Source organism: Prunus mume, linkage group LG3, assembly GCF_029339155.1.
Source record: "Prunus mume cultivar Tortuosa linkage group LG3, ASM2933915v1, whole genome shotgun sequence".
NCBI lineage: Eukaryota > Viridiplantae > Streptophyta > Magnoliopsida > Rosales > Rosaceae > Prunus > Prunus mume.
This window is the reverse complement of record NC_142700.1, coordinates 19,380,281-19,450,449: the sequence shown is the minus strand read 5'-3', so window position 1 is coordinate 19,450,449 and position 70,169 is coordinate 19,380,281. Positions and strand designations below refer to the sequence as shown.

The following is a 70,169-nucleotide window of genomic DNA, read 5'->3' as shown; positions in this document are numbered from 1 at the left end:
CAATGAGCAAACTCATACTCCTTCCTATACAAGATGCAACCAAAGCATGCATTTTCAACTCAGCCTCAATGCACACAGTCTTTTTGCCTCATACATAGAGGCGGTATTTCCCGAAGTAAATCCGCTTGAAGTATCAATAATAATTCAAAACAAATTATCACTCATCCATATTTTGCCTTCAAATTATACAACTTCACTAATGCCGATAACTGCGTACTTTCTACAACTCAGTGGTACAATGGTTGATCTCCATCCCCAATCACAATATAACCTATAAGGATCAGATCCAAAATCACCAAAACCATTATCATCCATCTCTATTTCTTCAGACACAAACTGTACTACTATGGTCATCATCTTCAACATTTCTACTAGTATTAGTAGTCGTTTCTGTTGTTCTCGTGAAATGTCCATTCTTATAGCTTTGGTCAACTCCATTAAAGTATAAGTGATCCCTTATAATTCCAACCTCAAACAATTTCAAATTAACATATTTAATACATGGACAACGGATATGTGTGTGTTAGAAGATTTTACAGAAAAGTTCAAAATGCTTCCACCTAACTCATATGCTTCGATCTTCTATCCGAGTGCATCCACTTATCCATCTCCGATACTATACCCTATTATATATAATAAAGTAAAGGAAAGCAATGACCATCACTATAGCAGATTATATAAAGTCTAATAGCAAGTAATATACAACATATTACGGTTAAACAAAAATGACGTGATTTGATATATATAGACGACGGATTTACGCTGCCAATTATAACCACGATGGTAGTTACATAACACCGTCATATAGTAAAAAACGATCGCTTAAAGTAAAAACCGCTGCCGATGCCCAAAACGCTACGATATCCAGCTTTATTTTCAAGATCCCAAAACCCTATTAAGAACACAAATATAGACATGAAACCAAGCAATAAACCAATATATACGTGAAACCAACATATACTAAGCATGAAAACAATAAATCCATTCTAATTCAACATAACAGAGAGTGATTAAAAGATCCGACAAAATGAAATCCATTCCAATTCAACATAACAGAGTGATCAAGAAAACACAACAGAAAATCCATGAACCATACTCCAACAACATTATTAATAGATCGCAAACATATACCTAAACCCTTTAACAAAACAACGAATATATCATTCAATGAATTTACAAGGGGAAGAGAGGGTTTGTACTTACAGGTTGGCAGAGCTCACAGATTATGACCAAATTGGATTTGACATACCGCCCAACTTTGAATTAGAGATGAAGGAGAGAGCGAATGTTATGTTGCGCAAATCGACAATTTTAGGTTCGTTAGAAGTATAAAATAAGAGCCAAATCTGAAAATTTTAGGTCCCGCTAATATTTTAAGAAAGCGCTTTTAAAACATCGATCAAAAAACACGCCACGTTAAAATTTAACATTAAACATGACGCTATTACACATTGGACGCCGGTAAAACTATGTACCACGCAAAATCAAAAAGGTGTTAAACTATGAAAAACCACGGCGGGTTAATTAATCACCACGAGTAAACAATAATAAACGACTCACGTAAACAAAACGTCGCTTAAAAGAGAACGACGCCGGATTTTTCACCATACGACGAATCCATATTCCACGACTAATCAATCTAAAAGTAATACCTTAAACTTTAAAACCCTAAATTATATATTTGTAAAATTTAATTTTATAAAATTGTTTATGGTTTTAAACCTAATAAATAAACATAAACCCTAAACCCCAAAATTATACTTTAACCATAAACCCTAATAAATAACAACCCTAATCCCCAAACCCTAAACCCTAAACCATCAAACTATGTAAGTGATGCTATGACTCATCAAAACAATTTTATTTAGGTTGACATTTTAATCTTTTATTACACAAACTGCATTTTTGGTTTTAGGGGAAGAAAATATATCAATGACTCATAGAGTTAGTTGAAATTTTTGAATTTATTTTAAATTTATTTTTAAAATTTTGAATTAAAAATAATAAAATATTCTATGTCAACAACAAACACTATGGGTTAATTAACTACCGACGCTAAATAATAATAAACGACTCATCGTAAACAAAACGTCGCTTAAAAGAGAAACGACGCCGGATTTTTCACCATACGACGAACTCAATATTCCACGACTTCATCACCGTCAAGTAAAGTACACTAAACTTAAAAACCCTAAATTATATATTTGTAAAATTTAATTTTATAAAATTGTTTATGGTTTTACATCCTAAGAAATAACAAACATAAACCCTAAACCCAAAATTATACTTTTAACTATAAACCCTAATAAATAACAACCCTAATCCCAAACCCTAGACCCAAACCATCAAACTATGTAAGTGATGCTATGACTCATCAAAACAATTTTATTTAGGTTGGACATTTTAATCTTTTATTACACAAACTGCATTTTTTTGGGTTTTAGGGGGAAGAAAATATATCAATGACTTCATAGGAGTTGAAGTTGAATTTTTTGAATTTATTTTAAATTTATTTTTAAAATTTTGAATTAAAAATAATAAAATATTCTTATATCAACAACAAACCACGAATGCTAAATAATAATAAACGACTCACATGTAAAAGGACGCTGCTTAAAAGAGAAACATGGCGGATGTTTCACCATCAGACGTAAAATACATATTCAACGACCTAATCACCGTCGTTATAAGGTATTAACCTAAACCCTAATAAACGACTTACTTGTTCAAAAGCACGTCGTTTAAAAGCGAAACCATGGCGAAATTGTCATCAAAACGACGTCTTATGTACGCCCCATCACGTCTAAATATCATTTTACGTCGGTTTTTACATAATTATGTCGTTGGAAAGTTATTACACGTCGGTTACGCAATTTGTTTTTTCTTTTATATTATGAAAACCTCAACAAATTTTCAGGGAAAAAAAGGATGTATATTATAGACAAAATTTGTACATTATATATTATAGACAAAATTAGTACATATAAAAATATCAAGTGTTCCAAAAATCCTCTAATCCATATGAAGGCAAACAAACCGCCCATTCTTCTCTCGATTTCATCAATGGTCGCTGGGGGTATGGCGCTTGATCTTTTCCCTTGGCAAACTCGCAATCCATAAACAATGATTATTGCTTTACAAAATAAAAAGAATTGTATATTGTACATTTTTTTTCATAACCGATTTAGTATATCGATTCAACGACGGTAATTTTAAATGACCGCGCTGATAATAAAACCACAAAAATGTTTCGAAAATTTTATTCTTACCTTCTTCTCAAACTCCAAGGAAGGATCCATGATGATGTCCCTCATGAAGCGCATCACATAATACCCGCATTCGACACCGTTGCTTTGTGTGCCCGCGTAGTTTTCGTGATTGGTGCTTTACGGCCTGGTCCCATGTGGGAATTATAAATTTTAAAGCACTGATTTATGTTTTTGCCTCTCATCAAACACACGATTTCCGGTGCGTAGGATCCAAAATAGACGCTTCCTTTGCCCTCACAATCTACAGACCCAATGACGGCCGCAAAAAAATAAAATAAAAAACGACGATTAATATAAAAAGTCAGCACCAGAGGGAAAACGACGTTTATTTATAAAAACCGACGTATTATATAGTTTCACACGACGTAATAACTTAATCATCGACGTCATTATAAATTTATCACGCACGATAATTAACTACGACGTGGTTAGTTGTTTCAAACGACTAATAAATAAATAACCGACGTGGTTAGATGTTTCAAACGACACAGAATTAGTTAAACAGTTTTATAAGTGGTCAATTAGTGAAAATCATACAAACAAAATCCTTTTAAGGAGACTAACCTCGATTGTAAGGCATCATGAAAATGCTCACCATCTCGCTTTTTGAAGTCGATCGCTACACCGTGATCTCACGCTTAGTGACCCAAATGCTATACTAACTTGAGCAGGTCGATAAAGCCAACCATGCAGCACATATTTGCTTCTCTCAAAACATCATATAAGCACCTAAATATATAAAACAAACGACGGTTATTTATACACAAACGACGTATTATACAATTTCACACGACGAACTGAAATAGAAATGTGACGTGATAACTAATTTATCACGACGGTAAAAAAAGAACGACGTGGTTAGTGGTTTAAAACGACGTAATAATTAAACAACCGACGTCTTATGATATAATGTTTGATATTTGATTAGACAAACCGCATATATATCGCAACCACAAGAGTCCCAATTTCTTTCCATGCCCGCAAACCGTAATATCTTCATGCAAGACGAAGGTATTGATCCGCACTAAACACCTTCTTCTCAATGTTGAAGGTCATGATCTTCTCCCGAGGCTTTAGTGTCGCTTCCACATAACGACAAAGGGATCAGGAAGATGGCACCTCCACATCGAATAATCAACTACTTCAGTACCCTGTTTAAAGAAATAAAGCAAAATAAAATGACGTGGTAATTCATTAAAAACGACGGTTTAAATTAAAAAACGTCGTCTTATTATAATTTAAACGACGATAATTAAATACCGTCGTTTTAGATAACTATCGACGTCGTAGAAAATAAATTCCGACGTCTAATGTGAAAACAAACGACGGTTTAAAGAAAATATCGACACGTCAAAATGTGAAAACAAATTAAAAGGCAAAGTTATGAGAATATACCTCCTCACGCTTTTCTTCTTGCTTCTTCTTCTTTCTTCTCTTCATCATTTGTGTCTTCCTTTGGCCTTCATCTTTTTCTCTTTTTCTTCCTTCTTCCCTTCATCTTTGTTTTCCTTTCTTCTCTTCATCTTGATTATCTAAAGCCCTGCATTTCTGTTTTAAATAATAAAGAAATATATATATAAGATGATTGTACAGAGAGTTAAAAATTAAACCAAAACGTCAGTGGTAAGGCATAACCTAAGACGGTATGTAAGAATTATGACGCCTTAAAATTATTAAACGATGGTAAATAATAAACGCCGTGGTAATTGTATATTACGCGTTATGACTAAAACCGCTGCCTAAAACCACAAAGTACGACGCCTAGTGGCGGCAAAACAAGTAAACTAAATACGACGGATATTTAAATAAACACGACGGTTATTTATAAAATCGCCATGGTATGTTTTTAAAACGACGGTTTATTCATAATAACGACGCCTAATGTAAAAACAGAGAATTCAAAGTTCACTATGTTACCATTTCTTCCTCACTGCTCCATTTTTGGATTATCCTCTAAATGTTGGGATCTCCTTCACCCTGTAACAGCTTGCTTTATCGCATTGATTTATGGGACTTTGTTGAGACCTTGGTTTTGAGAGGGGCTAGTTTTCGGTTTAAGGCTTGGATCAAAATTGGGATGAGGTGGGAAATGACTTAGTAAATGTTCCTCTCACTCTACTAATTGTTTGGTTCTAGCTTCCATCTTCTTAGTCTCTCTTGAAGGACAAGTCTTTTTCCTTCAATTGATCAGAAACTTACCCCTCGTGGTCTAGGTAAATTGAAGAATTGCCTAGGGAAATCCCAGACTACCCTCTTACTCTCCTCGGATGCTCGAGACCCAAAGCCAAGGTCAAGACATCATTATCGCTACACTGGATCGCTTTCACCTACTTGTTTTGCAATTCATCCCAAACAAAGACATACAAAAAAGTCAAGACAAGAAAACACACGACGGTTATTTATAAACAAACGATTTAAGATATAATTTCACACGATGCACCAAAATAGAAATCGACGCTATAATATATTTATAACGACGTTAATTAAAACCGACGTGGTTAGATGTTTAAAACGACGCAATAAATAAACCACCGACGTCTTTTGTCGGAATTACAGAAAACAGAGTTGTGATTCCAGATTTAGATCTTTCACGACGTTTTTGAAAACATTTCGACGTAGTAATAACATTAAAACGACGAAAAAAATTAACCACCGACGTCTTATCTATAATTACAGAAAACAGAGTTGTGATTCCAGTTTTAGATCTTTCACGACGTTTTTTAAAATATTTCGACGTAGTAAAATCATTGACATGACTAAAAATATAACATAAGACGAATAAGAATTATATATACGCTTAATAAAATTTTAAAACAGAGTGTAGGCTTATAATTAATTTTGCTTTCCGCCACCTTGATCCGGGATGTTACCATGTTTGTCCTGTTTAGCTTCCATAAGGTAGATCGATCAATTTCTACCCTGTGATGGTTTTCTCCAATTGATCCTCCAAACCAAGATATCCTTTCGAGACAATCGATGATTGTACTCAAGTTTCTCCTAATCATGAATGTTGAGAATGCATGACTCAAATTCTTTGGATAACCTTAGTTACAAAGGCATCCCATTCTCGCTTTCTATGAATTTATATACTCAGGGGTTGGCTTAATTTCTCCTCTCCTTGATGTATGGAAGGATATAATGCCGTCATGTAGACTTGAAATCCTTCCATTTCTTGGAAAGTAAGATAACACCGAGGTCTTGCCCCTTGACCTACCACAAAAGCCATGTCAACGGCTTCCCAAATCCGCTCCTTTATATCATTGGGGATTTCAGCCCATTTCTTGTCCACAAGTGGGACTCGAGCGCCAACACACCAATGTAGGATCTGCATCTCAAGATGTGCAGGCCACATCCTTTCCCTTTATTGTACTCAACAACTGCTTGATTTTCTGCAATTTTCTCTTCACAACACGAGGCATTGTGCTCATACTCGACCGACTTTGAATCCTCGTAAATTGTTGTGGGCTGTTTGTTCTGTCTCAAAGAGATGAAACAAACTTCATCTTCTTCAAGGGCTTGTCTTGAGGAGTTACCATTCCAAGCTCCTTACCTCCATTTTTTTTGGAGCCAGAGTACTTACTTTGGTCTTGAGAAACCATGGTTACAGAATAAACAAACCTGCAAGTGAAAATATTTCGGGAAAAAATTAGAACACAAACGACGGTTATTTATAAACTACGACGTATGATAAGATGTTACACGACGTAATAACATAACATCAGACGTAATAAATGTTTAAAGAAGAAACAATATAAATGTTTAAACAACGACGAAACAATATTAAATAAGACGTAATAAGAACTTATTACGGCGATATTTACACGACGTCGTGATATTCATATTAACACGACGTAAATATTAATATACCGCTGTGTTATGGATATTCACACGACGTGAATAATAAGCTACCGTCGTATTTATAAGAAACCAAAAACATTTTTATTCTCTGTGCATGTTTGATTGCAGGTTTAATTTCTTCGAACATGGTTTTGTTTTTCCTAATTTGATAAAATACAAAGAAAAAAAGCTTTGGCATCTTTTTATAGACGACGGTATCTTAAAACAATGTCGTGGTATGAACATTCACACGGCGTCAATAATAAGATACCGTCGTCTATATAAGATACCAAACCCTACTTTCTTTCTCTCAGTATTTTATCAAATTAGGAAAAACGAAAACCATGGTTCAGAGAAATCAAACCTGCAACTAAACAAGCAAATAAAAATTTGACCGTCATTTTAAAAACAACTTAGATCAATTTTAAGACGACGCTAGGACGACTGACGAACCGTCGTGGTCTACATATTTAACCACGTAAATACAAAGCTACCGTGCGTCTTATTTAGTTGAATTAGTTGTGTTCAAAGTTGAAACTTTCCCTCTCTTTCTGTGTATTTTATCAAACTTGAAAGAATAAAAATGATTTTCGCCAGAAAAAAGGTAAAAAGATTTTCAAAACAAAAACAGTATGAGCATGCAAAATAGCAACAAAATAGGAGAAATGAAAGCTTACCTTTGCGTGCAATGAAAGCTTTCTCGGATTTGGTGTTTAAGTTCAGAGGCGACTTACGAAGACAAGAGGAAGACGATAGGATACTCGACGAAGGCTCTGACAAGAAAAAAGCGAAAAGTTTTCTCCTCGAGATAGAAATTTTTTCTGGTTTGAAACAAGTGCATGTGTAAGTCGTAGAGAAAAGTTGTATATGTATACAAACCGTTTATAGTAATAAGACGGCGGTTTACATATAACGACGACGTATTAATAGACAAACTACGACGTTAATTTGAACTTATGACGTGGTACATAATACGACAGTAGTGTTGTAGGTACCGTCGTAGTAAACTCCTAAATAAAAGTCGATAACTCAATATCTCGCCATGGTAGAAATATTTAACACGACGGTTGTTTTAAATTTACGACGATATTTTTATAATATACGTCGTTTTATTGTAATATACCGACATGGATAACACTAAACTAAAACGACGTATTATTTTTTTCGCGACGTGATTCGTTTTACACGCCGTTATGTAATATAACCGACGTGGATTTTATTTTTTTATTATAAATATAATTTTTTCTCCTTTTTCTTATAGTTTATTTTTCAAAAACAGTGCCTTATACATATAGTTTTTTTTCCCGAGGAAATTAATGTTCTAGAATTTATAAAGTTTCTTTTCTAGGTGACTGATTTAAATCAAATAAAAATATAAAACAACGACTGTTTTTGTTATACCGTCGTTGTTTCTTGTCGTCTTAAGTAAGAAGAAAACGACGTAATGTATTTGTTACCGACGAGGATTATTTTTGTTAAACGTCGTTATGTGTAATATAACCGACGTGGATTTGGTTTTTTAATTATAAATAGGTTTTTTTCCACAGGGTTCTCTCGGTTTTGTATTCGATTAGGGTTTCAACTTCTTCTTGCCCCTTTCTCTGTCTCACCTCATCTCTTGGGAGGCAATTGTTTGAATGTTGGTTATCTGTGGCTGATTGGAAACTGATTGCAAATCACCAATTTTCAATAAATTGTCTCACGATTGCAAACTGTGGCTACCATCGTGAAGTTTTAGGAGGCAATTGTTTGGATGTGAATGTGTGTGTGCGTTTGTGTAGATACACAAACGCACACGCATCATTCACTTCCAAAAATTGTCTCTCTGACAACCAGGTCGCCGCGCCAAATTTCAGATGTTTTTGATGTTAATGTATGCTGTGTATCTCAAAGACACAAATACACATACATCATTAACCTCTAAAATATTGTCTTCTGTAAGATTATGATGAGCAATGAGTTCCATCTTGTAAGATTTCTAACCCTTATGCGACCTCTTGTAATAATCTGATTATGTCGGCGGTTTTCTATATAAACCGCCGTGGTTATTTCAATTCTTGTCATAATAGATCTACCGACGAGGATAACAAAATCCAAGAAATAAATTGTTAAAAACAATTCTTATTCAGACGACGGTTTAAATATAATGTATGACGATAAAGTGGACAAATACGACGTTAAATTCTATAATACGTCGTTATATGAAAACCCCAACTTGGTAAGAATTAAAGATGTCGTCGAGAAATACGAGAAAGACGTCGTTATATTTACCTTTGCCGTAGTTGTACATTAATTTAATACGGCGGTATTTTGTATTTTACCGCCGTGGATTTATTTGTAATTATACGCCTTTATACGAAAACTTGGTCGAGCACTCGTAAAACGACCGCTTTTTTGAAACCGCCGCCTTTACTTTCTACGTCGGTCGGTTCATAACTTCCGCTCTTATTTGTTGGCTTCGATTTTACTCTTGAAAAACCTATTTCAATAAGACGTCGGTTTTTAAATTAAGTACGTCGTGGTTTTATGAACAGCCATTTGAAACTCCATTTTTTAGTTGTCTAATGTGTTATTACACGGCGGTTTTATAAAACTGTTCTTTTAAAAACAACGACGTTTTCACTTAGACCGTCGTGTTTTTCTGGTCGTCTTTTTCACTTTTTTTGTAGTAGTGGATGTTCTTACAAAATGTATATTTCTTCACTTTATTCAGCATCCTATTTGGATCTAAGGGGGAGAATGGAATGTTCCTACACTACGGAAAAACTTCTTTTGCGACCAAATTTTTAGCGACCAACCCAATTTTGGTCTCCAAACGAGGTTATATGAGACAAAAGTTTTTAATTTGTCGCCAAAACTTTCATCAAGTGTATAAATTGATTTACGAAGAAATATTTTGTTATGGCGACGAAAATATTTGGTCGCTAGGTGATGAATTAGCGACCAAACGCATTTTTGGTTGCCCTTAAGCTTCAAATTATTGGCGACGAAAATGTTTCATGTCTAAGTTTTCTTGCGTCGTCTCCATATGTGAGATGCCGCGAAAAAAATTCGTGAGACCCGCCCAAATATTTGTTGTAACTTAGTGACTAATTGTTCCGATTCTGCCATTGTAGAGGCTGCATGCAAAAAAACACTGCTTTCTCTCGCTACCTCTGCATGGGAATTCAAGTACGCTCATTGGGTAAGTATTTTTTGTCGTTAGTTTAAAAGTATTAATGTAAATTCATACTAACGCTATTAATTTCGTTCTCGTTAGGGATATTTGTAATTAGCGATTGGTGGAGAACGATTGAAAAGGTATTTTATTCGTTTTATATTTTAAAAATATTAAATTAATTACATTATGTTAAACTTAGTTTGTTATGTTTATATTTTTTTTGTGAAATTATATTTATATTATGTTGTTAAATTGTGCGTGATGTAGCAGTATCGTATAGGATGTACGGGTTAATTTCAATTAACTTCGTACTTTTATTTTTATTTTTAGTAACACTTAGTTTCCCATTCGAGATTAGTTGGATTTCGTGCATGGATACGTAAAGCATGATCATGCGGTCCAATTAATTCTTGAATTGTCCCATTATTTGGACAGTTTGGGAATGCATAGTTGTGTCATGTAATGTATGGCTACAGGATTAGGTTTCGATTGTGGAGATTTTGGTGTTATCTCTGTACGTTCTTCTGGTGGTACGTAAGTATTTATACCTATGGTACACCTCAAGAATTGTATCGAGATGCTGTCAAAACTCATCCATGTCGAAATCTAATCTCATGTAGCCGTACATTACGTGACATGACAATGCATTCCCGAATAGGATAGGGCCCTTAACGGAGGCATAAGGTGACATTATGATTTCGTATGAAGTTGTTGTGATTGTGGTTTCAGGAATTATGAGTAGGAGGTGGATACAGAACCCGAATAGATGCGCAGACGAATACTTGGATGGAATTGAGGATTTTATTGAGTTTGCACGCACACACAACTCAGGTGCAACTAGAATCCATTGTCCTTGTAGGTGGTGTAACAACACGTTGTGAGAGACAATTGAAAATGTTAGATTTCATTTAATATGGAATGGAATGATTGAGACATATAGCATTTGGAACCTGTACGAGGGGCTTTTCTTCCTAAAGGTAAATGCTGAGCCACGAAAAGGGAAACTGCTGAAATTACCCCTAAGTTCCAAAATCAAGCCCCAAAAGCGCTTCGAAAGGGCAGTTGAGCCTTAGGAAGCATTCTGGTTACCTTCACCAACGAAAATAAAGGCTGCTTACAGATGATTTCTTGATGCTTACAAATAAACTTTTAAGCTTGGCATGAGAGGCATGTGGCATGGAAGCAAAATTAGCATGAGTTGAGCACCAAAAAAGAAATATGGCTTCCTAGGGAGAAAGAAGAGTGTTTAAGGTGAGAAAGAAGAGGTTTGCAAGCAGATGTGGTCTGAGAAGAGGAAAAGAAAGAACTATGTTCTTCCGGCACTTGCCAAAAGAAGAAAATGGGAAGGAGGGTGAATAGTACGACGCTGTCGGGCTTTTGCAGGTAAGAGAGGAAGCTTGCTCTCTAGGCGTGGGTTGTCTTTGTTGGGTAGAAGAAGCCTCATTTTATAGGCGCTAGAAACCATCACTTCCCAAGGGATAAGTATCTCAATTCGTTGGTAATATGAGTGTTAGCACCAGACAGCAACCCATTGTTGATGGCCATTGTGCAAAGGATGTTGAGCAGTCATGCCTTGAAGACGAGATGGAGGTGAAGGCACAGAAGAAGCCTTGAAGGGACAGACAGCAGCGATGTAGCCAAAACCATGACAATTGAAATATTAAATAAGGCCACAGGTAGAAGGAGGCCCAAAAGAGGAAGGAGTAGAGCCAGAAGGCGGTGGGCCAATAACACAGGCCCAAAAGCACTGTCGAGGCACTGCTGATGTGGACCCGAGCGAGGAGCGTTGTTAGGTGTGCCAGAAAAACTACAACCTAAGGAAAAGCCAGAGCGCGAGGGCAAGAAAAAACCACGATTGCATAAAATCGCGACCACCGTGACTAGCAAACCACTGATCGCCATAACCAAGACCACCATGGAAGCTACAATACGCCGCACTGTAAGAAATAGCAGGAGAAGAAGAAGTCTGAAGTCGGCGCATTACGCAGAGAGAAGGAAAGCTCAAAGACGACATATTGATGGGTGTCTCACGAGCTTGAGCAGTGGCAACAATGTTTTCATGAAGGGGACCAACGTTGTTCATAACCACAGCAAGGAGATCAGAATTGGAAATGGGAGCACCGGCAAAAGCCAAGTTATCCACAATAAATTTAATGCGATCAAGAAAACCGATGATGAAAGAATCACCACGGGCCGTGCAAAGCAAATCACTGCGTAGTTGAAGAAGACTATTTTGATTTGAAGAAGCGAAATAAGTCTTAAGCGCGTGGTTTTGGTAGCAACGGTGGTGAGGACCTTATGGTGAAGAGAACCATTGATGAGAGTTTGAAAAGCTGATCTTTCTGGACCCAATCATCATATTCGGGTTTGGGTATGAGAGACAGAGGAGAAGAATCATCATTCTTAGCCTTGGGATCGAGAATAGTCAGAGGAGGAGACATCCCTAAACCATCAACAAAGCAGAGCAAGTGATGGCTGCGATGAACAGGAACAATCTACGCTAGCCATGTTGGATAGTTATCACGCTCGAGACAAACAGAGATAACGTGATTGATACTAGTGAGGTCAAGAACCGGAGAAGAAGAAGCCATGGGCTTCCTAAAAATAAGAAAGGAACAAGAAAAAAAATGATGGATCTCAAGCTCTAATACCATGAAAGGTTTTGAATATTCTCAATGCTTTTTATTGAACAATCGTATGATAATTATATAAAGAGCTTTACTTGGTATCTACACAAAGGATTTCAATTTAAATTCTTAACTCCACTGTTATTAAGTTATACTCTTGGCAATGTACAATATTTTGGACTAATCAAACACTTGGCAGAGCCCTTTGAAAATAAGTATTTATATATCCTCGAGATCCAGGTTATCCTTTGAAAATAAAGAAAATAGAAAATGTGGAACGATCTCACCTTTGTTAATTGAGGTTGTTAATTATTAAGTACCGCTGGAAAAGGATACCAATCAGATTTTTTTGTTTTTTTTTTGGTTTTTTGTCAAAACCAATCAGATTTAGAACGCGTGCAATCTGACCAAAGCATTGATATTTTGTTTTGTATACTATTTATTTCAAGTAAATTGATTGCTCCAAAGCTACCTCTAATAAAATATTTATTTCAAGCAATAATACTAGACCTTAAGACAACTATCAAAGAACAACCATCCTCAGACAAATAGCTCTTAAATATTATTAATTAAAAGAAAAAGATACTAATCCGTTGAAAGAATCTTTGCATCAGAAAAAATAATAATAATAATTTAGGAAGAAGGTTGCTACATCATTTCTTATACATAGATGTCAAATGCATGAAGGATCACCAAAAGCCACTATAATCCAAAGTAACCTTTGTTTTCCACATGGAGATTCAGTGCCCTTCCTTCCAAGTCCTGTTAGCCTTCTTGCTCTTTATGATCATGGTACTGAAAATAGGGAAGATCAGAGGCAAAACCAAGTACTCAGCCTCAAATCTACCGCCAGGGCCATGGAAGCTACCCGTCATAGGAAACTTGCACCAGCTCGCTGGCTCTCTACCACATCATGGACTAAGGGACTTGGCCAAGAAATATGGACCGCTTATGCACCTAAAGCTTGGAGAAGTTTCCGCTGTAGTAGTTTCATCAGCAGAGTTTGCCAAAGAGGTGATGAAAACCCATGATCTTATCTTTGCATCCAGGCCCCAAGTCCTTGCCGCAAGGATCTTGTCTTACGGTTCTACAAACATTGCCTTTGCACCATATGGTGAATACTGGAGACAACTACGAAAAATTTGCACTATAGAGCTTTTAAGTGCAAAACGTGTTCGATCTTACCGACCTATTAGGGAAGAAGAGATACGGAATCTCATTAAATCGATTGCCTCAAGAGCAGGATCACCTATCAATCTTACACAGGAAATTTGCTCATCGGCATTTACCATCACTTCGAGAGCAGCCTTTGGTAAAAAGACCAGGGATCAAGAAAAATTCATATACATTATGAAGGAAGCTGCAAAGGCAGCATCTGGCTTCGCTCTTGCAGATGTTTTTCCTTCTGTCAGTTTGCTTCATCTCTTAAGTGGAATGAGGCCTAAACTTGAGAGGCTGCATAAGGAAGCTGACAGGATAATGGGAAACATCATCAAAGAACATCAAAGGGATATGGTCACTACAGAAATTGGCGAGGGTGAAGCAGAGGAAGACCTGGTAGATGTTCTCCTTAAATTTCATGAGCATGGAAATGAGCTTGAGCTTTCCCTAACTACTGAGAACATCAAAGCAGTTATCTTTGTAAGTACACACACTTTCCCTTGATATCATGCTTTAATAAGTCAAATCACTTTTTCAAATTTCAATTTTTTCCTTAATCTATGACATCAATCAACTATTATCTGCTTTGGTATCAAACCCTTTGGAGCCACACACCTTGGGATGGTTTAGTCTCTGATACAACATGTAATGATCTGCATCCACACGTAGTCAAATATTGTCTGGTTTGGACTTAACCCAACCTCACAAACTTAAATAGGCCACAAACTTTTGGAAATATAGATATGACACTTCACTTTTAACTTCACCAGGCATTGTGAGACTCAATAGTTGTGTCACCTCACCACATATTCCAATCACCTCGACCACATCAAGTAACCTTGGCTACCGTGGTGAAGGGATCTGGGGTCTCTGATGCAGTTCAACTAGAATTTTGCAGAGAATTGGGATTAGAATAACAAGATACAAGCTAAAAGAGAAGCTTTGACAGCTAACTCAATAGTTTTTTTTTATACAAACTTGGATTACAAGAGTTCTCCATACAACATACTTATAGGAGATAATCTCATACAGAAGATTAAAACCATATTTAATGACTGACAGCAAATCCTAGGTCCCAGCCCAACAAACGTAGAGTTCCCAAGTTATTTAATATACTCATCTTGAAACCTGACAGCATCTGTCTTGGCCTTATTCCTTGCTATGCTAGAATCATTAAGTGATTGGGCATTGGAAGTAGTTTCGCAAGCTGTCTCCACATGGCCCTCCATCAGTCTCAGCATACTGGTAATATTTTCTGGTTCTTGATGATCACAAAAGTACCATTTATTTCCTTCAACATTCATCCTTAGAAGAGTAACCATAGCACAAACTGCGTTGTAGACACACTACAAGTAGTGTAGTCACCAAAGATTCAAACAATGTTGGCAAAAACGCCAGAAAAAATATGGCTGGTCTTTTTCATCGACTTACCTCTACAGACATTGAAAAATTGAGCTATAATCTAGTTAAGCAAATTCAGCTAATCCCTTACATCCCCTTCAGCCATCCAAAGCTTCTACAACTAGTTCTTCAAGTACAATATGTTTTGTAAGGGAGAACATGGTGCCGTCTATATATCTTTTATTTGAAACCATATAACAATTTATCTAAAAAGCTGGTTAAAATTCTTCCTGCATTCTAATCATACATTATCTTAAACTGTTGATTGAAAGTCCAATGTGCAGCATTTTCATGATGAGTGATTTACCGATGAGAGTGTTTCACATGTGTCTATTGTTCTCCATAATCATTACCTGATATTTAAGACACTCTTAAGAGTCAACATTTATAACTTGTGAATGAGCTTACTTGGGTACATGAATAATGGTTTATTCTTTTAAGATTATTTATAATATTTTTCTACTTAGTTAGAATTTTTTGCAAATCATAGAGGAAACTAGCTTTTGATCATTTAATAAATTAATTACTTTCAGGATATTTTTGGTGCTGGGAGTGAGACATCATCTACAGCTGTGGATTGGGCAATAGTAGAAATGATAAGAAATCCAAGAGTAATGAACATGGCGCAGAATGAGGTGAGGGAAGTGTTTAATAGAAAAGGACAGGTAGATGAAACATGCATTAGAGAGATGAAATATTTGAACTTAGTTATCAAGGAGACACTGAGGTTACACCCCCCGGTTCCCCTGTTACTTCCAAGAGAATGCGGAGAGAAATGTGAGATTGATGGATATGAAATACCTGTGAAATCCAAGGTAATTGTGAATGCATGGGCAATTGGTAGAGATCCCAATTACTGGAATGAGCCTGAGAGCTTTAATCCCAATAGGTTCCTCGATAGCTCGATTGACTACAAGGGAACTAACTTTGAATATATCCCATTTGGTGCTGGAAGGAGAATGTGCCCTGGCGTGTCATTTGGTCTGGCAAACATTGAGCTCCCACTTGCATTGTTGTTATACCATTTTGATTGGAAACTCCCCAATGGGATGAAGCATGAGGACCTGGACATGACTGAGGCCTTTGGCGCTGCAGTCAAAAGAAAAGACGATCTGCACTTGATTCCCATTCCTTATCATCCTCCGCCTACGAAAATTCCCTAGTATAAGATGCTTAACTGTTTTATTTATCTGAGATAATCGTCGTTGTTTGTTTATGTTATCCCATGTTGTAAGAACTACAGGGCCTTGTGTCAGTATTTAATTAAGAACCATGCATATTAATGCATTTTCTATCATCATGAGCAAATTAGCAGAAACACAAACACCAAAACTGCATAATGAGATGAGAGTTTCCCACAACTCCATTTCGTAAATTTGCATGCCTAGTCAGTGCTGGGTTTGGATAATTTACTGTTCGTTTTGTTCTACTTTTCTGCTATTTTTGGTATATTAGGACTTCTCTTTTGTTTTTTCTTCTTTTTTTTTTTTTGGTTGATATCCTGATCTTAACCATAAAAAAAACACAGAGAACAATTTTATAGTCAATTACCAGAACAGAGGGCACTCGGTATAGGACTTCTGAACCAGAAAAATCACTCTGCAGCTTCAGTCTAACCACATAGGGATCCTGGAGGAGGACAGTGGTACCAAACACCCATCAATTTAGTCAAATGCCAGTGAGCTCCGCATACAGGCCGGTTTAGATTGTGCCATTTTGTGGCAAATTCTAGGCCAAAAGGCATCAAAACTTGTTTGAGCAAGCGGGGGCCCAAAAATGACATTCTCCCTAATGTCAATGGAGGCCACATATTTGCAACAAGGCCAAGGATATTGTATGGCACTGGAAAAGGTTTAGATTTTTAAAATTTTTTCATTAAGATGATTAAGGATAATAGTTAAGATAACACGAAGTTGGTTCACCTCTCTAAGGTTTATTTGTCAATACTATCAGTTACTATTTAAACTTACGTCACTTTTGAACTTAGCGATTTAACTTGCATGAAGTGGGACCCTACCAAACAAAAACCAACCATTTTCAGATAAGCTCTTCAACATTCTTAATTACAGGAAAGAGACATCAACCAGTTGGAAAAATCTTCGCATCAGAGAGAAAGAGAAGGAAGATTGCTACATCATATCTTATACATAGATGTAAAACGCATGCAGTTTCACCAAAAGCCACTATAATCCAAAGTAACCTTCATTTGCTCATGGAGATTCAATGCCCTTCCTTCCCAGCTCTGTTTGCCTTCGCTTTCTTTGTGATCATGATACTGAAAATAGGGAAGATCAGAGGCAAAACCAATCACTCTGCTTCAAATCTACCCCCAGGGCCATGGAAGCTACCCTTTATCGGAAACCTACACCAGCTCATCGGCTCTCTACCACATCATGGACTAAGAGACTTGGCCAAGAAATATGGACCCCTTATGCACCTCAAGCTTGGAGAAGTTTCCACTGTAGTAGTTTCATCAGCAGAGTTTGCTAAAGAGGTGATGAAAACCCATGATCTTATCTTTGCATCAAGGCCCCCATTCTTGCTGCAAAGATCTTGTCTTACGGCTCTACAAACATTGTTTTTGCACCATACGGTGAATACTGGAGATAACTACGAAAAATCTGCACTCTAGAGCTTTTAAGTGCAAAACGTGTTCGATCTTACCAACCTATTAGGGAAGAAGAGGTACGGAATCTCATTCAATGGATTGCCTCAAGAGCAGGATCACCTATCAATCTTACTCAGGAAAGTTACTCATCGACATATAGCGTCACTTCGCAAGTAGCCTTTGGTAAAAAAACCAGGGATCAGGAAAAGTTCATATACGTTGTGAAGGAACCTGTAAAGACATCGTCTGGCTTCGCTCTTGCGGATGTTTTTCCTTCTGTCAGTTTACTTAGCTCTTAAGTGGAATGAGGCCTAAACTTGAAAGGCTGCATAAAGAAGCTGACAGGATAATGGAAAACATCATCAAAGAACATCAAAGGGATATGGTAACTACATAATGTGTCGAGGGTGAAGCAGAGGAAGACCTGGTAGATGCTCTCCTTAAATTTCACGAGCATGGCAGTAGGCTTGAGTTTTCCCTAACTACTGACTACATGAAAGCTGTTATCTTCGTAAGTGCACGAACTTCCTCTTGATATCATGTTTTATTAACACTTGGTAACCCTGCATTTAACCTCACAATCTGGAATCTAGCCCTTTCGAACAAGGCTCTACTCATTTTCTATCATTTAATTTTCTAGCTTAGCTTTACACACATACACCACTATTTATAACTTGTAAAATAAACTTATATAGAATCACCAACAAAAAAAACTACACTGAACTGCAACAAGAGACGGCTAGAGAAGGCCTTTCCTGCGATGAGATTCCAGTAGCATGTTTTATATGCATAATATTTGTGGCAGTCTAACTTGAAATATTTTAGTCCTGCAACAAATTCTCGTCCAATTCCATTAAACAATACTCACTTTGATCACCCAAAACTTATGTGCTAGTATGCTGCGCACCAGGCATCCACATCTACAATCAGATGTTTTCTGCTGCGGACTTAACCCAGCCCTTAATTATTTAAAATAGTTCCAACGTGGGCGTACTCAACACATAGATGTTTGTGCTCATCTCACCCTATCCATCAATCATCTCACCATCTTGGCTATACATCTTCGAAGGATCTTGTGTCTCACTATCCACTCCCTTTAGAGCCACATACCTTCGGCTGGTTTAGACTCTGGTACAACCTGTAATGTCCCCACATAGTTGAGTATCGTTTGGTTTGGACTTAACTGAACCTCAGAAACTTAAAAGGCCTCAGACTATGGAAATACATATACCTCACCATGACACCATATCTTCGAATCACCTCGACCACCTCAAGTAATCTTGGCTACCATGGTGAATGGATCTTGGGTCTCAGCATATTGGTAATTATGCCCCCAATCAATTTATGCATTTTCTCAATAAGCACCTTTTATTGCCTTTAACATTCATCCTTAGAAGAGTAACCATAGCGAAAACAGGATAGTAGACACACCACAACAGGTGTAGTCTTTAATGATGAGAGTATTTCACGTGTCTGTTATTCTCCATAATCTGTCCCTGATATTTAAGGTACTCTTAACAGTGATTATTTATGTTGGGTTTAGGAGTACAGTTCTTTTTCTCTTTACTTAGAATTCTTTGACAATTCATAGAGAAAAACTAGTTTTTGATCATTTAATAAATTAATCACTTTCAGGATATGTTTTCTGCTGGGAGTGAGACATCAGCTACAGCTGTAGACTGGGCAATAACAGAAATGATAAAAACTCCAAGAGTAATGAAAACGGCACAGAATGAAGTGAGGGAAGTGTTTAATAGAAAAGGACAGATAGATGAAACATGCATTGGAGAAATGAAATATTTGAACTTGGTTATCAAGGAGACACTCAGGTTACACCCCCCGGCTCCCCTGTTACTTCCAAGAGAATGCGGAGAGAAATGCGAGATTGATGGATACGAAGTACCTGTGAAATCCAAGGTAATTGTGAATGCATGGGCAATTCGTAGAGATCCCAATTACTGGAATGTGCCTGAGCGCTTTAATCCCAATAGGTTCCTCGATAGCTCGATTGACTGCAAGGGAACAAACTTTGAATATATCCCATTTGGTGCTGGAAGGAGAATATGCCAGGCATATCATACGGTCTTGCCAACGTTGAACTTCCACTTGCATTCTTGTTATACCATTTTGACTGGAAACTCCCCACCGGGATGAAGCATGAAGACCTGGACATGACTGAGGCCTTCGGCAATGCTGTCCGAAGAAAACAAGATCTGCACTTGATTCCCATTTCGTATCATCCACCGCCTACTGAAAAATCCAAACTATGAGATAACTGTTTGTATTTATTCCAGAGTAATCGTTGTTGGCTTATGTTATCCAATGTTGTAAGAACTACAATGCCTAGTCAGTGTATAAAATCAAAGACTTGTGCAAATCCAATTGAGTTAAGAACCATGCACATTAATGCGTTTTCTATTATCATGAACATATCTGAAGAAACACATATACCATGCTCATTCGGAGAATTAAATGAACAGGGAGAGCTGAATATTTGCACAAAATGGAAATTCCCAAAACTCAATTTCGTAGGTCTACATGCCTAATCAGTGCTGGGTTTGGATATTTTAGGGTTCTATTTGTTCTATTTTTCTGATTTTTTTGGTATTTTGGTTAACCGGAAGAAAAAAAAAACAATAAGAACAATATTATAGTCAATTACCAGAACAGAGGAGGCACGCGGCGTAGCTGCTAAACCAGGAAAATCACTCTGCAGTTTCACTCTCTAACCACATGGGGATTTTGGAGGACAGTGGTCAGTGGGCTCTGCATATTTTCCGGTTTAGAATTTGTACCATTTTGTTGGAAATTCACTGCCAAAAGGCTTCAAAACTTATTTGAGCAAGCGGGTTTTGTTGTGTTACAAAAGTTAAGGAATTTTGGTGAAAGTGGTGAGCATTTTTGTAACAGACAAAAATTTTTGGGATTTATTTTTTGAATGGACTTGCATTTCAAGGCTTTCTAATTAAATTTTTGGAGTCCAAAACAAGAAGAAAAAGAATGGAAATATTTTTTTCCTCGATCACATGAGCTAAATTACTCGAGTCGTAAATTAGTTAACCACTTAAGTTACTAACCCCCTACCACCCAATATTATTATTTCACTGCCCTCCAAATGGAGGTTTTTATTGTTTTGGGTTGATTCGGTAACATTTCAAGCTAGCAAGAATATATCTTCAAAGTTGATCCATATATAGATAAAAAAATTTACATTAAAATGTATAACTTTGATCAATCAGAAAATTGGGATTTTGTAAGATATACAAACATGATTTGATGAGGTGATAGCTTTCACTGCCTACCTACCATCCAGCATTGTGACTGTTACGTGGTTTACAGTGTAGGATTGGTCTTGCTTGCTGATGAGTATATTTTATATTATATTTTTAACCTCATTCTTAGTACATTTTGGTTAATATTTTGGAAGAATTTTGATACTTTGAATTATATTTCCAATATAGGACTTTCGACTTCCTTTGGAGCAAAACATAATCAAATGGACAAATTTTGGAGTAATTCAGTTGGAGGACGTTCGTGAGTCACTTGGCTTGATCGTATCAAAATTTCAGACTTTTCTACCAAGCGATTATTTTCTGGAGATAAAATAAAGGAGCAGTGCGCGGTTTGGAATAGTGACGTTTTGGGCTTTTATTGCGTTTTTGGAGCCCGAGATGACCACGGATGGGTTCGTGGCCTTCTGGAGAAGTGTTTGGAATATTTTTATCTTTAAAACAAGCTATCTTGGGCCAGATTTGGAGGAGATTTGAGACCAAAATATGGCTGGGCAGATTGTGGGCAGATTCTCCTAATCCAATTTGGACTTTATTTCCTAGTCTTTTTTTATTTTAACTTAGTTTCCTTGTGGGGATTGGGTAGCTAGGTTTTAGGAGGTATTTAAGCTCCTTTTCACAGAAATTTGAAGGACTCCCTTTTGACTTCTTTTTGGCTTTTGGAGCAATTGCTAGGGTTTTGAATTTTCACGATTTTCAGGTGTTTTCATTCTTATTCTTCTTAATGATATTTTATTGGATTTCAATTATGAGTATGCGTAACTAAATCTCTTTTGCTAGGGTGAAGCCTTGAGCCTTAGCATGAATATGTGATTTTTATTTAATTGCTTATGATTGAGTGTATGCATGCTTTGAATTGTTAATCACTTGCCAGAGGAAGAATCTATTTCAAGTGGATTTGTATTCCTTTCTAGGCAAAAACCGGCTGAGGCATTGTTGCAGTTTCACTACTCAACATTAGAACCACAGACGACATTGTAGGCCTATCTTCCGCGCGCTCTTGGACTCATAAAAGTCCAACTTGCATGCATCTCAACACCTTGGATGGGGGAATACGAATCCCCAACGGATGGATCAATTATTTCCAACCCCTTTCCTTCTGTCCATAGCTTCCAAGCCTACAAAAGTTCCAAATCATTTTTTCTGTTAGCAGTGAATCTAGTGATGCATAGGCATGAAATGAAATGAAATATAAAGTTTTTTTCTTAGATTGTGCCTTTTTTACTTACATGTCCTAGGAGGTTTAGCTCATTGTTTGAGTAATAAAATCCCCTGTTCTTTTTACCATTAATGATCTCCAACACTAGAACACCGAAACTAAAGACATCAAACTTGATCGAGAAGAGCCTGTCCATGACATATTCAAGAGACATATATCCACTACAGACTGCCAATAAAGTGAAATCAGCATACATGGGCAGAAAAATAGAAAGCTTATTGTATATGCAGGGCATTGGTACTTACTATGTTCCCACAACTCTTCTGGTATTGGCTTCTGTCTGAGTCCCTACCAAATATTCTAGCCATTCCAAAGTCCGAAATCTTTGGGGTCAATTCTCCATCAAGCAAAATATTACTTGCCTTGAGATCCTGATGAATAATTCTAAATCTAGAATCCTGGTGAAGATAAAGAAGTCCTCAAGCAATCCCACAAATAATTTCTAAACGCTTTTGCCAATCCAGCATAGACCTTTTTGCTTGACCTGTAACAGTTATCAATCATCAACTTTTTTTAGTTCCATCTCAAGCTTGGTTATTAAACTAAGATGTAGTTGAGCAAGGCACTCACTGAACAAAACAAAATCCAGGCTTTTGTTCTCCATGTATGTGTGAGCAAATTTCACCACGAGAATATTCGATTGGAAAGATTCCCCTTTCTTCTTTGCCGCCTCCTTCTCCCTGCAAAATAGAACCAATAAGAGGACCACACCCGAGGGGTGTTGGCCAAAGGCCCTCCGATGCCTAAATTAGTTCAATTGAATCATATAGAAAACAATAGCTAATAGGGTACGGAGATGTGTTTATGGTGTAAACCAGGGGGCCGGAGCCTTACGTAAAAGAGAGAGAGAAAGGAGGTGGCTAGGACTTGAGAGGAATTTTCTGCAAAGTTTCAATAGGGATTTCAGACGTACCTTAACCCTTGTGTGTGGCTATCTTTTTATAGTGGTCTTGGAGGCTAAGGTTTCAGAGGAATAATTTCGTAGATGGGTAACTCCCAATTAAATTGAGTAACTCCCAATTAGGTTGAGTAATTCCCAATTAGGTCAAATAATCTCCAAATGGAATGAATTATTTGCTGGGGTCTAATTTAATTCGGTTCCCACAAATGCCCCCCCTTACGCATGGTGGCATGTAGGAGATGTGAATTATCATTGGGCTGTCCAGCTGTAACTAGGCTTCCTTGTTGGATTTGGACTCCTTTTACAGATTGGGTTCCCAATTGGAGTGAGCTTTTGACTGTTCTTGGAGTTGGGTTCCCAGTAGGAATGGGCTTGCGATTCCTTCTTGACCTAGAATGCCTAACCTGTGTAAATGCAGGGCTTCTCTTCACTCTTCTTCACATCGCAAACTTAACTTCTCTACTTTCTAGCTTGAAAGAGATCTTGGAGAATTTGTACTGTTTGTCGAAGAGAGGAGTCGCCGTGCATCCCAAGGTAAATCGAGCACACATATTTCTTTTTCTTCATCTTTTCTTCTTTTTGCGACAAAGGTCACTGGGAAGTCCAATAGTTGTCGCTCATGACATCTGACGGTTGGCGGTGGGCGCAATGTGGTGAGGCGGTGCGCAGATGGACCATGGTGCCATCGCAGTCCGGCCGAGCATGTTGCGCCTCGTGCTTTGCGTGCCTCATCAACTAAGTGGGTATCCGGAGGAAGTTGGTGGTCCGCCCGCCTGTGATATTGAGAGATGGAAGCATAATGGTCGCACTTGGATGATCTCGCTAGGCAAGAGGAGTGTTCTACCGACTCCTTCAAAAAGGAAGGTGATGTCAAGTCTTCAAGAAATGAAGCTGGAATTCAGCGAAATATGCGTCCCCGTTGAGGAAGAAGCCAAAGATCCCTTCTGAGAAGACTTAAGTAAGAGCTGTTTCATCATCATCTGTTATGGTTAAACATCTTATTTGTGTAGATAGTAGGAAGGTTGGTGGTATGCGCGATGTTAGAGGTGCTCTACCCGAGCCTCATCTGACAAGCTTGAAAACAATGATCCGCTTCTGGAACAGCTCATGCCCTATCTCGTTCTGCAGTGTCAAAGAGATGCAAATATTCCTCTTTGAAGTTCGAGTTATGCATCATCAAGTGATGAAGATTGAAGCGGAAGTCCTGCTCATGATCTAGCTCGAGTCACGAGCATCAAGCGTGGAGGTGATTCAGCATCATTGACTTCATTGGAGGTTGAGGATTGTGGCAGCTAAGAAGACGAGAGAGTCATCTCCTGGTGAATGTCTCTTCTACAACATCGGTTGATCCCAAGATGGACAAATCCAGCCTACTGGGGATGCAGGTGTGTGATCTGCTGAAGACGAACCTCTGTCAAGCCCGTCTGAGCCCGCCGCTTGTTTCAAGCTAGTTTATCTGAGATAGTCTCAAGTCTTTTCTTGGAAAAACAAAGAAAGCTACATTTCATCTACTTTAAAAATGATTGGTTCTTCTGTGAATATGGAATGAGCTGAGTGGTCGAAGAGGCTATAGCTAAAGAGGATGAAGCAGAGGAGGATGCAATGAGATGAGGTAGTGGTGGACGCGTCACGAATCAGCGGTGAAGGCTGAGAGATGGGTGATCGAGTGACGCCTTGAAGAGGTTGTATATTAGGGATCTCCTGCTGGCGTCTCGGAGTAAATGAAGACTCATTTATTTATTTTCAGCTTTTGTAGTTTGCTTTCTTGTTTAAAATAATTGGTCTCATTTGACCTTTTTTTTTTTGTTGAACTTGGCCGGTTGGTCATCTTATTATGGAAATTTTAGTTATTACTTTCAACTTTCAATTTGCATATCGACTTGTGAACTATTTAAGTAACCAGCCTGTGTTTTGATTGCACATCTTCTTCGGAGATTTATGAGTGCCAGGGTCCCCCTTGAAGGACTCCGGGCGTGCTATGCATATCCCTTAGGATGATTCTCCTTAGAAAGTTGGCGAGTGCCAAGGTCCCCTTAAAGGACTCGAGCGTGTTCTGCTCATCCCTTAGGATGCCTTGGTCGTCGCCTGCGTCTCCCAAAGACGCGATTATGGGCAATTATGTGACTATCTCCTCTCTTAGAAAACGGATAGGAACCTGGATACTTCTCGCAGAAGGCATGAAGACCTCCTTTTAAGAAATTACTAGCACACCTGCGTCTCCCTTAGGATGCTTTTTATGGGTGTATCTCCGAAGGGACGCTCGTCGCCTTGCGTCTCCTTAGGACGCTCCTTATGGGCAATTGTGTGACTATCCTGCCTCCCTTAGGAAGCAGATAGGAACTCAATACTTCTCCGCATGAGGCATGGAGACCTTATTTTAAGAAATTCCTAGCGCACCTGCGTCTCCCTTAGGACGTTTTTTAAAGGTTGCGCTCTCGAAGGGACGCTCAGTCGTCTCCTACATCTCCCAAGGGCCGCTAATGGGCAATCAGATGACTATCCTACCTCCCTTAGGAAAGCAGAGAGGAACTGGATACCTCCCTTAGGAAATTCTGTCCCGCCTGCATCTCTCTTGGACACTTCTTATGGGCTGCATTTCCGAAGGACGCTTATGGTCATTGCCTGTGTCTCCGAAGGACGTTGCTTATAGGCAAGCGCTTTACGGTGATCTGCTTGCCAATGAACGTGAGCCATTATCGGTAACCAGCGACTGTGGCAGCCAAACCGGCAGATGATGTTTCTTTAGATGACTCGCTCTACATCGGCTTCTTTTGTATAGGATAGAGCTTCGACCTCGATCCATTTAGTAAAGTAGTCGGTGGGGCAGGTGGCAAGGGACCCACTAGGTCGATGGCCTATTGCATGAATGGTCATGGATTGTTTTGCGGATGGTAAACTTCGGCAGGCAGGTTATGGATCGGCTTGTATCGTTGGTAGCGATCACATTTCTTGACATATTCGGTGAAATCATGTCGCATGGTAGGCCAGAAGTAGCCTATGTTTAAAGCCTTCTGGGAGAGTGACCTGCCCCCAGAGTGGTTGTCACACTCGCCGTCATGAATTTTGCAAAGAACCTCAAGTGTTTGAGGGTACTTTATGCAGGTAAGATGAGGGCCGGAGTATGATCTGCGGATGAGCTTGTCACCATGCATGTAGTATCTCGCGGCCTTCTGCTGGACCTTTCTAGCTTCGGACTTGTCCGATGACAGGTTTCCATTCATCAAGTAGTCGATGATAGGGTCTTGCCAAATGGGGTCCTCGTCGATCTGCATCGTGTCGATCGGCTCTATTTCTTCAATGCTTGACTAGTCAAGGTGTTCGACCAGGATGGAGCGTCTGAACTAGTTGTCCAGCTGACCCTAGGCTTGCTAATGCGTCGCATGCGCGTTCTTTGCCCGGGACATTTGTTGGATGGTGAAAGTAGGAAACGCTTTCAACAACTCTTGAACTTTTTCAAGGTAGAATATCATCCTTAGGTGCTTTGCCGTGTATTCACCTGACGCTTGATTCATGATCAATCGGGAATCGAGTAGATGGCTAGCTTCGGATTGCGAGTTCCTTTGCCAGCGCGGCGAATAATGCCTCGTATTCGCCTTTTGTTTGAGGTCGGAAAGCCAGCGTGATAGCTTGCTCTAACAAGGTTCCATATAGGGTGATGATGACGACACGTGCTCCAGCTTCCTTTTGGTTCAATGCTCCGTTTACGTGCAACTACCACATGTCTGGGTTGGCTAGGTTCGCAGAGGTTCGTCGCTTTCGAACTTTCCTTCTTTTGTTGACCGACTTCTCTTCTTGGCTAATGGGGTGAATTCTGCAATGAAGTTTGCTAAAGCCTGAGCTTTTATTGCAGCTTTTAGCCGGTACAGGAGGTCATATTGGCTTAGCTCTATAGCCCACTTCATGAGTCGCTGAGAAGCGTTAGGGCTGTGGATGATTGATCTCAAAGGAAAGTCGGTCATGACGATGACTCGGTGAGCTTGGTAATAGGATCGCAGACTTTCTACAAGGGCCAAAATGAGCTTCTCCAATTTGTAGCGAGTTTCTGCATCGAGGAGATCTTTTGGCGTGTAGAATACGGATGTTAGGCCCCCACTCTTCTCGGATGAGAGCTAAGCTTACGGTACCGAGTTGGACACTGCTAGGTACACGAACAAATCTTCACAGGAACGGGCTTTGAGAGCAAGAGAGGTGAAGTGAGGTAAGTCTTGGATTCTGGAAAGCTACTTCACACTCTTCATCCCATTTGTCTCTTTGTCCTTTCTTCAAAGCTTTGAAGAATGGTCTGCATTTGTCGGTAGATCTCGAGAGGAATCAGTTGAGGGCTGCTACTCTACCCGTCAAACTTTGTATTTCCTTCACTATGGAAGGTGACTTCATCTTGAGAATGGCTTTGATTTGACTTGGGTGTGCCTCTATACCTCTTAGTGTGACTAAGTATCCTAAGAATCGGCCAGAGGATACACCAAACGTGCATTTACTTGGATTCAACTTCATGCGATATTGGCAGAGTATGCTGAATGCCTCGGCGAGGTTTTTGAGGTGATTTGCACATTTTGGGGCCTCGACCAGCATGTCGTCCATGTATACCTCCGTAGTTTTATCGATCTGCTCCTTGAAGATTTTATTCACAAGCCTTTGATAAGTTGCTCCTGCGTTCTTCAGCCCAAAATGCATGACCTTGTAGCTGTAGGTCCCTCTCTCGATGATGAAAGAAGTTTTCGCCTTGTCATCCTCGTGCATCAAGATTTGGTTATAGCCGGAGTGAGCGTCCATGAAGTGAGCGATTGCGGTGGAATCCACGAGTTGGTCGATTCTCGGCAATGGGAAGTTGTCTTTAGGCATGCTTTGTTGAGGTGCAGTAATCGACGCAGACTCTCCACTTTCCCTTCTCTTGTTTTGCCACCACAACATTGGCAAACCACTGATAGGAGACCTCTTGATGAAGCCGGCGGCTAGAAGTTTGTCAATCTCGGCCGATGATAGAGACTTCGCTCGGGTGCGGTTGCGTCTCTTCTGCGCCAGCGGCTTGCGGCGGGTTGACATGGAGTCGGTGATGATGTTTAGGTCGATGCCGGCATGTCCGACGGCGACCATGCAAACATGTCTTTGTTATTCTAGAGGAAAGTGGTCAGCTCCACCTTCTCTTCTGAGCTTAAGCGAGAGCAGATCCGCGCTTTCTGTTTGGTGGTCGGGATTCAAGGGTATTAGCTAGATGTCCTCTTCGGTTTCCATCCTTCTTTAGGAGAGACCTCTATACGGTTTTCCTTGGCTTGGTCATGGCACTTTGGTTGCTATAAGAGAGCAAGATTCGGTTGTTCAACCTCATTTGGATCTGCCTGGCTCATAAGGATGAATCGCGCTTGTTTGCTTTTTCTTCAGCCTTGGCGGAGCATTTCCTCTCCATTGCTCGATCGCTGTTGATTTGGCCGACACGCCCTGTGAATTAGGTAACTGGATTTTCGATGTGTGGCGGAGGTGACGGCGTTGATCTTGTCAATCCATGGTACGCCAGGATGCCGTTGTAGGTGAGACCTCATTAATGACTATGAATGTTTGTGAACCGATTACAGGTGGGGAGTAGATGTCGAGGTTTATTGTGCCCACGGTGACCGTCATTGCACCATTCAAGCCGGTCAGCGATTTGACTATTTTGTTGATCATTGTCTCCAAGCCCATCTGCCGGATGACCGCCGATTGTAGGATATTAGCCTTTGCCCTTATCTGCCTGGATCCGATCGACCATGGCCTAGGCGATTTGAATCTCGATGACAAGGGCATCGTTATGCGGCAAGTCGAGGTCAATCAGATCTTTCTTTTAGAAGCCGATCACAGGATCGTCTTCTGCTGGTGGAAGGTTGGTCGAGATTTGGGAGATCATAATGACATATTTGATCTTCCTCTTCTTTTCCTTGCTAGTCGGCCCAGACTCCTCGGAGTCGGCTAGGATCGTGTTAATCCTTATAACCTTCTAGGTGGCTCCCTGGAGGTGTCACGATCTTCAATCCGCTAGATGGCTGCTTCGCAATGAATTCATGCGCGTGAGCTCCTCACGAGTTCTTCAAGGTGCGTTTTCCAAGTGGAGCAGTTGTTCGTAGTGTGCCGATGCGTCCCATGGAATGCACAATATTTGCTAGCATCCATCTTGTCCGGATTTCCTTTCAAGGGTGGTGGTCTTCTTATCCAAGGTTTGTTCTTCACTTGGGCTAAGATTTGATGTATGGGGATGGTGAACTTGGTGTAGTTCTCTCCAGCTGCAGCGTCTCGTTGTGGGTGTGACCTGCGTTTGTCCTTGTTCCTGTTGCTAAACCTGTCGCTTCTTTGGCATGCCTAATAGTTGGCTGATCTTCCCGCTTAGTAGACTTTTTGCCCCGATTCGATCTTCATCATAGAGCGCATAGCGTTCCGTGGTCGCGTAGACCTCTATTAGAGTCCGGCTGGGAGTGATAGTCAGCTCCCGGTACAAGTTGTGTTAAGCTAGAAGGCCTTTCTTGAAAGCAGATGACGCGATTCGGTTGTCACATCCTATAATGTTGGCCTTTTCTACTTTGAATCTCTTGATGTAATCTCGAAGGGAGTCATCAAACTTCTTGCACAGGTTGTACAGGTGGTCGGGTTCTTCTTGACCGTTCGGTAAGAGGTGTATTCTTTGATGAAGACGTAAGCCAGACTCTTTGAACTGATTGACCCGGATGGTAGGGTGTGGAACCAGTCTTGGGCTGCTCCTCACAAGGTCATTACAAATACCTTGCACATTAGCGCGTCGTCAGCCTTGTGGAGGATTATGACACTTTTGAAGTGTTTTAGGTGGCTCTCGGGATCGAAATCCCTTTGAAGTGTGTAAACGAAGGCGTTGAGAATTGCTTCGAGGGAGCAGCCTGCTCGATTTCAAGGGTGAAAGGTGTAAAGTTCACCTAGTCCATCTCCTTAAGTAGTGCATCTTCGAGTTCCCGTCGGTCTTCAAGTCTCGAAGTCGATTGTTCCCAAGCTTCTCGACATCTTCCGCACGCATTGCTGGTCGATCACGTTGGCGACCTTCACGATTTGGGCAATGCTGATTGACCTCCTCGTTGATCTACTACGGTCGACCTTCTCGCTTGCTCTGCCTAGGAGGCGTGTTGGTGGATTGCACCTACGAAGGATTTTCTGTAGCTTGCCAACGAGAATCAACTCTTTGAGAGTGAGTAGTAGAGTGTCTTTCCTCATAGTCCTCATTGTGAGGGTTATCCAGGTGACCACCCTGGGGGCCTAACCTTTCGTGAATGCTCCTCTACGAGTGAACAACTGAGCGCCTTTCTTCACGATCTTACTGCGATGGTTGTTTGGCTGACCTCCTTGGGGCCCTAGCCTTTGATGTACATTTCCTTGCAGACCAAGGTGGGCGCGGACGTCAAGTCATGAGCCTAGCCATTCGCGCACGTTGTTCCTTAAGCTTAATCTTCTCTGAGTGTGGCTTGCAGATGCTTGCGACATGTCGGCCGGCTGATCATGTTGTTGTCCCTCTCCTTGTCTACTCACTCCTGCTTGACCTGCTTGGTACCCGTCAAGCTGCCCACCGGTGCGTTCGTCCATCCTTCTCTCTTCGCCCGGTTGTCCAAGGCCAAGGTTTTGAGCTAAGCTTATTTGGTTAAGGAGTTGCCTCATCATATTGCTTTGGTCGTCCATTCTCTGACCTAACTGATCAACTCGGTGAGGTCTACTTGAGTTCGTGGATTGGGAGGAGAGAAGTGCGTGGAGCCTAATTGCACACGGGCTAGGGTTTTAATGGAGTTGTACGCAGGAGCTGCGTCGAGCTTGAAGGCAATGGAGGGAACGCGAAGTTGCTCCAAGATCGGACCTAAGTCGGTGGTGGTAACGAGCCCACCTTGATGGGAGGTTCCACCATGTCCGGCGGCGGCGGCCGGTGCGATGGTGAAAGGTGGTGGTGCCACCATGTCAATCGCTGGATCGTGGGTGGAGTGGCTTTGGGCCGTCGTGGATTTAGCCATCACGGCGGCTTTGCCTCGCGTCTTCTTGCTTCCAACCATGGTTCTTTGGAAGGCTTCTGTGGATTGGAAAATAGGAGGAACGGATTCCTTGAGCACGTGTTGAGTATAACTCGTGCTCTCAATGAAAGCACCAATTTGTGTCAACAAATTTCCCCACGAGGATATTCGATTGGAAAGATTCCCCTTTCTTCTTTGCCGCCTCCTTCTCCTTGCAAAATAGAACCAATAAGAGGACCACACCCGGGGGGTGTTGGCCAAAGGCCCTCCGATGCCTAAATTAGTTCAATTGAATCGTATAGAAAACAATAGCTAATAGGGTACGGAGATGTGTTTATGGCGTAAACCGGGCGACCGGAGCCTTATGTAAAAGAGAGAGAGAAAGGAGGTGGCTAGGGTTTGAGATGAATTTTCTGCTGAGTTTCAGTAGGGATTTCAGACGTATCTCAACCCTTGTGTATGGCTATCTTTTTATAGTGGTCTTGGAGGCTAAGGTTTCAGAGGAATAATTCTGTAGATGGAAAGGAATTATTCCTCCCGTATTTGGAATTGATTTGATTAATTAGGGATTTGATTTATTAGGGTAAATCAAATCCCTAATTGTGGTAGGTATCAAATCAATTCCTAATTTGATTAGGTAACTCCTCATTTAATTGGGAATTGTGGTATGAATAAAATCAATTCTCTATTTAATTAGGTAACTTTCAATTTAATTGAGTAACTCCCAATTAAATTGAGTAACTCCCAATTAGGTTGAGTAATTCCCAAATTATGTCAAATAATCCCAAAATGGAAGGAATTATTTGACCTAGGGTCTGATTTAATTCGGTTCCCACAATGCACTCATAAATCAACATCTTTTCATCCATATCAATGCAACAACCAAATAGTCGGACAAGATTTCGGTGCTGAAGCCTTGCGATTAACTTCACTGAGTTTTTGAATTCTTCCGTTCCCTGTCCAGAGTTCTTCTAAAGTCTCTTGATAGCAACTACTTCACCTTCTACCAACATACCCTGCAATTGGATTAACCACATTACTAAATCTGTCCCAAGTTGCTTCTGCAATTTGTTTGATGTATGAATGATCGGGTGATTGATTTTAAACAAATTTTTCTTACCTTGTAAACACAACCAAAACCACCCTGTCCCAGTTGATTTTCATCAGAAAATTTATCCTACAATGCTAAAATCAAGCAATGGCAACTCTAGCTCATCATTGCCCCTTTCACTTGAGTAGCTCTCCTTCTTACTTGTGATAACAACCCCATTGACCAGAAAATCCTGGCTTCTTTCAATAGGACCTGTTCATAAGTATGCAAAAAACTTGTACCTCAATATCTAACTTTTAAGCTCCATGGTTGAATGGGGAGTGATTGGCTGGTATAGGGTACCAATCTACAATACATGATACATTGTCGATGTTTGGCAAGATATTTGATCGACATTGTCAAATATCAACAGTGTACTAGAGACTGTAAATTGGTACCCGTTCCAAATAATCTTTCCGGTTGTTGAGTATATAGAAGTTACTTGGTAGTACCTTTTTGTTCTATTCTTCCTCGGTTCATAATAGCTAATTTCCTCTTCCATACAAAACAGATAGCAAGTCATGCTAGAAGAACATTACTGTACATTTTTAGTGATCATATTTGATGTTCTTTGTTAACGAAATTGTAGAGCACAAAATCGTAGCAAAATAGTGTAGTGGTAAGTGAGTATCGTTCCGCAGAGACTAAGACTAATTAACTAAGTATTGATTATGATTAATCCTAAACTTTATTTGGATGTTCGAATGATGAGGCTTTGATTAACAAGAATGAACTAACATAAACAATAATAAAATTCAGCAAACACTGATGGTATGAGCACTAGGGTTCCGATTTCACCATAGCCAATTCTACCATATTCCTGTAGCCAGTTAATCATAATTATTATTCATGTTAATGGTAAATTTTTCTTAATTATTCAATATGACATACCTGTCTATACCAAAAGTATTACTACAACCGTCCCACTCTATGCCTAGATGAAGAACTAAGAAGTAGAAACTCATTAAGTTCTATGGAAATTTATGGAAACCACACGAGCCTCGATTAACCTTCCAGTTCACTCAAGTAACTTGTGATATCAATTACTAGAAGCAAAATCCTAAGTTGGATATTCCTATCGTCAACTCAAGCATCAAATCAATTAAGTGGTGATCAAGCACTCAAAGCATTAAGAATGGTAAAAGATACTTAACATGGAAAATAATATCAAATTAACATAAATACAGAAATAAGATATTCATGGCTAGGCTACATCGTAGCCCTAGCAAAAAGGAAATTAGAACATGATAAACTTATTGAGAATCGCAGAATGGTTGATGGTAGACATGAAGATGAACTCGAAAACTCCCAAAAAGCTCCAAGGTGGCCAGCAGTAGCAGCACTTCTCTTTTCAAGAATTGGGTATTTTCGGGTAGTGAAAAGTATGGATCCCCTCAATGAGGCCAGCCCTATGCTATTTATAATACACAGATCCTTAACCTAGTTACAATCAAATACTACCAAAAATAGGTTTTCCAATATCTTTCTCAATATCTCTTTGATTGCTTCTCCAAATTCCACAAGGATTTGACCAAACTTTCTCCTTTAAGCTTTGACCGGTTGATTGCCTTCTAAGAAACATCTTCTTTGTCTCCAATTAATCCTTGTCATACATCTTAATGGTTTTGGAGTCCAATTTGACAACTTTTCGTCCAATTCCTCTAATTAGGGACCAACTACAGAATTCTCACAAAATACATTAAACCCAACAATTTAATCCAAGAAAATCAATAAATAAATAAGTAAAGGAGGCATAAAATACATGTAAAATATGGACTTATCATTCTTACAAAATGTATATTTCTTCACTTTAGTAAGCATCCTATTTGGATCTAAGATAAGCATGTGGCATAACATTAGAAACGATGTTGATGAGTAAGCATCCTATTTCTTCATGATCTTTGGTTGTTTTACCAAAAGCTGCACGTGAAGCAATGCTATATGTTGATGAGTAAAGTTCCTCTGTAAGATTGATGGGTGATCCTGCTCTTAAAGAAACCCATTTAATGAGATTTACTACTTCGTCTTCACGAATTCGTCAGTAATACTGAACATGTTTTGTGTTTAAAAGCTCCAGTGTGCAAATTTTTCGTAATTGTCTCCAGTAATCACCATATGGTGCAAAAGCAATGCTTGTACAACTGTAAGTCATGATACTCACAGAAAGGATATGGGGTCTTGAAGCAAAGATAACATCATAGGTTTTCAGAACCTCTTTAGCAAACTCTGCTAATGAAACTACAACGGTGGTAACTTCTCCAAGCCGTAGGTGCATAAGAGGTCCATAACTCTTGGCCAAGTCTCTCAGTCCAGGATGAGGTAGAGAGCCAATAAGCTGTTGTATGTTTCCTATGAATGGTAGCTTCCATGGCCTTGGGGGTTAGATTTGAGCCAGAGTAATTGGCTTTGCATCTCTTCCTATTTTCAGCACCAAAATCAGAAAGAGCAAGAAGGTAAACAAGACCTGTAAGGAAGGGTGCCACTGAAGCTCCATGAGGAAAACAAAGGTGAATTTTGATTGCAGTGGCTTATCGGTCAAGTTATAACACAGAGGATGTTAGCAATGTCATTTTCGTAATGCGAAGATTGTCTTTATTTGATTGGCATCGCTTTCCTGTAATTAATTGTCTTTATTTCATTGGCATCTCTTTCCTGTAATTAATTGGTAAGACCTGTTTGTATAAGAGTGGTTTGTAGCTGTTTTCCAAACTTTTTTTATTAATTAAAAGATTTTGGTCAAGTTTTTGTTTATTATTTATTACTCAATATGTAATGGACATCTCACCTATATTTTTAACTTGTAATGTGCATCTCACTGTCCTCAGTACATCATCTCCAAATCCTCTGGCAAGTATTTGATTAGTTCCAACAGAGAGAAAGTACAAAGCATGTGCCAGGGCATATTCTCCTTCCAGCACTAAATGAGATATACATTAATAAGTTAGTTCCTTTCTAGAAGAGCTCCTGTGTGGTTTTGTTAGGCTGTATGTGAACTCAATGTTTATTGGGTGCTCTTGTTGTTGTAGTCTATCATACTTTGGTTCTCTTCTCTACCAATTGCCCATGCATTGACTTTAGTACCTCCTCTATCTTTTTTGTTTTCTTTTCAAGGATTTGGAAAGCATCTCCAAGCAATAGGTTAGTGCTTAATTTTACTTGTAACTTGCACCTCACTGTCCTTACAACAATTTGTATAATTTCCTATAATAGTTGTTGTATCATGATAATGTTTATTTAGCAGATGCTTAATGTTTTTTATTTTATGCTTTGAAGGTGGTTTCGAAGTGTAACATAAAATCGTTAGGTTCTGTTTGGTGGGCTGGACTGGATGGGACTTTTTCAATTAAAATGAACATGATTACAATCTGTTTGTTTGGTGGACTTAACTCCACTGTTATTAAGTTATACTCTTGGCAATGTACTATATTTTGGACTAATCAAACACTTGGCAGAGCCCTTTGAAAATAAGTATTTATATATCCTCGAGATCCAGGTTATCCTTTGAAAATAAAGAAAATAGAAAATGTGGAACGATCTCACCTTTGTTAATTGAGGTTGTTAATTATTAAGTACCGCTGGAAAAGGATACCAATCAGATTTTGTTTTTTTTTTTTTTTGGTTTTTTGTCAAAACCAATCAGATTTAGAACGCGTGCAATCTGACCAAAGCATTGACATTTTGTTTTGTATACTATTTATTTCAAGTAAATTGATTGCTCCAAAGCTACCTCTGATAAAATATTTATTTGAAGCAATAATACTAGACCTTAAGACAACAATCAAAGAACAGCCATCCTTAGACAAATAGCTCTTAAAGATTATTAATCAAAAGAAAAAGATACTAATCAGTTGAGAGAATCTTTGCATCAGAAAAAATAATAATATTAATTTAGGAAGAAGGTTGCTATCATTTCTTATACATAGATGTCAAATGTATGAAGGTTCACCAAAAGCCACTCTAATCCAAAGTAACCTTTGTTTTCCACATGGAGATTCAGTGCCCTTCCTTCCAAGTCCTGTTAGCCTTCTTGCTCTTTATGATCATGGTACTGAAAACAGGGAAGATCAGAGGCAAAACCAAGTGCTCAGCCTCAAATCTACCGCCAGGGCCATGGAAGCTACCCGTTATAGGAAACCTGCACCAGCTCGCTGGCTCTCTACCACATCAAAGACTAAGAGACTTGGCCAAGAAATACGGACCACTTATGCACCTAAAGCTTGGAGAAGTTTCCACCGTAGTAGTTTCATCAGCAGAGTTTGCCAAAGAGGTGATGAAAACCCATGATCTTATCTTTGCATCCAGGCCCCATGCCCTTGCCCCAAGGATCTTGTTTTACGATTTTACAGACATTGTCTTTGCACCATATGGTGAATACTGGAGAAAATTACGAAAAATTTGCACTCTAGAGCTTTTAAGTGCAAAACGTGTTCAATCTTACCAACCTACTAGGGAAGAAGAGGTACGGAATCTCATTAAATCGATTGCCTCGAGAGCAGGATCACCTATCAATCTTACACAGGAAATTTACTCATCGACATATACCATCACTTCGCGAGCAGCCTTTGGTAAAAAGAACAGGGATCAAGAAAAATTCATATACATTGTGAAGGAAGTTGCAAAGGCAATATCTGGCTTCGCTCTTGCAGATGTTTTTCCTTCTGTCAGTTTGCTTCATCTCTTAAGTGGAATGAGGCCAAAACTTGAGAGGCTGCATAAAGAAGCTGACAGGATATTGGGAAACATAATCAAAGAACATCAAAGGGATATGGTCACTACAAAAAGTGGTGAGGGTGAAGCAGAGGAAGACCTGGTAGATGTTCTCCTTAAATTTCATGATCACGGAAATGAGCTTGAGTTTTCCCTAACTACTGAGAACATCAAAGCAGTTATCTTTGTAAGTACACACACTTTCCCTTGATATCAAGCTATAATAAGTCAAATGACTTTTTCAAATTTCAATTTTTTTTACTCCAAAAACTATATCAATGTTTTTCTTAATCTATGACATCAATCAACTATTATCTGCTTTGGTATCGAACCCTTTGGAGCCACACACCTTGGGGATGGTTTAGTCTCTGGTACAACATGTAATGATCTGCATCCACACATAGTCAAATATTGTCTGGTTTGGACTTAACCCAACCTCACAAACTTAAATAGGCCTCAAACTTTTGGAAATATAGATATGACAATTCACTTTTAACTTCACCAGGCATTGTGAGACTGAATAGTTGTGTTACCTCACCATATCTTCCAATCATGTCGACCGCGTCAAGTAACCTTGGCTACCATGGTGAAGGGATCTTGGGTCTCTGATGCAGTTCAACTAGAATTTGCAGAGAATTGGGATTGGAATAACAAGATACAAGCTAAAAGAGAAGCTTTGACAGATAACTCAACGGTTTTTTTATTCAAACTTGGAATACAAGAGTTGTCCATACTTATAGGAGATAATCTCAAACAGAAGATTAAAACCTTTTTTAATGACTGACAGCGAGTCCTAGGTCCCAGCCCAACAAACGTAGAGTTCCCAAGTTGTTTACACCATAATCAACCGAGTATACCCAGCACCAAGAGCATCAACACCATGACACATGTCACCACCACAGCGACTTGCGCAAAGTCCACATCGGAAATCTACACAAACCTCTCACTTTCACCTCCCTATAAATAGGGAACAATATCCATGTGAAAAGGGGACTTCTTCTCTCCACTTAGAAGAGGATCCAGGTCTCAAAGCTAGACCCTAGGGCCGGGGACTCTCTTCTAGATCCCTGACCTAGGCATCTCACTTGTCATCTTTATATTCGGGTCCAACCCAATATACAAATGTAATCATACACTATTATAATGAGAACACACTTCTCCGTGGACGTAGCCCATTCATTAAGGGTAAACCACGTATATCTTGTCTTCTTTACATTTATCGCTTGCCCAAGTCTTTACATACATGCTTAAGGTCCTCACCTTCATCCATCATCCATCACACATCATCACTAAGTTGGACTCATTCTTGGCCTAACCAATTTGAGCATCAACACAAGTTATAGAATATACTCATCTTGAAACCTGATAGGTTTCCTAGCATCTGTCTTGGGCTTATTCCTTGCTATGCTAGAATCATTAAGTGATTGGGCATCGGAAGTAGTTTCCCAAGATGTCTCCACACATGGCCCTCCATCAGTCTCAGCATACTGGTAATATTTTCTGGTTCTTGATGACCACAAAAGTTATTTCCTTCAACATTCATCCTTAGAAGAGTAACCATAGCACAAACAGAATTGTAGACACACTACAAGTAGTGTAGTCACCAAAGATTCAAACAATGTTGGCAAGGACGAAAGAAAAAATATGGCTGTTCTTTCTCATCGACTTACCTCTACAGACACCAAAAAATTGAGCTATAATCTAGTTAAGCAAATTCAGCCAATCCCTTACATCATTCCCCGCAGCCATCCAAAGCTTCTAGAACTAGTTCTTCAAGTAAAAGGGACAACATTGTGCTTTTTTATTCGAAACCATATAACAACTTATCTTAAACTGTTGATTGAAACTCCAATGTGCAGCATTTTCATGATGAGTGATTTACTGATGAGAGTGTTTCACATGTGTCTATTGTTCTCCATAATCATTACCTGATATTTAAGACACTCTTACGAGTCAACATTTCTAACTTGTGAATGAGCTTACTTGGGTACATGAATAATGGTTTCTTCTTTCAAGATTATTTATAATATTTTTCTATTTACTTAGAATTGTTTGCAATTCATAGAGGAAACTAGTTTTTGATCATTTAATAAATTAATTACTTTCAGGATATTTTTGCTGCTGGGAGTGAGACATCATCTACAGCTGTAGATTGGGCAATAGCAGAAATGATAAAAAATCCAAGAGTAATGAACATGGCACAGAATGAGGTGCGGGAAGTGTTTAATAGAAAAGGACAGGTAGATGAAACATGCATTAGAGAGATGAAATATTTAAATTTAGTTATCAAGGAGACACTGAGGTTACACCCCCCGGTTCCCCTGTTACTTCCAAGAGAATGTGGAGAGAAATGTGAGATAGATGGATATGAAATACCTGTGAAATCCAAGGTAATTGTGAATGCATGGGCAATTGGTAGAGATCCCAATTACTGGAATGAGCCTGAGAGCTTTAATCCCAATAGGTTCCTCGATAGCTCGATTGACTACAAGGGAACTAACTTTGAATATATCCCATTTGGTGCTGGAAGGAGAATGTGCCCTGGCGTGTCATTTGGTCTGGCCAACGTTGAGCTCCCACTTGCATTGTTGTTATACCATTTTGATTGGAAACTCCCCAATGGGATGAAGCATGAGGACCTGGACATGACTGAGACCTTTGGCGCTGCAGTCAAAAGAAAAGACGATCTGCACTTGATTCCCATTCCTTATCATCTTCCGCCTACTGAAAAATCCCAAGTTTAAGATGCTTAACTGTTTGTATTTATCTGAGAGTAATCGTCGTTGTTTGTTTATGTTTTCCCATGTTGTAAGAACTACAAGGCCTAGTGTCAGTATTTAATTAAGAACCATGCATATTAATGCATTTTCTTTCATCATGAGCAAATTAGCAGAAACACAAACACCAAAACTGCATAATGAGAAAACTCCATTTCGTAAAATTGCATGCCTAATCAGTGCTGGGTTCGGATAATTTAGGGTTCGTTTTGTTCTACTTTTCTGCTATTTTTGGTATATTTGGACTTCTCTTTTTTTTCTATCTTTTTTTTTTGGAGGACAGTGGTACCAAACACCCCTCAATTTAGTCAAATGCCGGTGAGCTCTGCATATATGCCGGTTTAGATTGTGCCATTTTGTGGCAAATTCTAAGCCAAAAGGCATCAAAACTTGTTTGAGCAAGCGGGGCCCCAAAAATGACTTTCTCCCTTATGTCAATGGAGGCTACATATTTGCAACAAGGTCAAGGATATTGTATGGTACTGGAAAAGGTTTAGATTTTTAAAATTTTGTCATTAAGATGATTAAGGATAATAGTTAAGATAACACGAAGTTGGTTCACCTCTCTAAGGTTTATTTGTCAATACTATCAATTACTATTTAAACTTTGATGCTACTATTTAGTTTGAATTATTTTTCATCTCATTTTATTGTTCAAATTCAGAGGCTGCCACCTCTTAAGCAAAACCCATCGAAGAAGACATCCGAACAATATTGTGCCTTCCATGGGACAAGACCACCACTTCTCCCAGGAATTGGTCAAGCAAGGTTATTGTTGTGTGAAAACACTCCAAGACCTTGTTGTTGATGGACTATATGACGGCACATACACAAACCCCAAAAAGAATAGACACACGCACACACCGCAGAGAGTAAACAAACACACAAGAACACAAATTTATAGAGGTTCGGCCTTATGCCCACATCCTATTGGTGATTCACCCAAAAAATTCACTAGTATGTAAGAACAACTTTCATTACAACTTAAACCCCCTTAGCTCTCTCAAGAACCCTAGCCATCTTTTTTCTCACCCTTGCTCAAACCTTTTGATACTCTTATAAAGACTCAAGAATTCACCCTTGAATTTTGTCTTGTGTTTCTCCCTTGAAAATTCACTTTTGAATTATTTTTTCTTCTCAATTAACCTAGCCCTAAAAGTCCTATTTATAATGCATAGAACTTTTGCTATAAGTTAATTAGGAATAGAAAATTAAAATCCTATTAAAATAGGCTAGAAAACCCCAAAAGAATAGGAAAACCAAGTCAAACATGCCAAAACGCCGAAACAACGCGCGGACTAATTGACACAACGACGGTAGTTTAGCCAAGCGACACATCGCCTAAAGAATCGCGACTTCTTGCTTTCGACAAAAAACAACCAATTGCCTGGCCAATGGTGAATATCAAGAACATTAATCAAATTAAGCATAATATAATGCTCACGAAATTTAATTAAATTAATCTCCGTATATAGGTTCCCCAAGAACAGGCACGTATACCTACTAACATGCTAACCTGGGCTAAAGCCCAGGCAGCTTGTTTTTTTATAGACTAAATTAATATTCTAGCCTAGGTCACCTAAATAAAATATTATTAATTAATCCCATTAGGACTAGGCTATCCACCTAAATAAAATATTATTAACTAATCCTATTAGGACTAGGCTGACCAACAAATAAATAAAAAGAACAAAATTAGCAGAAACGTACTACTTGATTGATAGATTGATTCGTTTGGTGCTAACTCTTCATGTGTCTACAACAACAACAGAATGAGCATTTTTATGTATGAGACTTATTAAAAATCGACTTTGGAATAAGATAGGTGATGAGTTTCTTGCTAATTGTATGCTACTTCATATTGAAAGAGAATTTGCTGATAATATAAATAATGAATCAATAATTAGTGATTTTAATGCTGTGAAGACTTGAATGACACAACTTATATAAGTGTTATTTGAGGGGTAAGACTCATTATGTCTCCCGTGTATTTTTTTTGTTATCAATGAATTTACTCGTACCGTTGAGTTTTTAATAGGTTTGTATATAAGGTAAATTTAGCCCACGTCATTTTGAAATCCTGGGTCTGTCCCTACCCAAAAACCTTCTACCTTGATTCCAAAACTAACTCTAATTTAAGAAAACACGCAAACTACGCCCTTTATCTCCTCCAAGAATTTCATCACCACTCTCCCTCCAAGAAGTGTCGCTTTGCATGCGCTGCATGCAATCTTTAATATTACACAAGACTCTTCTAATATTTGTGTTTCAAAAGAAACGATAGAAAGGGACCTATTTATACTAAGGTAAGTCGGCAACAAGCAAATCCCATTGGAGAATATTGTTTGGTGGCGTAGAAGATATGCATGTGGTGTTGTCAATTTGGCATGTCATTAACAAGGTAACGCTGCCAGCAATTAAATTAGAGCATGAGGTGTCTCATGCTAGGCAAATGCATGATAAATACATGACAACTCAAGGTGATAATGCATACAATGAATGTAGGGCTGCCAGGTAGAAAATCTAATAGCCGCAGGTATTGCAAATGCAATAGGATTAGATGACAACTTACGTCACTTTTGAACTTAGTGATTTAACATGCATGAAGTGGGGCCCTATCCGACAAAACCAAAGGGGTGGACTTTAGATTTTGGGGTTCTGTGCGAAACTTAAACCGAGATTCTCACATAATCTAACACAAACTTATATCGTGGCATACAACAATTTTATTTTTAAGTAAAAAATCATCACCAATTAGAATGCAAGTCACAAATCAAATTTATAAAAATTTTGACATTTTAATTTGAGAAACTTAAATACCAGTATGTTCAGTATAAAGACTAGATTTTCCTTTTAGTGCTCGTTAACTATATAAAGACTTGTATATAATATAATTTAGATATATAAAGACTTGTAAACAATCAGCATGATGAGACAAGTCATGTAGATTGAAATTTAGATATATACCTGCATTTAACTTGAGATTTCAATTTGACTATTTGATTTTGAGTGCCCTTTATGAAATTTTTTTTCCTTTTTCCTTTAGCCCTTTATGAATTTAAGAATTAGTGTTTTTGATTTTTGATATTGAAATGGTTGATATTAGAAAAAAAATAAATTAAAGGATTGAAAAAAAAGAGCCAAAAAGATAGGTCAATAATGATTATTGCTTAGTAGAAAATAAGAGTGTAAGGAGGAGGAGCCATAAGTAGAAGTTATAGTGCTGCAAAACAAAGCTGCCAAAAACCCGTCCCTGTGTAAATGTCCTATATATGCGGGTTTTATATATACAATATTTGACATATTAATAACCCTAACATATACGTTAAAAAAAATTGGGGCCTTGAAAAATTGGAGGTCTTGTCAGGTGGCACCACTCGCACACCCTCAATGCCTCCCCTTTTAGATAAGCTCTTAAACATTCTTAATTACAGGAAAGAGACATCAACCAGTTGGAAAAATCTTTGCATCAGAGAAAGAAAAAGAACGAAGATTGCCACATCACATTTCTTATACATAGATGTAAAACGCATGCAATTTCACCACCAAAAGCCAATATAATCCAAAGTAACCTTCCAATTTGCTCATGGAGATTCAATGCCCTTCCTTCCAAGCCCTGTTTCCCTTCGCTTTCTTTGTGATCATGGTACTGAAAATAGGGAAGATCAGAGGCAAAACCAATTATTCTGCTTCAAATCTACCCCCAGGGCCATGGAAGCTACCCTTCATCGGAAACTTACACCAGCTCATCGGCTCTCTACACATCATGGACTAAGAGACTTGGCCAAGAAATATGGACCCCTTATGCACCTCAAGCTTGGAGAAGTTTCCACTGTAGTAGTTTCATCAGCAGAGTTTGCCGAAGAGGTGATGAAAACCCATGATCTTATCTTTGCATCAAGGCCCCCTATTCTTGCTGCAAAGATCTTGTCTTACGGCTCTACAAACATTGGCTCTGCACCATATGGTGAATACTGGAGATAACTACGAAAAATTTGCACGCTAGAGCTTTTAAGCACAAAACGTGTTCAATCTTTCCGACCTATTAGAGAAGAAGAGGTAGTGAATCTCATTCAATGGATTGCCTCAAGAGCAGGATCACCTATCAATCTTACTCAGGAAATTTACTCATCGACATATAGCGTCACTTCGCGTGTAGCCTTTGGAAAAAAACCAGGGATCAAGAAAAGTTCATATACGTTGTGAAGGAAGCTGTAAAGACATCGTCTGGCTTCGCTCTTGCAGATGTTTTTCCTTCTGTCAGTTTGCTTCAGCTCTTAAGTGGAATGAGGCCTAAACTTGAAAGGCTGCATAAAGAAGCTGACAGGATAATGGAAAACATCATCAAAGAACATCAAAGGGATATGGTAACTTCAAAAAGTGTCGAGGGTGAAGCAGAGGAAGACCTGGTAGATGCTCTCCTTAAATTTCACGAGCATGGCAGTGGGCTTGAGTTTTCCCTAACTACTGACAACATCAAAGCTGTTATCTTCGTAAGTACACACACTTTCTCTTGATATCATGTTTTAATAACACTTGGTAAACCTGCATTTAACCTCACAATCTGGAACCTGGCCCTTTCGAACAAGGCTCTACTCATTTTCTATCATTTGATTTCTAGCTTAGTTTTACACACATACACCACTATTTATAATTTGTAAAATAAACTTTTATATAATCATCAACAAGAGAGACGGCCTCCTGCTATGAGATTCCATTAGCACGTTTTATATACATAATATTTGTGGCAGTCTAACTTGAAATATTTAAGTCCCTGTAACAAATTCTCTTGTCCAACTCCATGAAACAATACTCACTTTGATCACCCAAAACTTATATGCTAGAATGCTGCGCACCGTGCATCCACAATCTACAATCAGATGTTTTCTGCTGTTGACTTAACCCGGCCCTTAATTGTTTAAAATAGTTCTAACTACTAAAGATGCTAAGTCCACATGTATTCCACCAAGCAACGTGGGCGTACTCAACACATAGATGTTTGTGCTCACCTCACCCTATCTAACAATCATCTCAACCATCTTGGCTATACATCTTCGAAGGATCTTGTGTCTCATTATCCACTCCCTTTAGAGCCACATACCTTCGGCTGGTTTAGACTCTGGAACAACCTGTAATGTCCCCACATAGTTGAGTATCGTTTGGTTTGGACTTAACTCCTCAGAAACTTAAAAGGCCTCAGACTATGGAAATACATAAACCTCACCATGACACCATATCTTTGAATCACCTCGACCACCTCAAGTAATCTTGGCTACCATGGTGAATGGATCTTGGGTCTCAGCATATTGGTAATTATGCCCCCAATCAATTTATGCATTTTGTTGAATTATAAGTGCTTAAGTTGATTTCAGGATTAGGAGTTTTGTTTTCAGCTTAGTTGTATTTCTTTATACTTAGTCCAGGTGTCATAGCTTGATTGGTTAGATAGTGAATGGCTGAGATTGCTTAGATGAATTGCATCCAGCTGGTACTGTGCTAACGACTATATTCTTCTCACACCAAGAGTGTGATATATTGTACTGAACACTGAGTAATGAGAATGTTCTCTCTGCTACACGTATAGCAGAGCAGCCTTGGATTTCATCAGACTCTCTCTCTCTTCTCTCTTCTCTCCAAATCATATTCTAAGATCCTAAAACTCTAACATGGCCTCAGAGCCTAGTTGCATCATCCAAAAGCTGGGCGTTGTTCTGTGAAGAAAATCGATCAAGGTGTGCTCATTCTAAGCTCACGAAGATGACTGAGTTTGATCAAGGGTCGAATATGAAAACATCTTGTTTTCAGGTGAATTCTGAAATACGTAATGGCTGGATCTGGAAGTTCAGAGGCTAGAATCCCCATTTTCTCAGGTGAGAACTATGAATTTTGGAGGATTAAAATGGTAACCATTTTCAGATCATATGGTTTATGGGGTTTGGTAGAGAAGGGGTTCTTAATCCCAGATTCAAAGACGAAGCAGGAATCTGAGGATGGTTCAGAAGAAGAAGTTGATGAGAAAACAGCTGCGATTCTCATGAAGGATGCGAAGGCCTTGGGTATCATTCAAAATGCTGTTTCTGATCAGATTTTTCCCAGAATTGCCAATGCTTGACTCTGCAAAGATGGCTTGGAATCGGCTATATTCAGAATATCATGGTGGAGAGCATGTTAGATCGGTAAAGCTTCAAAATCTTAGAGTGAATTTGAATACACTAGGATGCGTGATAGTGAAACCTTATCTGAATATCTTACTAGACTAACTGATTTGATTAACCAAATGAAAACATTTGGTGAAGTTCTGTCAAATGAGAGGCAGGTTCAGAAGGTGTTAATTAGTCTAAGTAAGAAGTATGATCCTATATGCATTGTGATTGAAAACACAAAGACACTAGAAACTGTGGATTTGCAGGAAGTAATTGCAATTTTGAAGAGTCAGGAGCAACGGCTTGAAATGCATAGTGTTGATACAGCTGAGAAGGCATTTGCCTCATTCACTGTGAGTGCAAAGGGTCAGAACAAAAGCACTTCTCAGTCTGGTTCATCTAAGTCACAGAAAAGCTGGAATTCTAAAGGGAAGTCATGGGAGGCAAAAGACAAGTCACAGCAGAATAATTATTCTGCACAGAACCACACTTCAACTCAGTTCTCAAATCAGGAAAACACAAAGCCTCAATGCAAGGTGTGTTCAAAGCATCACTTTGGTGAGTGCAGGTATAAGGGAAAACCAAAATGCTATAACTGTGACAGATTTGGACATCTTGCTAGGGACTGTACGGTGAGCAAAAATGTGCAGAAGGCTAATTGTGTAAATCAAATGGAGGTAACAGGAAATCTGTTTTATGCAAATTGCTCAACCACTGAGATCAAAGCCAATGAATGGTATATTGACAGTGGCTGCAGCAATCATATGACAGAAATTTAGAATTACTGGCTGATGTGAGAACTAATGTAGTGAGGAAAGTACAAATGCCAACTGATGCACTAGTGAGTGTAGCTGGTATTGGTTCACTGAGTATTGATACAGCAAAGGGCAAGAAATACATCAGAGAAGTTATGTACCTGCCAGGATTGAAAGAAAATTTGCTAAGTGTTGGGCAGATGGATGAACATGGGTATTGTCTGGTGTTTGGAGAAGGAATGTGCAGGATATTTGATAGTCCATCCATGGATTACCTCATCACAAAGGTGGAAATGAAGAGTAACAGATGCTATCCTGTCTCTTTTCTAGCTGAAAAACAGTTACTAATGAAGACTAGTTTTCTTCAATCCCCATGGATTTGGCACAAGAGACTTGGTCATCTGAATTTTGGAGGATTGAAGCAGCTAAGGGATAAAGAAATGGTACATGGTTTACCACAATTGGAAGAACAAAGTGGTGTGTGTGAAGGGTGCCAATTTGGAAAACAGCACAGAAATGTTTTTCCAAAAGATCAAGCATAAAGAGCAAGCAAAGTACTAGAGCTAGTACATGTGGATCTCTGTGGTCCCATGAGAAATGAGTCTGTTGCAAGGAACAGATATTTCATGCTGATTATAGATGATTTCACAAGAATGACTTGGGTATATTTCTTGAGAAACAAGTCAGAAGCCTTCTATTGTTTCAAGAAGTTCAAGTCCATGACTGAATTACAAATTGGACACAAGGTGCAATGCATAAGTGACAGAGGGTGGAAGTTTACTGTCTCTGATTTTTTGGAGTTCTGTGAAGCTAATGGCATTCAAAGGCAGCTTACAATGGCCTATACTCCTCAGCAGAATGGAGTAGTTGAGAGGAAGAATAGAACTGTCATTGAGATGGCAAAATCAATGTTACATGAGAAGGGAATGCCCTATTTCCTATGGACAGAAGCTGTCCATACAGCTGTCTATTTGCTGAGCAGATGTCCTACCAAAGCTCTCAACAACATTACTCCATTCGAAGCATATAGTGGAAGGAAGCCTGGAATTGCACACTTGAAAGTGTTTGGTTCTCTGTGTTATGTTCATGTGCCAACTGAATTGAGACACAAGCTGGAACCTAAGAGTACAAAGGGAGTGTTTGTGGGATATGCAACTTGTGAAAAAGGATATAGAGTTTTTGATCCTATTTCTAACAAGCTTTTACTGTCAAGGGATGTGACATTTGATGAAGAAAAAGCTTGGCATTGGACAGACAAAGATGGTTCAGTTATGACATCATACTCAATTGAAGACCAAGTAGACTTGGATTTGAAAACTGACAGTTCTAATGAGAACTCTACTGGTACACCTCAAACTTTGGATATGCAAGAGAGCACTTCATCAACTCCAGGTGATATAAGCAGTGAAGAAAGGAGAACCCAAGCTTATGATCACACCCCTCTAAAATGGAGAAGGCTAGATGATGTTCTAGCCCAGTGTAACTTGTGTATCATGGAACCAGAAAAATATGCTGATGCTGCTCAGGATGAATCTTGGCTTAAGGCTATGGAAGATGAACTGCAGATGATTGAAAAAAATGAAACATGGGAATTGGTAAATAGACCAACTGAAAAACCAGTGATTGGAGTTAAGTGGGTGTACAAGACAAAGCTGAATTTGGATGGCTCTGTGCAAAAGAATAAAGCAAGATTAGTGGCTAAGGGGTATGCTCAGAAGCCCGGACTGGATTATAATGAGACTTATGCACCTGTAGCCAGATTGGACACCATTAGAACTCTTGTTGCTTTAGTTGCTCAAAAGGATTGGAAATTGTTCGACTTGATGTGAAGTCTGCTTTCCTTAATGGTGTGCTGCAAGAGGAAGTTTATGTCAGTCAGCCTGAAGGTTTTGTAATTAAAGGCAAAGAAGACAAGGTTTATCGTCTGCATAAAGCTCTTTATGGTCTGAAGCAAGCCCCAAGGGCTTGGTATGGAGAGATAGATAGCTACTTCACTCACTGTGGTTTTGTGAAAAGCTTAAGTGAAGCAACTTTGTATACCAAAGTGAGGGGAGATAAGGAGATTCTAATTGTGTCTATCTATGTAGATGACATAGTGTACACAGGGAGCAGTCAAGCATTGTTGGCTGAATTCAAAGAAGACATGATGGCTAAGTATGAGATGAGTGATTTGGGTTTACTTCACCATTTCCTCGGCATGGGAGTTGTGCAGACTGTGTCTAGTATATTTCTACATCAAAAGAAATATGCTAGCACCTTGTTGAGCAAGTTTGGTTTGACTGAGTGCAAATCTGTGACAACACCTCTTGTTGCCACTGAGAAACTAGCTAAGGATGATGGGAGTGGAGCTGCAAATGAAGAACAATACAGAAGCATTGTTGGTAGCTTATTGTACTTAACTGCTACAAGACCAGACATTATGTATGCCTCAAGCTTGCTAGCTAGATTCATGCACTGTCCTACAAATAGACACTATGGAACAGCTAAAAGAGTTTTGAGATACATCAAAGGAACTCTGGACTATGGTCTTGAATATGTGAAAGGCAAAAGATCAATTCTAGTTAGTTACTGTGACAGTGATTGGGGAGGATCAGTTGGTGATTGCAAGAGCACATCAGGGTATGCTTTTAGTTTTGGAAGTGGAGTATTTTCTTGGGCCTCAGTAAAACAGAACTGTGTTGCATCTCTGCTGAGTATATCGGTGCAGTGAGGCTACTACTCAAGCTATTTGGCTCCGTTTTGTGCTAGAAGACTTTGGAGAGCTTCAAACTGAAGCTACTCGATTGCATTGTGATAATATATCAGCAATTGCAATCACTAAAAACCCTGTATTCCACCAGAAGACAAAGCATATTGACAGGAGGTATCACTTCATCAAGGATGCATTGCAAGAAGGAGTAATCAATTTGGACTACTGTCCTACAAACGAACAATTGGCTGACATTTTTAGCAAACCTCTGGCCAAAGACAGATTCAATTATCTCAGAGGCATGCTTGGAGTGAAATCACCTCAAGACTTAAAGGGGAGTGTTGAATTATAAGTGCTTAAGTTGATTTCAGGATTAGGAGTTTTGTTTTCAGCTTAGTTGTATTTCTTTATACTTAGTCCAGGTGTCATAGCGTGATTGGTTAGATAGTGAATGGCTAAGATTGCTTAGATGAATTGCATCCAGCTGGTACTGTGCTAACGACTATATTCTTCTCACACCAAGAGTGTGATATATTGTACTGAACACTGAGTAATGAGAATGTTCTCTCTGCTACACGCATAGCAGAGCAGCCTTGGATTTCATCAGACTCTCTCTCTCTTCTCTCTTCTCTCCAAATCATATTCTAAGATCCTAAAACTCTAACACATTTTCTCAATAAGCACCTTTTATTGCCTTCAACTGGTGTAGACACACCACAACTGGTGTAGTCTTTAATAATTCAAACAATGTTGGCAAGGACACCATCAAAATTATGGCTGGTCTTTTTCATCGATTTACCTCTACAAACACCGAAAAATTGGGTTATGACCTAGTTAAGCAAGTTCAGCTAATCCCTTACTTAAGTCCCTTCAGCCATTCAACACTTTTTCAACTAGTTCTTTTAGTCGAAACCATATGACACACTATAGAGTTGAAAAAGCTGGTTAAAACTATTCCTGCATGTAATTGTACATTAAAACTCCAATGTACAGCATTTGCATGATGTGTGATTTACTGATGAGAGAATTGTTGAATTATAAGCCTTAAGCTGACTTAAGAGTTAGTTCAATTAGTTTTTCCTTTTATTTTCTTTATGACAAGTGTAAGCTTCCTATTGGTTGCCTAGGTGAATGGCTGAGATCATCTTGTGATGTAAGAGATCCAGCTGCTGTGCATAACAATTATATCCCTCACACTATGTGTGTGAGGTTGTAAGAAGAACAGAGCTGTGAATGAAACTTTCTGCTGCTACACGTATAGCAGGCAGATTTTGATAATTCTTCTTGCCTCTTCCTCCTTTCATTTTCTTCTGCAAATTCTGAACGCACACACACCTGAAAACACTAACAAGTATTTCACGTGTTTGTTATTCTCCATAATCTGTCCCTGATATTTAAGGTACTCTTAACAGTCAACATTTATAACTGGTTTTTTGTCATTTAAGATTATTTATGTTGGGTTTAGGAATGGTTCTTTTTCTCTTTACTTAGAATTCTTTGACAATTCATAGGGAAAAACTAGTTTTTGATCATTTAATAAATTAATCACTTTCAGGATATGTTTTCTGCTGGGAGTGAGACATCAGCTACCGCTGTAGATTGGGCAATAACAGAAATGTTAAAAACTCCAAGAGTAATGAAAACGGAACAGAATGAAGTGAGAGAAGTGTTTAATAGAAAAGGACAGATAGATGAAACATCCATTGGAGAGATGAAATATTTGAACTTGGTTATCAAGGAGGCCCCCGGCTCCCCTGTTACTTCCAAGAGAATGCGGAGAGAAATGCGAGATTGATGGATACGAAATACCTGTGAAATCCAATGTAATCGTGAATGCATGGGCAATTCGTAGAGATCCCAATTACTGGAATGAGCCTGAGAGCTTTAATCCCAATAGGTTCCTCGATAGCTCGATTAACTACAAGGGAACAAACTTTGAATATATCCCATTTGGTGCTGGAAGGAGAATGTGAACTGGCGTGTCATTTGGTCTGGCCAACGTTGAGCTCCCACTTGCATTGTTGTTATACCATTTTGATTGGAAACTCCCCAATGGGATGAAGCATGAGGACCTGGACATGACTGAGGCCTTTGGCGCTGCAGTCAAAAGCTAGAAAAGACGATCTGCATTTGATTCCCATTCCTTATCATCCTCCGCCTATTGAAAAATCCCTATAAGATGCTTAACTGTTTGTATTTATCTGAGGGTAATCGTCGTTGTTTGTTTATGTTATCCTTGTAAGAACTACAAGGCCTAGTGTCTGTATTTAATTAAGAACCATGCATATTAACGCATTTTCTATCATCATGAGCAAATTAGCAGAAACACAAATACCAAAACTGGATAATGAGATGAGAGGTTCCCCAAATCTCCATTTCGTAAATTTGAATGCCTAATCAGTGCTGGGTTTGGATAATTTAGGGTTCGTCTTGTTCTACTTTTCTGCTATTTTTGGTATATTAGGACTTCCCTCTTTTTCTTCTTTTTTTTGGTCTGGTTGATATCCCGATCTTAACCAAAAAATAAAAACACAAAGAACAATATTATAGTCAATTACCAGAACAGAGGGCAAGCGGTATAGGACTTCTGAACCAGAATAATCACTCTGCAGCGTCACTCTAACCAAGGTCTAAAATACTGATGGTTTCAGAAATATTAGTAGTCCAAAAACATGGAAATTTCTATGGAAATATCGGGTTATTATCTATATCAAGTTGTTCAAGTTGGCAATGAATCCTAAGTTTAAAATTTCCCATAAAAACTACTTCAGACACTAACAACTCAAAATTCAAATTTACAAGTTTACACTGAAATACTTAACTACTTCAGCATCTCAAGTATTTTTCCCCCTCTATTTCTTTTGCATACTTCCACGCAGGATCTTTTCGATTCATATCTATAAAACAATACAATTAATATTTCTAAGATACAAGTGTGATGCATGTACGTCAAAAAAAAACTAGTATATTTAAAACATATTGAAAAGAAATTATACGAAACTTCAAATTATAGTTTATTACAGTCAAATTATACAAGTATGATGCATGTACGTAAAAAAAAGTAATAATGAATAAGACTTACTTGCAATCGAAAGATGAAGAGAATTCTTGAAATTGATGGAGTTATCTGGCAAGGGTAGAAATTAGGGTTGTACACGTACTATACAATACAATATATATATATATATATATATATATATATAGTCCATGTGTTAATATATTAATTTAGAGAAAAAAAAAAAAAAAAAAAAGGTAAGCACAAAGCTACAGCCGGTTGGAGTTAGGAAAGAAAAAGAAATATATTAAAGATATTAATTCTTGCCTATTACAATAAGGTAAGGCAAAAACAAAAAAAAAACTGAAACTTGTTTCGTTACAAAACAACGTCGTTTCACTATAAGATTGTTTTTAAAACTCTGCAACCAAAACGACGTCGTTTCGTTACAAACCTAAAAAAAATAAAAAATCAAGTCGTCTTCCTCGCGAGTTCATCTTCCTCAAAGAAAATTTGCAGACTTTCAATTCCTTCCGTTTCAGAAGATTCCAGATCTGATGCGCCTTGCAACGCTTTGCTCTGCCTAGCCACGCCTTACAACGCCTTCCGGTGCTAAGCGTGCAACTCACGAAACAGCCGGACGCCTCGGGCGTCTTCCTCCCGCCTCGCGCCGACGCGTGCGAAGGCATGCCTTTGAAAACACTGATCAATATATATAATAATCATTAAAGATACTTAAAGATAATCAAAACCTTGCATGCATTTGAAGGAAACAAAAATTTTCAGACAGGTAGGGAAAAAACCAGAAGAGGAAAACGCAAAACAGGTAAGATTGTTGAGGTGGGAGAAAGACATGGTTGTGTGATCAGAAGAATGCACAATGTACTTGACAGCTTTGCAACTCCAGAAAGGCAGAGAGAGAGAGAGAGAGAGAGAGATAAATTAATTAATTAATACATGTACAACTGGCGAATTGGAGCCATGGGGATAAATTAAGTTGACACAACAGACCATACGGGTAGGGCCAAAAGAGGAAGCATCAACGACTACAGAAAACATACAACAGAAAAGATGCTAATAATATGAGCCGGCTCTATTCAAACCATTATTAAATATGAGTTTATACATTTGATGAATTATAATGCACATTTTTCACTTCACATTCTCACATGCTCCTGCACGTGTGACGAATTTTCAAGCCTAACACGTGAACAACATATTTTGAGTGACGTGGAGCATGACACGCTTTGATACCATGAACGAAGTTGAGATTCCATCCCAAAACCAATTGGCAATGGGGGAGTAGCGCCCAATACCTTATAAGCCCTTGCAAGTTTTTCTAACTTTTCAATGTGGGACATTTTTCACTTCACATTCTCACAATTATCTGCTAGGATCTGCTTGGATATTCCAAAGGTTAAAAGTAAGTCATTCAACATCCACTATATTAATAGGGAGAAAATAAAAGAAAAACTTTTTGCCATGGACAAACGGAAGCAAAACGTCTAACTCCTTCATCAATCAAAACCCACCAAACCCTGCCCATTATTTTTTATTTGATCGTTTTTGTTTCTTCTCTCATACACAAGCTTCTTTTTTTTTCAGATTGATTAGTTGGTTAGGATTATTGTCGTTGTTGTTGTTGTTGTTGTTGAAAGGTTTTGAATATTCTTGATGCTTTTCATTGAACAATAATCGTATGATAATTATATACAGAGCAATCTCCTCACAATCTCCTCCTAGCAATTAGCTTTCTTGCTGTAAATCAAATTGTATTTATGTCTATATTATTTTCTGCCTTAACTAAACTTCCTATATTTATATAAATAGGGACTTTGTGTAAATTGTTTAATACAAGGAAATATATTCTCTACAAGAATCACATGACATGATTGTTGACGCAAGGTTATATAGGGGGCCTCGACATCATGAGTTTTCATCATCTCTTTGTCATACTCAGCTGATGAAATCAAATAACTGTGGTTGAAACTTCTCCAAGCCTCAATGCATAAGAGGTCCATATGTCTTGGTCAAGTCTCTTAGTTTATGATGGGGTAGAGAGCAAATGAGCTTATGTATGTTTCCTGTAAAGGGTAGCATGCATGGCCCTAGTGGTAGATTTGAAACGGAGTCTTTGCTTTTGCCTCTGTTCCCTATTTTCAGTACCAAAAAGATAAAGAGTATTTACATCTATGCATATATAACATACGATGTAGCTATGTCTTTTTCTGATGCAAAGATTCTGCAAACTTGGTTGGTATCTATTTCCTTTTATAATAATTACTATTGTTATTCTTCACGTGCATCGTTTCAGTTCTTTTTTTTACTAATAAGTCCAAGCCCACTAGAAATGAAGGACTCTGGCAAGTGTGTTATTAGTCCAACAGATAGTACACAGAGAAAGAAAATAGAATTCAACAATTGGCCAATCCGATGTATTATTTAATCGAGGATGTGTTGCCATGTGTTTTTCCTGGTGCTAAGATTCTCTCAACTCTCTACATACAGCAAATCTAGGAAATAAATACAAATAAACAGGAAAATAAATCCTTTAGGGATTACATCTCATTACACCCCCGTAAGTTGACTGGGCGGGGGAGCACAGGCAGCTTGGACTGAAGTAAAGAAAACGGAGTAGGAGATAGACCCTTAGTAAAGATATCAGCAATCTGATCAGCGGTAAAACAATAAGCAACGCGCAACTCATTGTCCCCCCACCTTTTCACAAACAAAATGATAGTCAACCTCGACATGGAAAGTGTGAGTGTGAAAAACAGAATTAGTTTCAAGATAGAGAGAGAGAGAGCACTAATATTATGACACCAAAGCTTAGGACAAGGAACTGGAAGATCAAGATCAAGAAACAAGGCGGCAGTGTAGGCAATCTGGCAGTACTCGAACTCAGTATCTGTAGCGGGGAGACACCGCGTTGCTTCTTTGAGCTCCAAGAAATTAAGTTAGTACCGAAATAAAAGCAATAGCCACTAGTGGAGCGACGATCATCGAGATCCCCCACATAATCGGCATCAGAATTGGCATTGAGATAAAGAGTTCTTGGCGAATAGAGTAACCCATGAATAAGCGTGACATTGACATAACGGAGAATGCGCATAATAGCCAGACAATGAATAGTATTGGGTTTATGCATAAACTTACAAACTTGATTAACAGCAAAGGCAATGTCTAGGCGAGTAAGGGTTAAGTACTGAAGAGCACCAACAATACTAAGGTACTCAGTGGGATCAAACAGAAGAACACCATCAGAGATGCTAAGACGACAACAACTGACAACCGGTGTAGGCATGAGTTTGGCTTCGTGCATGTTAGCACGCTTGAGGAGATCCACAGCATATTTGGTTTGAGTAAGAGATAGAATGGACGAAGTACAAATAAGCTCCATGCCCAAAATATAATGAGCGGGCCCAAGATCCTTCATAGAAAATTGAAAACCATTAGCCACTAAGCGAGAGTTGGAATGATGAATAAAGCCAACCGAATTTCGCTTGACACGAAAAACCCACTTATTCGGCAACACATTCATAGTGGAGTACAAGGGACTAAATTCCAAGTCCTAGCACAAAGAAGAGCATTAAACTCATCAGCCATGGCAAGACACCATTCCTTATGCTTATTTTAACCTATGAAAAAGATGTAAGCTCAACAGTACCATCAGTAGAAGATAAAACCAACGCATGATAAGCATATTTAGGATTGGGTTTATGGATACCGGTTTTAGCAAGAGTAACTATCAAATAAGTAGGGGAGGCACTTACTAGAGACGTATCAGAAATAGGAGGAGAAGATGTACCAAATGAAACAGGTGCTGCGGTTTGGGTTCCTAGTTAGGTATGAGAGAATCGAGAAGCTAAAGGTGCAGCGGGACTAATCGACAGGTGAGAAGGGCATGAGGAATCAGTTGGAGGCATGATTGGGGAGTTATGGATGGGTGATGGCAGATATGGATGAGGCAGGGCTAGAAGCACGGGTTATTGTGGATGCGGGAAGGTCGGGAGCTAGAGAAGGGTGGTGGGCTGAGGTTGTGATGCTAGAAGGTGTGGGTTGCAGGAAGAGAAACGCGGGCCAAGAGGATGAGAGGTGGGTCTGACGACGAAGAATGGTTTGGAGCAGGAGTAGCCTGAGCCTTATTAAATGAAAAAGAAAATTCATCAAATAACAAATGACGCGATAAAAAAACACGATTGGAAACTAGATCGAAGCACCAATAACACTGATGGTTTAAAGAAAAACTAAGAAACACACATTTAAAGGACCGAAATTGGAATTTATTACTATTATATGGCCGTAAATAAGGAACATATGCGCACCCAAAAGTTTTTAAAAACGAATAATTAGGTTCTTTTTGAAACAAAATTTCATAGGGTGATTTGTGCTGAAGCAACTTAGAAGGAAGACGATTAATGAAATAAACGGTGAGCATTGCCTTTGCCCCATATGGAGGAGGCATAGAAGCATGGGCTAAAAGAGTGAGCCCGACGTCAACAATGTGACAATGCTTATGTTCAGCTAAGCCATGTTGCTTAGGATGATGTGGACAATAAAGATGATGATGAATGCCATGATGAAATTGAAAAAAATCCTGAAATTGATGACTAGCGTATTCCCCACCCCCCATAGGATTGAAAGGCCTTAATCATAGTAGAAAACAGATTTTCAACTAAAGTTTTAAATTTAACAAAGTGAGAGAAAACCTTTGATTTCAATGTCATCATAAAAATCAAAGAACAATGAGAAAAATCATCAAAAAAATAAAACATAATAATTAAAACCAGCAATAGATTCAACTCCACACATCAAAGTGAATAAGTTTCATCGGAGAATAAGAGATAGAAAAAGATGGACTAAAGGGTAGTTTAACACTTTTACCCAACGAACATGATTGATAAAAAGAACTAAACATATAGCCCGAAGATGGCAGTTTATTATGTGATAACAAAAATTGCAAAGTAGATGAAGTAGGATGACCAAGGCAAGAGTACCACACGGAGCGGTCAATGCGGACACCTAGTAAAGCAACATGATCAGGCAAAACTTGAAAAGACTGATTTTCTATAAAAGAAAATGGATATAGGCCATTGCTACTCTAGCTCCAGAAAGGCGTCCTCCTCGTCGCCAAATCCTCGATAAAATAACAATCAATAAAAAAAAGTGAAGAAACAATGGTTGTCAGTAGCAAATTTATGAACAGATAAAAGAGGAAGAAAAAGGACAGTGAAGAACATCATTAAGGTTGAAAGAAGAATTATTGTGAGAGAAACGAGAGTGACAAATATTTTCAATAGGCAAACCGGTTCCACCAAGTACACCTCCAACATTGTCGGAACCATGATACTCTCTAGCAAGGGATAAGTATCTCAATTCGTTGGTAATATGAGTGTTAGCACCGGTATCAGCAACCCATTGTTGATGGCCATTGTGCGAAGGATGTTAAGCAGTCATGCCTTGAAGACGAGATGGAGGTGAAGGCACAGAAGAAGCCTTGAAAGGACAGACAGCAGCGATGTAGCCAAAACCATGACAATTGAAATATTAAATAGGCCCACGGGTAGAAGGAGGCCCAAAAGAGGAAGGAGTAGAGCCAGAAGGCGGTGAGCCAATAACACTAGGCCCAAAAGCACTGCCGAGGCCTTTGCGATGTGGACCCGGCGAGGGCGTTAGCGGGACCGCCTCGAACTTCCCGAAACCGAGGCAAACCTGCGGAGACCCCGACATCACACCTGCGCGGGTTCACTCCTTAAAACTATGTCCTCATTTACCATAGAGGATTTAGGGCACGAGACTTTCTGCCGAAATTTCTGCAGAGTCTTCCTGTAAATTGAACATTTCCCCAAAATTTCCACTTGCATAAAATACATTTTATAACCCAACCGGCAGCACGCACAATATAATCTCATGCAATTTACAAATGGCCTCCGGCCTTCAAATGATTCTAGCAGAACTGCCCACAATGTTTTTAAAATAACTTAATGCGTCAAACATGCATATAATAAATTCAAAATCTATTTATGCACACCTTCACTCACTCAGTCTACAGGACCAATCTCAATTCAATCAAGTTTCGGGACCAACAACAAGGTCCGAACCAATCTCAATAATACCACCTAAGTGGGGTCTAATCTGTGGCTGCACCTAGTAACTTTAGGCTGCCTACGTACCCTACTAAGGAATCAAGCCACACGTAGCTCTTTCATATCTATCCTGGCTCCTAATATCGAATAAACCATTACCGCCATACAATTTCATATATTCTAGGATTTAATCATCACAACTCACCAAACACAATCATAATATCTCCCCATACGCCGGAACATCCAAAATTACGTCTGGGACCTATCGCACGCGGATAAACCTACGACACATGAGAACTCATCAACATATCACATAATCCCTCATACGGACGGGACGCACCCGGCCTCGTATGGGAGCACAATCACGCCGGCTAATCCAAAGGCGTGCGACCTCACCTGGGGCTACATTCTCACCCTCATACAATCATATCTCTCCTCATCGTCGGACGCCTGACCACGTGTGGGGTCTGCAACACGCCGCTAATCCAAGGCGCGCGACCTCCTGGGCACGGCTACATTCTCACTAGCCTCACACAATCATATCTCCTCATACGCCGACGCACCCGCCACGTGTAGGGTGCATCAACATGCCGGCTAATCCAAAGACGCGTGCGACCTCACACCGGGCTGGCTACATTCTCACCAGCCCTCATACTGTCCACTTTGGCTGGCTACATTCTCACCAGACACACGGGTTTAAAGGCCTCAACATGATCACAATATGGGGGGGTACGTGGGGTAGTGCGTATAGCTCTGTAAACTAACATTCGATCGCTTTATTTACCTTTATACATCCACACAATTAATTATATAAAATATAATTTCTACTACTAAATAAACCTCAACCCTGATATAGCATCTGATAATTCCGCAATTTAAATCATATAATAATATCCTAAATTCACGTATAAACCATTTAACTCAACAACGCTCAAGACCTGTCACTAAGGTCATTCTAACCCTCCTGGGATGATAGAACTACAACGAAAGTCTAGCGGTCAACCCAGGGTCAAACTACCCAAACTTGGTCAAACAGGCCCGCGGGGCCCACGACCTCAAATTCGATCCGAAAGTTCCTATAGGTTCTACGGGCTCTAGGACACATGTCACTGCAAGTTTGGCCCGATCAGACGGTCGGATCACTCACGATCGCACGATCGGACGGTCACTAAAACCCTAACCCTAGGGTTCGCATTTACGGAGTATCCGGGACTCCATTTACGATCCGTCGAATACTACATGATCACAGTAATACCTAGATCAACATATTATAACCGGGACCATCCAGCGGTCCAAACCTAGCAAACCCAAAAATATACGATATGCGATATCCGTTCGAACTCTAACGGTATCCAAAATGAGATCCGAGCACACCTACGCGCTCATGACATCGAGAGGATCACGGTGGGACAAAAATGCCCTCGACTACAAAGTGCCCACCCAGCGCCGCCGCAGCCGTGTGCGTGGGTGTCTAAAGCGATATCGCATCACCGGAAAACTTCCAAATCGTGAGCCAAGACTCCTACCCTAGGTAATACACCTAATTTGGAGTCACTTTTGTTCTTGTGCATACCCCAAAAATTGACCGGAGGTGGCCGGAATCGCGATCGCAAAACTGGCCGAATTTCAATTCGCAGATCGAGCTACTTAGCCTCAAAATTTATGTAATCCTACCCAACCATCAGCTAGAGCTCGGAAAATAGGTGAGAAACCATACCTCACTTGCCGGAATCGGTGGCCGGACGACGGAGAACGCAAGCCGGCGAAGTTTCGCGAACCGAGCCGCATTTTCTTTGATTTTCGGCGAGAGCACGGCGGCCCGATCATTTTGGTACCGCCCCGTCAAGTTTGGTGGCGGACGAGAGCACGGCCGGCCAAAATGTGGCCGGCTGTTCGGTCGTCGCGAAAACCGGAGAGAGAGGGAGAGCGTGGAGAGAGAGAGAGAGAGAGAGGCGGGGCAATTCCGTCTTTTAACCAAAAATCCACTTCAAAATATTTACGATTATGCCACTGAGCTTCATTTGATCATATCTCTCCCGTTACAACTCCGATTCGAGCCCACTACGTGTCTACGGACTCAGCTCACTGTGCTCTACGCAACGGTACAACTGAAATTCCCAAATTCCTTCCGAATAATAAAATGCTCAAAATACCCTTATCCCGCGGGTAATTTCTCAATTCCACTTAAATAAATTAAAACATGAGATAAATTTGGGGTCGGGGTGTTACAAGCGTTGTTAGGTGTGCCAAAAAAACTACAACCTAAGGAAAAGCCAGAGCGCGAGGACAAGAAAAAACCACGATTGCTAAAATCGCGACCACCAGGACTAGCAAATTTGTGATCGCCATAACCAAGACCACCATGGGAAGCCACAATGGTATCGCACTGAAGAAATAGCGAGAGAAGAAGAAGCTGAAGTCGGCATTACGCAAAGAGAAGAAAGCTTCAAAAGGCGACATATTGATGGGTGTCTCACGAGCTTGAGCAGTGGCAACAATGTTTTCATGAAGGGGACCAACGTTGTTCATAACCACAGCAAGGAGATCAGAATCGAAATGGGAGCACCGGCAAAAGCCAAGTTATCCACAATAAATTTAATGCAATCAAGAAAACCGATGATGAAAGAATCACCACGGGCCGTGCAAAGCAAATCACTGCGTAGTTGAAGAAGACTATTTTGATTCGAAGAAGCGAAATGAGTCTTAAGCGCGTGGTTTTGGTAGCAACGGTGGTGAGGACCTTATGGTGAAGAGAACTATTGATGAGAGTTTGAAAAGCTGATCTTTCTGGACCCAATCATCATATTCGGGTTTGGGGATGAGAGACAGAGGAGAAGAATCATCATTCTTAGCCTTGGGATCGAGAATAGTCAGAGGAGGAGACATCCCTAAACCATCAACAAAGCAGAGCAAGTGATGGCTGCTAAGAACAGGAACAATCTACGCTAGCCATGTTGGATAGTTATCACGCTCGAGACGAACAGAGATAACGTGATTGATACTAGTGAGTTCAAGAACCGGAGAAGAAGAAGCCATGGGCTTCCGAAAAATAAGAAAGGAACAAGAAAAAAAATGAAGGATCTCAAGCTCTAATACCATGAAAGGTTTTGAATATTCTCAATGCTTTTTATTGAACAATCATATGATAATTATATAAAGAGCTTTACTTGGTATCTACACAAAGGATTTCAATTTAAATTCTTAACTCCACTGTTATTAAGTTATACTCTTGGCAGTGTACAATATTTTGGACTAATCAAACACTCGGCAGAGCCCTTTGAAAATAAGTATTTATATATCCTCGAGATCCAAGTTATCCTTTGAAAATAAAGAAAATAGAAAATGTGGAACGATCTCACCTTTGTTAATTGAGGTTGTTAATTATCAAGTACCGCTGGAAAAGGATACCAATCAGATTTTTTTTTTTTTTTGGTCAAAACCAATCAGATTTAGAACGCGTGAAATCTGACCAAAGCATTGACATTTTGTTTTATATACTACTTATTTCAAGTAAATTGATTGCTCCAAAGCTACCTCTAATAAAATATTTATTTCAAGCAATAATACTAGACCTTAAGACAACTATCAAAGAACAGCCATCCTCAGACAAATAGCTCTTAAATATTATTAATTAAAAGAAAAAATAATAATAATAATTTAGGAAGAAGGTTGCTACATCATTTCTTATACATAGATGCCAAATGCATGAAGGATCACCAAAAGCCACTATAATCCAAAGTAACCTTTGTTTTCCCCATGGAGATTCAGTGCCCTTCCTTCCAAGTCCTGTTAGCCTTCTTGCTCTTTATGATCATGGTACTGAAAATAGGGAAGATCAGAGGCAAAACCAAGTACTCAGCCTCAAATCTACCGCCAGGGCCATGGAAGCTACCCGTTATAGGAAACCTGCACCAGCTCGCTGGCTCTCTACCACATCAAAGACTAAGAGACTTGGCCAAGAAATACGGACCGCTTATGCACCTAAAGCTTGGAGAAGTTTCCACCGTAGTAGTTTCTTCAGCAGAGCTTGCCAAAGAGGTGATGAAAACCCATGATGTTATCTTTGCATCCAGGCCCAATGTCCTTGCCCCAAGGATCTTGTCTTACGATTTTACAAGCATTGTCTTTGCACCATATGGTGAATACTGGAGACAATTACGAAAAATTTGCACTCTAGAGCTTTTAAGTGCAAAACGTGTTCGATCTGTTAGAGTTCTTAGTTTATATATGTATTTTCAGATTTAGGAAGAGATGTATTTTCTGGAGATTTCAGCTAGAGAGAATGAAGAGAAAAATGATGAAGGTACTGTTCTATATGAATTCTTACGTTCTTCCGCTTACATAGAGGAGCGTGAGAGAAATGTGATTCTCTTCTAACAGAATTACAACTGTCACCCTATTAGGTGCTTACACGTGTCATACCAAATCTAAGCTAGAGAATCCACCTAGACTATGATCTAATGGTTCTCATTACATCATTTAAAATAGACAGAACAACAAAAAAATAGAAAATTACTTCTGCTCTAACAAATCGAGGCCCGAGCGATCAAGCCCGAACAACTCGGACAGGGACGAATCAGCCGGATTAAATCAGCGAGCAGGAAAATCAGCGAGCAGTAGAAAATCAGCCAGAAAAGGATTATATTTCAACACTCCCATCTAATCCTTTAGCTGATTTCACTCCAAGCAAGCTTCTCAACCTCACAAACCGATCCTTAGGCGAGCCTTAGTCAAAATGTCTGCTATCGATCTTGTCTTGCAGTACACCAGTTCGATTTCTTTTGCTTGAATGGCTTCCCTTATGAAATGAAATTTCCTGCTGATGTGCCTTGTCTTTTGGTGATGAACTGGATTCCTTGCCATTGCAATTGCAGAGGTGTTGTCACATAGAATTGAAGTCCCTTCTACCATTCTTCACTAAAATCTTCAAGCACAAATCTAAGCCACTTAGCTTGTGAAGTTGCTTCTGCAGCGCTCACATACTCGGCTTGGTGTAGATAAAGCAACTGTGTTTTGCTTGATGGAAGCCCAAGAGAACATGCCGAGCCTAGTGTGAAGGCATATCCTGAGGTGCTCCTCATATCATCCTCACTCCCCCAGTCACTATCCACGATACCCAATTAGATTAGCTGTTTTCCCTTTTCAAACTCAATTCCAAAATCTAATGTGCCTTGTATGTATCTCAGCACCCTTTTAGCAGTTCCCATGTGTTTCTTTGAGGGTTTGTGCATAAACCTAGCAAGCAAGCTAGATGCAAACATGATATCTGGTCTTGTGGCAGTCAGATACAGCAGACTCCTACAATCTGTCTGAATTCATTTTCATCTGCTGCTTCACTTCCATCTTCTCTACACAATTTCTCATTCACCACTAATGGAATTGCCACTGACTTGCAATCTCTCATTCCAAACTTCTCAAGAATTTTCATGGCATATTTCTTTTGATGAATGAAAATATGCTTATCAGTTTGTTCCACTCCCATGCCAAGAAAATGGTGCAACATACCCAAGTCTGTCATCTCATAGTGTTGCATCATATCTTGTTTAAACTCTTCAAGCATTTTAGGACAGCTTCCAGTATATATAATGTCATCTACATAGAGTGAGACAATGATAATACCTGAGGTGTCACTTGTTTTGATATAGAGAGTAGCTTCACTTAAGCTCTTCTTAAAACCTGCAGTGTTGAAATAGGCATCTATTTCATCATACCAGGCCCTTGGGGCTTGTTTCAGTCCATATAGAGCCTTGTTCAACCTGTACACCTTGGTTTCCTTGCTCTCTTGTACATATCCTTGAGGTTGTTCAACATAAACTTCCTCCTTTAGAATGCCATTGAGAAAGGCAGACTTCACATCCAGTTGAAATAAAGGTTACCATTCCTTTTGTCTGCAAGAGCAATCAAAGTCCTAATGGTGTCTAGCCTTGCCACAGGGCAAAAGTCTCATTGTAATCAATACCGGGCTTTGTGAGTAGCCTTTAGCCACTAACGAGCCTTGTTTTTCTGCAGTACCATCAGATTCAGTTTAGTCTTGTAGACCCACTTAACACCAATCACGAGGTTTAGCAAATGGTCTCTCGACAAGTTTCCAAGTGTCATTTTTTTCTATCATTTCCGATTCAGCTTCCATAGCCTTTCTCCATGACTCATCTTGAGTTGCATCTTCATAATTTTCAGGTTCCACAATACACACATTACATTCAGCCATGATTTCACTTACACTTCTCCATTTCTTTGGTGTGTGATCAAAGAAATGAGAACTTTCACCCATGCCTTCATCTTGCAGAGTGGTATCTTCAACTATTTGAATTTGTGTATCAAGCTTTGACTTGGTTCAGCTCGTAATGTGACTTCTTCATTCATTTGCGTTGATATATCAAGCTTTGACTTGGTTCACAGCTTTGATTCTCGTGAGGCAAAGGGACTACCATCTCTTCTTCATTTGTATTTTCCCACTTCCATAAGCCATTTTCATCAAATTGCACATCTCTGGACAGAATTATCTTCCTAGTACTTGGATCAAACAGCCTATATCCCTTTTCACAGAGACCATAGCCTACAAAAATACACTTGTGACTGTTTTCTTCAAGCTTATGCCTCAATGCTGAAGAAATAAGCACATGACAAGGTGATCAAATATTTTTAAATGGGCAATTCCTGGTTTTCTGCCAGTATAAGCTTCAAATGGTGTTATCTTGTTAAGAGCCTTGGTAGGACATCTATTTAGCAAATAGACTGCTGTATTTACAGCTTCTGCCCAAAACTCATAGGGAACACCTTTCTCATGCAACATGGACTTGGCCATTTCCACTACTGTCCTGTTCTTCCTCTCGGCCACTCCATTTTGCTGTGGAGAATATGCCATAGTTAGCTGCCTTTGAATACCAGATTCCTCACAAAACTTGTTGAATTCTCCAGATAGAAACTCTCCACCCCTGTCACTTCTCAAGCCTTTTATCTTATACCCACTTTGCAGCTCAGTCATAGCTTTGAATTTTCTAAAACATTCCAATGCACTTGACTTATTTCGATGAAGTACACCCATGACATTCTAGTAAAATCATCTGTGTAGAAAGTACTGTTTCGGATAATGATTCTGTTTTCATTGGTCCACGGATGTACATGTGAACCAATTCAAGGGTTTGAAGCTCTCCAAGTGGATTCCAAAGGAAAGAATCCCTATCTGTTTTCCAAGCATACAACCATCACATACAACTGACTTCTGCTCCAAGTGAGGTAAGCCATGAACCATCCCTTGATTCTCAAGCAATTTTATACTTCTTTCATTTAAATGCCCTAGCCTTTTATGCCATGTCTGCAAGCAATGGGTGACACTTGCTTTTAGAACCAACTCACTCGCATGAGCATCATCGTCAATGGAAAGCATCTGTTATTTGTCATCTGCACCATTCACAATCAGATTTTCTAGTGCTGATTGTCATAAACACTCACCTCATTTCCTCCAAACACAAGGTGATAGCCATGTTCCATCATTTGCCCAACACTAAGCAGATTTTCTTCAAGGCCAGGTACAAGCATTACTTCATGAATGTGCTTCTTGCCTAACTTAGTTTTTATCACCAAACTCCCTTTTCCAGCAACTGGGACCACTTCTCCAGTTCCCATCTTCACCTTAGAGCTCAAATTCCTTTGAATATTGACCAAAAGTCCCTCATCTCCTGTCATGTGGTTACTACAACCCTTTGTCAATATACTGAGTGATTTACCTTCACATCAGTTGCAGCATTACACACATAAAACAGAGTGCCACAATCTTCCTCCTGATTTGCATAATTCACTTTCTGCACATTCTTGTGTCCATAGCAATCTCTGATCATATGTCCAGGCTTCCCACAACCATGGCATTTAGGTTTTCCTTCATACCAACATTTTCCATAATGAAATCTGTCACAATTTTTGCAGGCCATTTTGTTTCCATCGTTGGATTTCCAATTTCTCTGAGATATTTGATCTGCAGACGCAATTCCATTTTCAAGGTTTTTTCTACCAACATTCGGACTAGGGTCAGGGTTTTTTCTACCAACATTCGGACTAGTGAAGGCCTTTTCTGTAGAATTCTCAGTGTGTCTATCCAATCTGAGCTCAAAGCTCTTCGGTGAAGCAACAACCTCTTGAACCTCAAGTGTTTCAAGGTCCTTAGAGTGTTCAATTACAGAGCAGATAGAATCATAAGATTTAGGTAAACTAAACAATAGTTTCTGGACAATTCTCTCTCTAGATAGTTCCTCACCATAACTCTTCATATGATTTACTATATCAAACAACTTAACCAGATATACAGATAAAGATTCACTATCCTTCATGCGGGTATATTCAAATTCCCTACGTAGCCCTTGCAATTTGACATTTCGTACCTGTTTATCTCCTCTGAATTCCAGCTTGAATATCCCGGGCACCCTTTGAGGTCTCCTCATTCACAATCCTGAGGAACAAGCGATCTGCGCACTTTGGATCAATCCAAGTGCACGAGCATCCTTCATCAGAACCATCATAAACTTCTCAGTGTCTACAGCCTCCTCTTTCTCCTTCTTCGGATCTAGGTCACTTAACGATTCTCAACCGGATCCCATAAACCATGAGATTTCAGAATAGTTTTCATTCTGATACTCCAGAACTCATAATTTTCTCCATTGAAAATTGGAGTTCGCAGCTCAGAGGTACTCGATCCTGCCATATTAGACATTGGATTTGAGAAATCGCGATCTTCAGATGAGCTCAAGTTCTAGCTCAAACAAAAACCAATTTCTCCGATTCAATCACAGATTCACGCCCAGCTCAAGCAATCGAACCTGGCTCGCGATACCATGTTAGAGTTCTTAGTTTATATATGTATTTTCAGATTTAGGAAGAGATGTATTTTCTGGAGATTTCAGCTAGAGAGAATGAAGAGAAAAATGATGAAGGTACTTGTTCTATATGAATTCTTACGTTCTTCCGCTTACATAGAGACTGGCGTAGAGAGAAATGTGATTCTCTTCTAACAGAATTACAACTGTCACCCTATTAGGTGCTTACACGTGTCATACCAAATCTAAGCTAGAGAATCCACCTAGACTATGATCTAATGGTTCTCATTACATCATTTAAAATAGACAGAACAACAAAAAATAGAAAATTACTTCTGCTCTAACAAATCAGGCAGAGCGATCGGCCAGCGGACCGAACAACTCGGACAGAACGGGCGAATCGGTGACCGGATTAAATCAGCGAGCGGAGAAAATCAGCGAGCGGTAGAAAATCAGCGAGAAAAGGATTATATTTCAACACGATCTTACCGACCTATTAGGGAAGAAGAGTACGGAATCTCATTAAATTGATTGCCTCAAGAGCAGGATCACCTATCAATCTTACACAGGAAATTTACTCATCGACATTTACCATCACTTCGCGAGCACCTTTGGTAAAAAGAGCAGGGATCAAGAAAAATTCATATACATTGTGAAGGAAGTTGCAAAGGCAGCATCTGGCTTCGCTCTTGTAGATGTTTTTCCTTCTGTCAGTTTGCTTCATCTCTTAAGTGGAATGAGGCATAAAATTGAGAGGCTGCATAAAGAAGCTGACAGGATAATGGGAAACATCATCAAAGAACATCAAAGGGATATGGTCACTACAAAAAGCGGCGAGGGTGAAGCAGAGGAAGACCTGGTAGATGTTCTCCTTAAATTTCATGAGCATGGAAATGAGCTTGAGTTTTCCCTAACTACTGAGAACATCAAAGCAGTTATCTTTGTAAGTACACACACTTTCCCGTGATATCAAGCTTTAATAAGTCAAATCACTTTTTCAAATTTCAATTTTTTTTACTCCAAAAACTATATCAATTTTTTTCTTAATCTATGACATCAATCAACTGTTATCTGCTTTGGTATCGAACCCTTTGGAGCCACACACCTTGGGGATGGTTTAGTCTCTGGTACAACATGTAATGATCTGCATCCACACATAGTCAAATATTGTCTGGTTTGGACTTAACCCAACCTCACAAACTTAAATAGGCCTAAACTTTTGGAAATATAGATATGACAATTCACTTTTAACTTCACCAGGCATTGTGAGACTGAATAGTTGTGTCACCTCACCATATCTTCCAATCATGTCGACCGCGTCAAGTAAACTTGGCTACCATGGTGAAGGGATCTTGGGTCTCTGATGCAGTTCAACTAGAATTTGCAGAGAATTGGGATTGGAATAACAAGATACAAGCTAAAAGAGAAGCTTTGACAGCTAACTCAATGGTTTTTTTATTCAAACTTGGATTACAAGAGTTGTCCATACAAGATACTTATAGGAGATAATCTCAAACAGAAGATTAAAACCATATTTAATGACTGACAGCAAGTCCTAGGTCCCAGCCCAACAAACGTAGAGTTCCCAAGTTATTGAATATACTCATCTTGAAACCTGATAGGTTTCCTAGCATCTGTCTTGGGCTTATTCCTTGCTATGCTAGAATCATTAAGTGCTTGGGCATTGGAAGTAGTTCCCCAAGCTGTCTCCACACATGGCCCTCCATCAGTCTCAGCATACTGGTAATATTTTCTGGTTCTTGATGACCACAAAAGTTATTTCCTTCAACATTCATCCTTAGAAGGAAAACCATAGCACAAACCGCATTGTAGACACACTACAAGTAGTGTAGTCACCAAAGATTCAAACAATGTTGGCAAGGGCGAAAGAAAAAATATGGGTGATCTTTCTCATCGACTTACCTCACAGACACTAAAAAATTGAGCTATAATCTAGTTAAGCAAATTCAGCTAATCCCTTACATCATTCCCCGCAGCCGACATTGTGCTCTTTTATTCGAAACCATATAACAACTTATCTACTTGGAAAAGCTAGTTAAAATTCTTCCTGCATTCTAATCATACATTATCTTAAACTGTTGATTGAAACTCCAATGTGCAGCATTTTATGATGAGTGATTTACTGATGAGAGTGTTTCACATGTGTCTATTGTTCTCCATAATCTTTACCTGATATTTAAGACACTCTTACAAGTCAACATTTATAACTTGTGAATGACCTTACTTGGGTACATGAATAATGGTTTCTTCTTTTAAGATTATTTATAATATTTTTCTATTTACTTAGAATTGTTTGCAATTCATAGAGGAAACTAGTTTTTGATCATTTAATAAATTAATTACTTTCAGGATATTTTTGCTGCTGGGAGTGAAACATCATCTACAGCTGTAGATTGGGCAATAGCAGAAATGATAAAAAATCCAAGAGTAATGAACATGGCACAGAATGAGGTGAGGGAAGTGTTTAATAGAAAAGGACAGGTAGATGAAACATGCATTAGAGAGATGAAATATTTAAACTTAGTTATAAAGGAGACACTGAGGTTACACCCCCCGGGTCCCCTGTTAGTTCCAAGAGAATGCGGAGAGAAATGCGAGATTGATGGATATGAAATACCTGTGAAATCCAGGGTAATTGTGAATG

The 70,169-nt window shown here is 39.2% G+C and overlaps 4 protein-coding genes, 1 long non-coding RNA gene and 4 pseudogenes across 6 annotated transcripts; 5 read left to right on the top strand and 4 right to left on the bottom strand.

Annotated features, from left to right (window-relative positions):
* Positions 1-13,549: 13,549 nt before the first annotated feature.
* Positions 13,550-16,839, top strand: LOC103326680 (cytochrome P450 71D9-like). Its single transcript, XM_089049109.1, has 2 exons — positions 13,550-14,534; positions 15,989-16,839. Exons 1-2 carry the CDS (start codon positions 13,626-13,628, stop codon positions 16,616-16,618), a joined length of 1,539 nt encoding a protein of 512 aa, XP_088905235.1. The 5' UTR covers positions 13,550-13,625; the 3' UTR covers positions 16,619-16,839.
* A 680-nt stretch (positions 16,840-17,519) lies between these two features.
* On the top strand, positions 17,520-20,440 carry LOC103326710 (cytochrome P450 71D11-like; annotated as a pseudogene). The gene is made up of 2 exons (XR_016125508.1): positions 17,520-18,574; positions 19,699-20,440. The product of XR_016125508.1 is annotated as a cytochrome P450 71D11-like (transcript).
* Positions 19,654-20,949, bottom strand: LOC148919012 (uncharacterized). The gene is made up of 2 exons (XR_016125509.1): positions 20,726-20,949; positions 19,654-20,313 (listed from the first exon to the last, which is right to left on the bottom strand). It is a non-coding gene; the product is annotated as an uncharacterized LOC148919012 (long non-coding RNA).
* A 287-nt stretch (positions 20,950-21,236) lies between these two features.
* Positions 21,237-33,049, bottom strand: LOC148919011 (receptor-like serine/threonine-protein kinase SD1-8; annotated as a pseudogene).
* Positions 33,050-36,453: 3,404 nt separating this feature from the next.
* LOC103326711 (cytochrome P450 71D11-like) lies at positions 36,454-40,125 on the top strand. The gene is made up of 2 exons (XM_008228949.2): positions 36,454-37,439; positions 39,361-40,125. Exons 1-2 carry the CDS (start codon positions 36,531-36,533, stop codon positions 39,994-39,996), a joined length of 1,545 nt encoding a protein of 514 aa, XP_008227171.2. The 5' UTR covers positions 36,454-36,530; the 3' UTR covers positions 39,997-40,125.
* A 3,490-nt stretch (positions 40,126-43,615) lies between these two features.
* On the top strand, positions 43,616-51,794 carry LOC103326712 (cytochrome P450 71D11-like; annotated as a pseudogene).
* A 12,184-nt stretch (positions 51,795-63,978) lies between these two features.
* LOC148919010 (uncharacterized) lies at positions 63,979-66,383 on the bottom strand. Its single transcript, XM_089048760.1, has 4 exons — positions 66,150-66,383; positions 65,918-66,084; positions 65,446-65,695; positions 63,979-64,545 (listed from the first exon to the last, which is right to left on the bottom strand). The coding sequence occupies exons 1-4, from the start codon at positions 66,381-66,383 to the stop codon at positions 63,979-63,981; spliced, it is 1,218 nt and encodes a 405-aa protein (XP_088904886.1).
* A 20-nt stretch (positions 66,384-66,403) lies between these two features.
* LOC148919009 (uncharacterized) lies at positions 66,404-67,021 on the bottom strand. The gene has a single exon (XM_089048759.1). The coding sequence runs from the start codon at positions 67,019-67,021 to the stop codon at positions 66,404-66,406; it is 618 nt and encodes a 205-aa protein (XP_088904885.1).
* Positions 67,022-69,874: 2,853 nt separating this feature from the next.
* Positions 69,875-70,169, top strand: part of LOC103326713 (tabersonine 16-hydroxylase 2 pseudogene) — a 636-nt pseudogene continuing 341 nt past the window's right edge.

Excerpts from the sequence above, each read along its gene's own strand:
- LOC103326711 (XM_008228949.2), top strand. The coding sequence starts at position 36,531 with ATGGAGATTCAGTGCCCTTCCTTCCAAGTCCTGTTAGCCTTCTTGCTC. Across the intron at positions 37,440-39,360 it reads ACATCAAAGCAGTTATCTTT|GATATTTTTGCTGCTGGGAG; the intron begins GTAAGTACACAC and ends AATTACTTTCAG.
- LOC148919009 (XM_089048759.1), bottom strand. The coding sequence starts at position 67,021 with ATGAAGGATAGTGAATCTTTATCTGTATATCTGGTTAAGTTGTTTGAT.
- LOC103326680 (XM_089049109.1), top strand. The coding sequence starts at position 13,626 with ATGGAGATTCAGTGCCCTTCCTTCCAAGTCCTGTTAGCCTTCTTGCTC. Across the intron at positions 14,535-15,988 it reads ACATCAAAGCAGTTATCTTT|GATATTTTTGGTGCTGGGAG; the intron begins GTAAGTACACAC and ends AATTACTTTCAG.
- LOC148919010 (XM_089048760.1), bottom strand. The coding sequence starts at position 66,383 with ATGACAGGAGATGAGGGACTTTTGGTCAATATTCAAAGGAATTTGAGC. Across the intron at positions 65,696-65,917 it reads TTACCTCACTTGGAGCAGAA|AAAATTCAAAGCTATGACTG; the intron begins GTCAGTTGTATG and ends GGAATGTTTTAG. Across the intron at positions 64,546-65,445 it reads ATGAGTTTTGGGCAGAAGCT|TCTGCCTTTCTCAATGGCAT; the intron begins GTAAATACAGCA and ends CTGGATGTGAAG.